The sequence below is a fragment of the Cryptomeria japonica genome, chromosome 8, assembly GCF_030272615.1.
Source record: "Cryptomeria japonica chromosome 8, Sugi_1.0, whole genome shotgun sequence".
Taxonomy (NCBI): domain Eukaryota; kingdom Viridiplantae; phylum Streptophyta; class Pinopsida; order Cupressales; family Cupressaceae; genus Cryptomeria; species Cryptomeria japonica.
The window spans coordinates 135978231-136050319 of NC_081412.1; positions in this window are offsets into that span (position 1 = coordinate 135978231).

Genomic DNA, 72089 nt, shown 5'->3' on the forward strand with positions numbered 1-72089 from the left:
AAATCATGGGATTATCAGATAGGTCTACTACTAAAGCTATCTGGGATCATTTGGAAACACTGAATGAAGGAGATTCCATAGTCAAGATTACAAAACTTGAAAGCTTCCGAGTCAGGTATGAACATCTAAAAATGGAAGAAGATGAAATGATTTATGCTTTACGGAAAGAGTAAATGAAATTATTTTGGGTACTAAATGTTCTAGAGGAACCTTGAGTGAAGATGAAATTGTTTCAAAAATCTTAAGAGGATTGCCACAGGCATATAAAATGAAGGTTACTACTATAAATGAGTTGAGAACAATGCCTAATACATCAGTAACTAGGGATACATTGATTGGAAAACTTTCAGCTTTTGAAATTGAGGAATTTGGTTCTGTTGCTACTATAAAGACAGATTTGGCCTTTAAACCATCAACATCATCTACTCCATCATTTGACAAATCAGATTGGAAAGCCTTTTATGCAAGAGAACTTGAAAAAATAGGAAGGAGAATGAAGAACTTGAAGCACTATTTGCAAGGAAAATGCCAAAAGGTCTAGTTGGAAGTAAGTATGAAGGTAAAGAACCCTTTAAATGTTTCAACTGCAATAAGATTGGTCATATGGCTTTGAGATGCCCTGATAGACATGCTAGACTAAGAGAAGAAGCTAGAAGAAGATACAAGCCTAATCTTGAATATCAAAGATACAGATTTAAGAAGAACAAAGACAAATCTTGTTACATTGCTGATGGAGTGACTGATGATTCTGATGAGGATCCAGTAGACAATGGATGGGTTTTTGTTGCTATAATAGAAGATCAACTGGTACCTACTGCTCAATCGATAGAACAAGCCCTAGCAGCTAAAGTTGAAGTAAAGGATGAATGGATCATTGACTCGGGATGCTCACATCATATGACAAGAGACAAAGGTAAATTCTTGAACTTTCAAAAATACAATGGAGGTTTAGTAAGATTTGGAGATGACAAAGCCTATTCAATCAAAGGTAAGGGTTCAATATCTCTTGATGGTAAGCATAACACTGACAATATCTACTATGTTGAAGGATTAAAGCATAATCTTTTAAGTGTTGGTCAATTAGTTGAGAAAGGATTTCAGTTACAATTTAAAAATGGAAAATACAAAATCATGAACAAAACTGGTTTTGAAATTGCAACCGGTAATCATACTAGAGGTAATATCTTTCATTTGAATAACAGTGAAAAGGCATGCTTGATTGCACATATAGATGAAAGTTGGTTATGGCATAAGAGACTATGTCATGTAAACTTTTATTGCATTGTGAAGATCAGTACTTCTAAGGCAGTTAGAGATCTACCTAAAATTGTGAAACCTCAGAATACAATTTGTAAGGAATGTCAATTTGGAAAACAAGTTAGATCTAGTTTCAAAAGTATTCCAGAAAAATCCAGCAATGCTCTTGATTTGATTCACACTGATTTATGTGGTCCAGCTAGAACTAAAAGCTTACAAGGTGATAGATATTTCATGCTAATTATTGATGATTATTCTAGAATGTGTTGGGTTACTTTTCTTAGAGAAAAATCAAAAGCACTTGGAAAGCTCAAACTATTCAAAGCAATGGTTGAAAATGAAACCGGTAAGAAAATCAAATGTTTAAGATCAAATCAAGGAGGAGAATTCACATCTAAGGACTTTAATACATTCTGTGAAGTGAATGGAATCAGAAGATATTTATCAGCACCTCAGAAACCATAGCAGAATGGAGTTGTTGAAAGGAAAAACAAAACTATCTTGGATGCAACAAGAAGTATGTTATCAAAAGCAAATCTACCACATGTGTATTGGAGAGAAGTAGTCAGCACAACCGTCTATACATTCAACAAAGTTCACATCAAAGGTGAACTGGTAAGACCCCTCATGAACTATGGTTTGGTAATACTCCTACTCTTAAGTATTTCAGAATTTTTGGAAGTAAATGTTATATTGGAAGAGATGAGTATATTGGGAAATTTGATCCTAGAAGTGATGAAGGAATATTTCTTGATTATTCATCTAAGAGCAAGGCATATAGATGTTTTAATAAGAGATTGCAGAAAATTGTTGAGAGTACAAATGTAAAGATTGATGAACAATTCAGAGGAACTTCAAGGTATATAGACTCTGAACTGGCAACAAAAATTGTGACAAATGAACCTACACTAAATCCACCAGTACAGAATGAAGATCCAGTTACCCCAGTACCATCAGAGGATTCCACATTAATTAAAGAACAACATCAAACTAAGACACCCCGGTATGTAAGATTGAATCATTCTGGAGATTAGATAATTAGAAACAAATTTAAAGAAGTTATGACAAGAGGAAGATTGGCAAATGAAGAGGTATGTCTTATTTCTCAAATTGAACCATCATCTATTAATGAGGCATGTGAAGATAAATTTTGGATTAAAGCTATGGAAGAGGAATTAGGACAAAATGAGAAAATAATACTTTGACATTAGTTCCCGGGCCTAAAGATAAAAATGTAATTGGAACCAAATGGGTATTTAGAAACAAACTTAATGAAGATGGTAAGGTTGTTAGAAATAAAGCAAGACTAGTATGTAAGGGATATTCTTAGAAAGAAGGAGTTGATTACAATGAAACCTTTGCACTGGTAGCTAGAATTGAGGCAGTCAGATTATTCTTGGCTTTTGCAGCTCACAAGAACTACAAAGTTTATCAAATGGATATTAAATGTGCATTCTTGAATGGAGATCTTGAAGAGGAAGTCTATATTGAAAAACCTAATGGATTTTCTTTGATAGATGACAATGATATGATTTGCAGGTTAAGAAAAGCTCTATATGGATTGAAACAAGCCCCAAGAGTTTGGTATGCAAGGTTGGATAAGTATCTTTTAAAGATTAGTTTTACTAAAGGAAATGCAGACAACAATTTATATTACAAAATAACTAATGATGACATCTTGATTATAGAAGTATTCGTTGATGATATAATCTTTGGAGGAGAAGATGGATTATGTAAGGAATTTTCTATTAAAATGCAGCAAGAATTTGAAATGTCTATGATTGGAGAAATAAAATTCTTTTTAGGATTGCAGATTTCACAGACTAATAAAAGTATATTTTTGAGTCAATCCAAGTACCTAAAAGAGTTACTAAAGAAATTTGGGATGGAGAACTCTGAACTGGTAAGCACACCTATGACTACAAATGACAAATTAACTCAAAGGGATGAATCTACACCTGTTAATCCAACTAGATACAAATCTATGATAGGAGGTTTATTGTATTTGACACAAACCAAGCCTGATATTATGAATGTAGCATGTATTGTTTCAAGATTACAAAGTAATCCTAGGGAAAATCATGAATCAACAATAAAAAGGATTTTTTGATACTTACAAGGCACTGCAAATCTTGGACTATGGTATCTTAGAGATGAAGATTTTGATCTATGTGCATACATAGATGCAAATTAGGTAGGAGATGTGGATGATAGAAAAAGCACCATTCTAGGAGCATTCTTTCTTGGAAAGAGATTAGTTTCTTGGTTGAGTAAGTAATAGAATTGTACATCTTTATCAACAGCAGAATCAGAATATGTTGCAGTAGCAACTAACTGTACACAGGTTCTATGGCTTAAGAAAATATTGAAAGACATAAAGGTAAAATGCAAGGAACCTATCACTATATATTGTGATAACATTGCAGCAATTGATATATCTAAGAATCCGGTATTACATTCTAAAAAAAAACATGTTTCTATCAAACTAAATTTTCTAATGGAAAATGTTGAAGAAAAAGAGATAAAACTGGTTTATGTAAATACTAAAGAACAACTTTCAGATATTTTCACAAAACCTTTGCCTAAGGAGAATTTTGAATATCTCAAATATCAGCTTGGAGTCATACCACCACCGGTAGAGACTTAGATAGTTGATGATTGTCATCAACCGACAGAATTGAAAGACAAATCTTTTACTCCGGTCTTTGATGAGGAAGCTACTTCTTTGGGGGAGTAGTTGGTATATTGAATTGATTGGTATTTTGGGTTTATTATTGTAACTTTGGCATTTGATGTCAAAGTGGGAGAGATATCTATGGAAAAACACATTATCTTTTAAGGAGAGATTGGTAGAGAGATTGGTATTGAAAATCCTTGGATAAACACATGTTGCTCCCAGGGGGAGAGATTATTGTTTAGGAGAGATTGTTGGTTTTTGGTATTTGGCATTTCTGTTTTGGCACTTTGATGGTTTTTCCATCTTGTGTTGCCATCAATGCCAAAGGGGGAGATTGTTGGTATTTTGGTATGGTTTTGTCATTGATGTCAACACCTACTAAAACACTAGCACTTTGGAGATCCAGCAGCATTCACTGGCAAGCAAGTAACTATTGTACAGTTATTGGTATATGGTTCACCGATAAGATATATTGTTCACCGACACTTGGAATGATATGGAAGACACTTGGTAATGTTGAAGACATCATGTGGACACTTTGTTTTGAAGAATTAATCATTGGTATATTCATATTTTCATATTTTATTTTACCGGCAAATAGGTCTAGGGTTACCTAGGGTTACACCGGTAGGTTTATCTTTTCCAGATCAGCATGGCACGCTATGGAGATGATTTATTATTGTTGTAAATGCATTAAGTTGACATGCTTAGTCAGTTATTGCATTAGATATTATATTGATTGTAAAATGTTTTTATTGTAATATCTTGTAGAGTTGACCTACTAAAATTGGTCTTAGGTTATGGTATAAATGTAAGATCTTATTTGTAAGATCAAATGTGGAATGCAAAAAAGAATTGTGAGAAGGTATATGCGAGATTAAGTAGAGGTATACATGAAGACATCATTTGAAGGTGAAGCTAGGATTTTGTAAAAGCATATCAGCATTACATCGATACTGAATCCAGCATATGAAGATGTTGTTTTGTGTAGTACATTCTTATTGGATCTAACCATCCAATTGTCGTCAGTGTGACTCCCATTTTGTGTTTGATCAGTGAGCTCTAGGCTATTGGCCTTTATGCATGTGCAGACCCCATTTATGTACACTTACTATCTGAAGTAGTATCATCTGATTGTGGGTAAGGTTTCCCACCATGGTTTTTCCCCTTACAGGGTTTCCATGTACAAATATTGGTGTTATGTGTTGTGGATGACTTTATGTTTATGTTTCATGGATTAATCTCTACCAATATAGCAATTTACTGTTAACACTGTCTACCGGGACACTTGACTGGTTTATCAGTATTAAGCATTAATTTGGTTAAGTGGTTTTTGGTTTGAATTTATTAGACAATTGATTCACCCGCCGCCTCTCAGTTGTCTCCGGGAACTAACAATGACAACATACAAACATACCATGTCATCAAACTCTGCACAACAATCCAATGATTATTGTCCTTGCTAGCCTTAAGAATATTGTATATGAGCATGAGTGTCTTTGAGTTAAAATTCATTTGATTATTGTGTACTTTGCTTGATACTTGCTAAGAATAGGTTAAACACATCATTATCCTCAAACACTTTGCAAAAACACTTGTCTACAAATAAACAATCATCCAAGTCAAAGTTAGTGACAATTCCAATCATAGTCACACCCAAGTCACCTTCTACACAAAGTCCCAATTGCATCAAAACTCTGTTTGTCTCGTGTTTCATAAACCCGTCGTATAAGCATCCTAAGAAGTCAATCCACTGACCTATCAAGCAAAAGAATCTCACACAAGCACAACTCATTAGATGTCAAAAATTTTGGTACACAAACTGCAAAATCTTGCTTAAACATAAGACCTTCTTGCATCATTATCATGATTACATCCATGGTCATAGCAATGAGTTTGATGCTAGTGATGAATTAAGAGTCTGTGCCCTCAATCAAGGTTCAGGTTTGTCTTTTAATACCAACTATCATCAAAATTAGGGTGGTCATATCCCTTCGTACAACTTTCCATCTGAACCAATCATCTATTGAGTCATGTTCATGCCAAGGATAGCCTAGTCACTAAATTTCTTCTAATTGTCACTATCATCCCTCTTCAATCAATCATCCTCAATCTTTTCCTAAGGACTTAGCACATCAATTGATCACAAAATCAATCACCTTCAATTATCAAATCAATTCTCAAATCCAAATCAAGTCATCCTTTAATCCAATTTAACCTCACATTAAGGTTGTATGCCTTGTGAATGTTCATTTAGACCTCATCCTTAATCAATAAATCACTTGGCTTTATGCTTGAAGAAGAATCCTCTCCAAGTACCTTTCCTTATCCTTTGAGTCAATCAAGACTCTTATCTCATATCTTTATTTTTCTTAGGGTCATTAGTCAGCCCTTAGTGGAAGAAAGGCTTTTGATCATCATTCCAAGGTCTAAATTCTACCCAACTTGGTCATTACCTTTCTTGTGGTTTTATCAACATTTCCCACCTAAAATCCTCATCCAAGGACTAAGGTGCAATCCTAATCAAATCCGTGTCCCAATCCAAGGACCCTATCAATCAACAAAATCCATTTTCATCAATTTCAAATCCTAAAATCCAAGAGCCTTGCTAAGTCCTCTCATCAAAATTTCTTCTCTCTCCAATCAAGCTTTTCTAAGGTTATTCTTGTATGGTCACAACTCGATCTCAAAAGAAAAACATGGCCAAACAACAATATGATATGCTCCAGACATTAGTGTCCTATATGAAGACCCTACACAAGATCCTACACAAAGTGTGCAAGCTAGGATTCAAGATCAATTGCAAGATCCTAATATGGTTGACCAAGATGAACTCTGTTCGGAAGTGCAAAATTTCTTAGAAGACTCATAATCAAGAAATGTTGGAGAAATTTATCCGACACAATCCTAGTGCTCTTCTAAAGACTCTCCTTGAAAATGGAGCTCAACTCCCACCCAATTTTGATAGATCCACCCTTGGTCAACAACCACAAGGAGACCTTTCTCCCACTCATACCGTCGTACCTGTTATTCAAACTCAATCAATTGCACCCCTGCCGATCATTCAACCTCAATCAATAATGCCTGCGACATCTGTCCCCATGGTCCCCATTCTACCTTCTTCCTTCTTACCATCTATGCCACTATCAAATCCAGTCTTGTCTATTCTCCAACATGCCTATATACCATCTTCTTCTACCTGACCATACATTTCTATTCCACAAACCTCCATTCCCATCAACAATGTCACTAACTTCATTTGAGCCTCACTTCCTCCTGTCACAAAAATTTGTGGGTCACAACCGACTATCACTCATCTCCCTGTGACATCGGTCATCACATATCACATCCCTGCTTCCTCATCATATAAATACATTAGTGGTGGTGGACCTTCCATAACTCATCCAATTCTAGGGGAAAATACAATTCATCATGTCCAAAATCCACAACAAGACCTCATTAAAGAAATTCAGGACATGAAAAAATCCAACAAAGACATGAAGGAAGGGACTAACAAAAGGAAACCTTACTTGTTTGAGGAATTTTGTCCTTGTCCTTATGACCCATCTATATCAATTTCCCCATACCCACAAGGGTTTGAGATCCCTAAGTTCACAAAGTATGAGGGCAAAGGGGACCCCCGAGACCATGTTCAAGAATTTCACATCCTATGTCAAGCAGTCTCCTATAGCGACCTATACCTTCAAAGAATCTTCCCTAAGAGTCTTATAGGAGATGCTATTGCATGGTTCTCATCCTTACCTCAAGGTTCCAATACCTCCTTCCCAGACATAGCAAAGAAATTTGTGGCACACTATGCCTACAACATGGTTAATGCTGTTTCCATGATGGGCCTTTGTAATACAAAGCAAAGGCCTAGAGAAACTTTTGCTAACTTCTTGCAAAGATGGTGACACCTCATCAAGAAATTCTAATGGGACATGCCAGAACAACACCAAATTGAATTATTTCAAAAGAATATGGTGCCCGAACTATCAAGGCCTCTGACATCTCAATGTATTAAATCTTTCCAAAAATTGACTCATAAGGGCCTAACCCTCGAGCATGTCTTGTTAGAGGAAGGAACCTTGAAACATTACCAAAAATCAAGTCAAAATTCTTCCTCTTATCATAATTATAAACCAAAATTCTAGTTTAAAAATAAGAATGTAGTCAATGATGGTGTGACTGATGCAAAATAGGTCTAGACTGTGGCCACTCCTCTAAAGCTCACCACCACCAATTGCCAATTAAACAATCAAAATCAATCTCAAAAGCCTCATAACAATGTCTTAATCTAGGGGTGACCACCCTGATCCAATAACAAGACTCCAAGAGATTTCACTGCTCTTGTTGAACCCATTGAAGTGGTGTTTCAAAAGCTTGTTCAAGAAGGCGCGGTGGTCTTCCTGATTACTCGCCCGTTCGATCCCAATCAACCCAAACCTAGGTGGTATAATTAGAATCAATATTGTGAGTATCATCATATCAAGGGGCATGATACATGAAAGGGCATGAAGCATAGAATCTACATACAAGATCTCATTGATAGGGGTGAAATTGAGGTAGTAAATTCAAAACTTAGTAATAGCAATGTAAAACTCAAAATGTACTAGGAACCCTTCCCAAAACATGATAAAGGAAAAGGCTCATCATCTAACACCATGAACTATGACTACACTAATTATAACAGGCTTTGACTCTTTAGTAGGTGGCATTGAGCCTGCAGACAATCATGTCAACGTCATAACTATCCAAGGAGCTAACCCTCTCCCTTCCCAAAGAAGACCTAACCCTGCTAGGATAGTCATTCAAGGTGCCACACCCTCCGCTTCCCACTCTCAGAATGACTACAATGTAATCACCCGTCGAGGAAGAGTCACTATTTAAGGAGCCCCTCCCCCACCAAACCATCCCCCCATGTCTTCCACCCATCGATATGACCTCCTTGACCAACTTGGGAAGACCCCCGTACAGATATCCATCCTAGAACTTCTCAAGACTTCCCCTATCCATAAAGAAATCTTGAAACAAGCCCTCCTTGAGTCTCACATTCCCAATAATATTAATGCTACCTAATTTCAAGCTCTCATTGGAAACCTTGTCACCCGACAACTGTTGGCATTATGGATGAATTGATTATGTGTTGCATTGATGTTTTGTCATTGATGTCAACACTAGCTGTTATGGTTGGTTACTGACAGACACGTTTTGGTTATTGGTAGAAGATCTAGTGTTACCGGCATGAGTGTCTTTGAGTTAAAATGAAGTATGATTGACTTTATGTGTAAAATACTTCAGGAGCATGTTTTGGTTAGTTGGTATTGACTTGGTAATCAGATGCTATCACATACTCTTGTAAACCCTTATCAACATGGGTTTAAGGTTTAACTGATAGAGATTTCACTGAGAAATCCTGGCAAGATGCATAAGTGATGTTGGTGCGGCTTCTAGATGGAATTTAGGATGTTGAAGATGTTCTCTGATCGTGCTTCAACTATTTGAAGACATTTCTTTGGATTGGTGGACCCATATTAGGTCTGGTGCCTATTTAGGTTATGGACTGATATCATGTTAATGTGTTCACTACACGTTACTGGGATGATTTATGTATTGGTTATTGTTTTTTTGTTCTTAAGCTGACATGGCATATCATTGTAATATGGATGTATGTAATGATCTTATTGTAATATCTTTTAGGTGGTTGACCTAATTGGTTTAGGCCTTAGGGTTGGTATAAATTGATGTAAGCTCTCATTGTAGATCATATATTCGTGGTCCTGGAATGTAATATCATATGCGAAGGAGATTTGGTCGATCATAAGTGATTGAATTGGGATTAAGGAAGAGGTCAAAGGCCTTTGATATTGAGTTTAACTGGGACTATAATCTGGAATGGTAGATGTTATCTCCAGTAGTTCAATATTCTAGATTATTGTCCATTTATCTTGAGGTGGTTATAACCTCTCTATAGTCAGTGAGACTCTTTTGTAATGAGCAATACACTCTAGGCAGTGTGCCTTCCTGGATTTGCAGGCCCCTCATTGTATCACATACTTTCTGTAGAAGTATCATCTGACTGTGGGTAGGCTTCCCACCATGGTTTTTCCCTTTCCGATTTTTCCATGTACAAGTCATGGTATTATGTGGTATGGTTACATTGTGTTGATTATCTATTTTATTTTTAAGTTGTATTGTTTACCGGTATCTGTTTCTATTATTTCGGTACTTAATGTTCATGTGATTTGGTTAAAGGTTATTAATGGGTTTGGTTGATATAATCTGTTAACAACTGATTCACCCCCCACCCCTCTCATTTGTTCACTGGTTATCCTTAGAATTGGTATCAGAGCTTTGGTCCTCTTTTGCAGAAGCCTAACCGCTTGAGGTATATGTTGGTATTTTGGTATGGTTTTGTCATTATTGTCAACACCTAATAAATACACCTACTTTGGAGATATAGCAACATTCACTGACAAGTAGTAATCTATGCAATAGTTACTAGTATATGATCAACCGGTAGGATATAATGTTCATCGGTACCTGGAATGACATGGAAGACACTTGGTAATGTCGAAGACATCGTGTGGACACTTTATTTTGAAGTACTAATCATCGATATACTCTTATTTGCATATTTGCGTTTACCGACAAATAGGTCCAGGTTATCTAGGGTTACACCGATAGGTTTACCTTTTCTAGATCAGTATGGCACACTATAGAGATGATTTATTATTGTTATAAATGCACTAAGCTGACATGTTTTATCAGTTATTGCATCAAATATCATATTATTTGTAAAATATTTTATTGTAATATCTTGTAGAGCCGACTTACTAAAATTGGTCTTAGGGTATGGTATAAATGTAAGATCTTATTTGTAAGATCAAATGTGGAATGAAAAAAAAGATTTGAGTGAAGGTATATGCGAGATCAAGAAGAGGCATACATGAAGACATCATTTGGAGGTGAAGTTAGGTTTTTGTAGAAGCATATCAGCATTACACTGGTACTGAATTCAGCATATGAAGATGTGATTTTGCACAGTACATTCTTATTGGATTTAACCATCCAACTGTAGTCAGTGTGACTCCCGTTTGTGATTGAGCAGTGAGCTCTAGGCTGTTGGCCTTTCTCCATGTGCAGACCCCTCTTTGTACACTTACTATCTGCAGTAGTATCATCTGATTGTGGGTAAGGTTTCCCACCATGGGTTTTCCCCTTACAGGGTTTCCACGTACAAATATTGGTGTCATGTGTTATGGATGACTTTATGTTTATGTTTCATGCATTAATTCTTACCAGTATGGGAATTTACTATTAACACCGTCTACCGGCATACTTAACTAGTTTACGGGTATTAAGGATTATGTTGATTTTAATAAGTTTTTGGTTTGAATTTATTTGACAACTGATTCACCCCTCCCTCTCAGTTGTCTCTAGGACCTAACAATTGGTATCAGAGCCTAGTCCTCTTTTTGTAGAATTTTAACAACTTGAGGAGATCGAATGTCTACTAATTATTTCAGAAAGGATAGTCCTAAACTTGATGGAACCAACTATGGGATATGGAAGATCAGAATGGAGACACATCTGAATTGCATCGGTAAAGACATCTGGGAAGTTACTAAGAATGGTTATAATGTTGCTGTAGCTGGTCAGACTGCTCCAACTACTTTAGCTAAAGATGAAGAAAATTATTGCAAAGCAAGCGAAGCACTCTTCAACGCATTATCAGATCAACAAATCATGGGATTATCAGATAGGTCTACTGCTAAAGCTATTTGGGATCATTTGGAAACACTAAATGAAGGAGACTCCACAGTCAAAATTGCAAAACTTGAAAGCTTCCGAGTCAGGCATGAACATCTGAAAATGGAAGAAGATGAAAGGATTTCTGCTTTCATGGAAAGAGTAAATGAAATTGTTTTGGGTATCAAATGTTGTGGAGGAACCCTGAGTGAGGATGAGATTGTTTCAAAAATCTTAAGAGGTTTGCCACCGGCATATAAAATGAAGGTTACTGCTATAAATGAGTTGAGAACAATGCCTAATATATTAGTAACTAGGGATACATTGATTGGAAAACTTTCAGCTTTTGAAATTGAGGAATTTGGTAATGTTGCTACTATAAAGACTGATTTGGCCTTCAAAGCATCAACATCATCTACTCCATCTTTTGACAAATCAGACTGGAGAGCCTTTTATGCAAAAGAACTTGAAGAAACCAGGAAGGAGAATGAAGAGCTTGAATAACTTGAAGCGTTATTTGCAAGAAAAATGCCAAAAGGTCCAATTGGAAGTAAGTATGAAGGTAAAGCACCCTTTAAATGTTTTAACTACAATAAGATTGGTCATATGGCTTCAAGATGCCCTGATAGACATGCTAGACTAATAGAAGAAGCTAGAAGAACATACAAGCCTAATCCTGAATATCAGAGATATAGATTTGAGAAGAACAAAGATAAATCTTGCTACATTGCTGATGAAGGTGTGACTGATGATTCTGATGAGGATCCAGTAGACAATGGATGGGTCTTTGTTGCTATAACAGAAGATCAACCGGCACCTATTGCTCAGCCGGTAGAACAAGCCCTAGCAGCTAAAGTTGAATCAAAGGATGAATGGATTATTGACATAGGATGCTCACATCACATGATTGGAGACAAAGGTAAATTATTGAACTTTCAAGAATACAATGGAGGTTTAGTAAGATTTGGACATGACAAAGCCTGTTCAATCAAAGGTAAGGGTTCAATATCTCTTGATGGTAAACATAACACTGACAATGTCTACTATGTTGAAGGATTAAAACATAATCTTTTAAGTGTTGGTCAATTACTTGAGAAAGGTTTTCAGTTACAATTTAAAAATGGAAAATGCAAAATCATGAATAGAACTGGTTTGGAAATTGCAACCGGTAATCAGACTAGAGGTAATATCTTTCATTTGAATAATAGTGAAAAGGCATGCTTAATTGCACATATAGATGAAAGTTGGTTATGGCATAAAAGACTATGTCATGTAAATTTTGATTGCATGGTAAAAATCAGTACTTCTAAGGCAGTTAGAGATCTACCTAAAATTGTGAAACCTCAAAATACAATTTGCAAGGAATGTCAATTTGGAAAACAAGTTAGAGCTAGTTTCAAAAGTATTCCAAAAAAATCCAATAATGCTCTTGATTTAATTCACGCTGATTTATGTGGTCCAGCTAGAACTAAAAGCTTACAAGGTGATAGATATTTCATGCTAATTATTGATGATTATTCTAGAATGTGTTGGGTTACTTTTCTCAAAGAAAAATCAGAAGCACTTGGAAAGTTCAAATTATTCAAAGCAATGGTTGAAAATGAAACCGGTAAGAAAATCAAATGTTTAAGATCAGATCAAGGAGGAGAATTCACATCTAAAGATTTTAATACATTCTTTAAAGTGAATGGAATCAAAAGACAGTTATCAGCACCTCGGACACCATAACAAAATGAAGTTGTTGAAAGGAAAAATAGAACTATCTTGGATGTAGCAACAAGTATGTTATCAGAAGCAAATCTACCACATGTGTACTGGAGAGAGGTAGTAAGCACTGTTGTCTATACATTCAACAAAGTTCACATCAAAGGTGAAACCGGCAAGACCCCTCATGAACTATGGTTTGGTAATATTCCTACTCTTAAGTACTTCAAAATTTTTGGAAGAAAATGTTATATTAGAAGAGATGAGTATATTGGCAAGTTTGATCCTAGAATTGATGAAGGAATATTTCTTGGCTATTCATCTAAGAGCAAGGCATATAGATGTTTTAATAAAAGATTACAAAAAATTGTTGAGAGTACAAATGTAAAGATTGATGAACAATTCAGAGGAACTTCAAGATATATAGACTCTAAACCGGAAATAGAAATTATGACAAATGAACCTACAATAAATCCACTGGTACATAATGATGATCCAGTTACTCCAGTATCATCAGAGGATTCCACAGTAATTGACGAACAACAATAGACTAAGACACCCTGGTACATAAGACTGAATCATTCTGAAGATCAGATAATTGGAAGAAAATTTAGAGGAGTTATGATAAGAGGAAGATTGGCAAATGAAGAGGTATGTCTTATTTCTCAAATTGAACCATTAACTATCAATGAGGCATGTGAAGATAAATTTTGGATCAAAGCTATGGAAGAAGAATTAGGACAAATTGAGAAAAATAATACTTGGACATTAGTTCCCCGGCCTAAAAATAAAAATGTAATTGGAACCAAATGGGTATTTAGAAACAAACTTAATGAAGATGGTAAGGTTGTCAGAAATAAAACAAGACTAGTGTCTAAGGGATATTCTCAGAAAGAAGGAGTTGATTACAATGAAACCTTTGCACCTGTAGCTAGATTTGAGGCAGTTAGATTATTCTTGGCTTTTGTAGCTCACAAGGATTACAAAATTTATCAAATGGATATTAAATGTGCATTTTTGAATGGAGATCTTGAAGAGGAAGTCTATATTGAACAACCTGATGGATTTTCTTTAACAGATGACAATGATATGGTTTGCAGATTAAGAAAAGCTTTGTATGGATTAAAACAAGCCGCAAGAGCTTGGTATGCAAGATTGGATAAGTATCTTTTAAAGATTGGTTTTACTAAAGGAAATGCAGATAGCAATTTATATTACAAAGTAACTAATGATGACATCTTGATTATTGAAGTATTTGTTGATGATATAATCTTTGGAGGAGAAGATGAATTATGCAAAGAATTTTCTCTTGAAATGCAGCAAGAATTTGAAATGTCTATGATTGGAGAAATAAAATTCTTTTTAGGATTGCAAATTTTACAGACTGATAAAGGTATATTTTTTAGTCAATCTAAGTACATGAAAGAACTACTTAAGAAATTTGGGATGGAGAACTCTAAACCAGTAAGCACACCTATGACTACAAATGACAAATTATCTCAAAGGGATGAATCTACACCTATTAATCCAACTAGATACAAATCTATGATAGGAGGTTTACTGTATTTGACACAAACCAGACCTAATATTATGAATGCAATATGTATAGTTTCTAGATTTTAGAGTAATCCTAAGGAAAATCATGAATCAGCAGTGAAAATTATTTTCTAGTACTTACAAGGCACAACAAAACTTGGATTATGGTATCCTAAAGATAAAAATTTTGATCTATGTGCATATACAAATGAAAATTGGGCAGGAGATGTGGATGATAGAAAAAGCACCACTGGAGGAGCATTCTTTCTTGGAAAAAGATTAGTTTCTTGGTTGAGTAAGAAACAGAGTTGTACATCTTTATCAACAGCAGAATCCAAATATGTTACAGCAACAACAAACTGTACACAGGTACTTTGGCTTAAGCAAATGTTGAAAGACATAAAGGTAAAATGCAAGGAACCTATTACTATATACTGTGATAACACAGCAGCAATTGATATATCTAAAAATCCGGTATTACATTCTAAAACAAAACATGTTTCTATCAAACTGGATTTTCTAAGGGAAAAAGTTGAAGAAAAAGAGATAAAACTGGTTTATGTGAATACTAAAGAATAGCTTGCAGATATTTTCACAAAACCCTTGCCTAAGGAAAATTTTGAGTATCTCAGAGATCAGCTCGGAGTCATACCACCACTGGTAGTGACTTAGACAATTGATGATTGTCATCAACCGGTAGAATTAAATGGACAAATCTTTTATTCCAGTATTTGATGAGGAAGCTACTTCTCAGGGGGAGTAGTTGGTATATTGAATTGGTTGGTATTTTGTATGAACTTGACCTTTTGTGACTTTGGCATTTGATGTCAAAGGGGGAGAGATATCTATGGAAAAACACATTATCCTTTTGGAAAGAAAAAGAGATTTTAAGGGGAAGTTTTTTAAAGATTGGTATTGTTACTCCCAGGGGAGAAATGAAGATTGTTGGTTTTTGTATTTGGCATTTATGTTATTTGGCATTTCTATTTTGGCACTTTGATGGTTTTTCCATCTTGTGTTGCCATCAATGCCAAAGGGGGAGATTGTTGGTATTTTGGTATGGTTTTGTCATTGATGTCATCACCTACTAAATACACCTACTTTGGAGATCTAGCAACATTCACCAGCAAGCAGTAATCTGTGCAACAGTTACTGATATATGATCAACCAACAAGATATAATGTTCATTGGTACCTGGAATGCAATGGAAGACACTTGGTAATGTCAAAGACATCATGTGGACCCTTTATTTGAAGTACTAATCATTGATATATTCTTATTTGCATATTTGCCTTTACCGACAAATAGGTCCAAGTTATCTAGGGTTATGCCGGCAGGTTTATCTTTTCTAGATCAGCATGGCATGATATGGAGATGATTTATTATTGTTATAAATGCACTAAGCCGACATGTTTTATTAGTTATTGCATCGGATATCATATTATTTGTAAAATGTTTTATTGTAATATCTTGTAGAGCCGACCTACTAAAATTGGTCTTAGAGTATGGTATAAATGTAAGATTTTATTTGTAAGATCAAGTGTGGAATGCTAAAAAAGATTTGAGTGAAGATATATGCAAGATCAAGCAGAGGCATACATGAAGACATCATCTGAAGGTGAAGTTAGGTTTTTGTAGAAGCATATCAGCATTACACCGGTACTGAATTCAGCATATGAAGATGTGATTTTGTATAGTATATTCATTTTAGATTTAACCATCCAACTGTAGTCAATGTGACTTCCATTTGTGATTGAGCAGTGAGCTCTAGGCTATTGGCCTTTCTGCATGTGCAGACCCCTCTTTGTACACTTACTATCTGCAGTAGTATCATCTGATTGTGGGTAAGGTTTCCCATCGTGGTTTTTCCCCTTACAGGGTTTCCACGTACAAATATTGGTTTCATGTGTTTTGGATGAATTTGTGTTTATGTTTCATGCATTAATTCTTACCAGTATGGCAATTTACTGTTAACACTGTCTATCAGCATACTTAACTAGTTTGTTGGTATTAAGGATTAAGTTGTTTAATAAGTTTTTGGTTTGAATTTATTTGACAACTGATTCACCCCCCCCTCTCAGTTATCTTTGGGACCTAATAGTATATCCTATGGCAGCTAACACTTCAAATCCACCGGAAACTATTTTTAGAAGAGAAATCCCTAAGGTTGATGGAACAAATCATGGGATATGGAAAATTTGAATGGAGACTCATCTTATATGTCTTGACAAGGATATTTGGGAGATCACTGAGAAAGGTTATACACCTTATGATCCAGCATCTTGCAATCCTTCTTCTGTAGACCTAGACAAGAATATTGCAAATGATTGCAGAGTTAGAGAAGCCCTCTTGTGTGCAATTACTGATCAACAAATCATGGGATTGACTGATAAATCATCAACAAAGGTTAAGTGGGATAAATTGCAAACTCTGAATGAAGGTGATCCTACTGTCAAAATTTCTAAACTTGATGGTTACCCAGTAAGATATGAAAACTTGAAGATGGAAGATAACGAAAGAATTGTTGTGTTTACAGAAAGTGTAAATGAGATTGTTATGGGCATTCAATGTTGTGGAGGATCTCTAAGTGAAGATGAAATAGTTTCCAAAGTCTTGAGAGCCCTTCCACTGGCTTACAAGATGAAGGCAACTACAATTAATGAGCAGAGAACAATGGCAAACACTTCTGTTAACAAAGACATTCTGATTGGGAAATTATCTGCTTTTGAGCTTGAAGAATTTGGATCTTCTGGAGCTGTAAAGTCTGAACCCGCTTTTCATGCATCATCATCATCCACCGACAAAAGTGATTGGAAAGCCTTATATGCAAAAGAATTGGATGATATGAGGAAATAAGATGAAGAATTTGAGCAACTTGAAGCCTTATTTGCTAGAAGAGTACCTAAAGGACCAACGGGAAGTAAGTATGAAGAAAAAGAACCTTTTAAATGTTTTGCATGTAATAAGATTGGTCATTTTGCATCTAGATGTCTTGAAAGCAATGCAAGATTTGAAGAGAGAGTTAAGAAAACATTTAAGCCAAATCAGAATAGATATAGATTCAAGAAAAGTAAACAATGCTACATAGCAGATGAGGAAGGAGTAAGTGATGACTATGAGGATGAACTGGCAGCAGATTCATCTAGTGGATTTGGAAATGGAAAGGAATGGGTGTTCTATGATTTAAAGGAAGATGAACCGGAACTAGCTATCATGAATGAAGAAAAGGCCCTAGAAACAAAAGTTGAAGAGAAGGATGAATGGGTAATTGATAGTGGATGCTCATGCCATATGACTAGAGATAAAAGAAAATTTATGTCCTTGCAAGAATACAATGGTGGTCAAGTCAGATTTGGAGATGACAAAGCATGTATGATCAAAGGTAGAGGTATTATTTCTGTAGATGGTAAGCATAATACTAATAATGTCTATTAGGTAGAAGGTTTAAAGTATAATCTCTTAAGTGTTGGTCAATTGGTGGATAAGGGTTTCCAACTTCAGTTTAAAGATAGAAAATGCAAAATCATTAACAAAAATGGTTTGGAGATTGCAACCAGTACTCAGACTGGAGGTAATATCTTTCACTTGAATACTGGTAATAAGACATGTTTGATTACTCATATTGATGAGAGTTGGTTATGGCATATGTAGCATCGTAAATTGTACGCACTCGCTAGGGTGGTACAATTTCACACCTAGTTTAGCACCCGCCTTAGTGCATTTCATATTCTGCATTGCATTTCTCCTTAAGCACTTAATTAATCAAATTAATTAGGTCTAAGGTCCTATTTCATCATCATAAAGTTGGGCCCTTTCACTAAAGCGCGCCCTTCGCATTTTATTCCTCCAATACACCACTTAATCAAAAACCCTAATTAAGTCCTATTTCGAACTTGGGGGCTTGGTTTTAGGGTCAAAACATCTCGAAATCACCTGTAACTTTGGGATTCTCTCTAAAATCATCATATCCGATGGCCCTGAAAATTTGGTGAAAAGTTGTTGGGACCGTGGCGCCCGGTGCACATGGTCCCGGACATTTTTCCCGAAATTTTAGGAGTGCAATCCAATCATAAAATAAAGCTTAACCCCAAGAAATTGGTGGGATATTCAATCTCTAGGTCGGCCAAAATATGAATTTATGATCTAGGGTTTCATACATAAAAGCTCTCTTTCCTCATTTGAAGGGAGGGGATTTTTGTTTCCAGGAACTTCATATGCAGCGAAAGAGCAGATCTTTGAGGACTTCAACAACATTCAACATCATTTTATCAAGCATCTATCAAATTCATTCATCCACTTAGGGCTTGGAAGACATTGAAGAACAATAGGAGATTACCGACTGGAGATTGGCTTGTACTCCTCCCTTGAGGGTTGGGTATGATTTCGTATTGTTTTCATGTCTTTGCATAAGCTTTGATACATCATTTATTCATGCTTTAGATCACATTGCATCTTGATTTAGAGCATTTACATTATCATTTGCAAGAAATTAGGGTTTACTTTCTAGGTTGCTCTAGTTTGCTTTCTTGCATTTTGGACCTTGCACACACACTAGGTCTGCACACACAATACATTTTATAAAAAAACTTGGCTATTCGTGGAGGTGGAAATCACCGAAGCAAGGGTTTGAATAAGGCAAAACCCTATATAGCCGCCCCTCCCCCTTTTCAGATATTATTGCAGGTTTCGGGATTCGGATGACACCGCGGGATACAGATCCGGAGAGAGAAGGTTGGAACAGCACTCTGTGTGAAATTGCAGAGCAGGAGACTGGGACAGGGGCGTTGGGCACCCTGGTCCTGCCAGGACAGGGGCGCTGGGCGCCCTGGTCCCTGGGATAGAGGCGCTGGGCACCCTGGTCCTCCGGACAGACAGTTTGCAGATAGTTTTCAGACAGTGTTTCAGAGTGCAGAACAGTGGTCTCCGGTGCAGTTTTCAGGACAGTGGCGCCCGCGCCCCCATCCCGAACATTTTCAGTCCGATTTTGACTCCGGGTACATATCTGCATTCTTATTTTATCCTTACATTTATAGCTGTTCATTGTTTAATCTCAATTCTGCAATCTTGTTATTGGTTCATACTTGCATTTTGGGATTAGGGTTTGAACTTGCATTACTTAATCTTACAATTTCAACAAGGGAATAGAAATCCTAATAGATATCCCATGGCTCTCTCTTTCACCAAAAGAAGTAGCCAATTGTGCGATATCTCTAGGCTCTTTCATATTCCGTAATGTGTGTCAAGAGGTAGGATTAGGGCATGTTAACCTAGTCTCGCTTTTTCCCCCACACATTTTGGTGAACCCGACGTGAAACTATCATTGCTTCCTCTTGCATTGCATTTATTAGATCTAGATCTAGATTTAGTGTGTTTTCATTTCATTTTCATTAAAAGAGAAAAAGAAAAAAAAAAAAAGAGTGTGTTTCTTTGCATTGTGTGTTTAAATTTTATGCAATCTTTTCAAAATGTCAGATTTTTATTTGCAAAATGTTCATGCTTTTGATGATTATTATGAGTATAGCCAAGATGAATTAGATGAAGCTTTAGATGAGTTTTTGAACCCTAAGGATGCTAAACCTTCATTTTACAAAAAACTCATAAACCTTGTTACTATGCCATTTAGGTGTGATGAGAAAGATAAGTCGAATGATTCCTCTCAAGGATACATTCCTATCCACTCTTCCCCTGAATCTAGTAACATGGTTGTTTTCAAAAATCCCCCCTGAATCTTAGTGAAAATTTTTGATATCTTTCTTGCATGACTCATAGTGAGGGAACCTTACTACTGACAGTCATGGTTCTCCCTCGTGATCTTCCCTTTTACTTTGTCAATCGAAGTCGTAAGATCCTTAGTCCACTAGGGGCTTGGTGTATCTTGCCTCCTTGACGTGGTGAAAGTCTTTCAATGTTGTTTCCTTGTACTTTACCGGAAGTATGAGCGTACGCTTATACTCCCGCTAAAATGGGGGCTAAATGTAGCGTCCTAAAATTGCGACACTTGCAATTTCGACTGCATTTCGGTCTTCATGATGGTGACGCAACACGCAACCTGAATGGAGACCCCGAAACCTGATTATGACACTGAAAACTGCATTTTCTTGCACCCTGGCCTGAACCTCCTTTGCACCCTGCTATCCCAGGAGGTGGGACCAGAGCGCCCAGCGCCCTGGTCCTTCAGGACTAGGGCGCCCAGCGTCCTGGTCCCTGGGTCCTATTTTGGGCCCGGTCTCTTTTGGACTTCGGGTCTTTTTGTTTGCAATTTGGAAATTAACTTTCCCTAGTCAGCCTAAGGTCGGGAAAATCAGTCTATCAGCCCTAAATGACAAGTATATAAACTACATTGTCCTCTCCCATTTGGGTAAGAAGGTGACACATGTGCAAAAGCGTGGAAACTATACTCAAGCATTCAAGCATTCAAGCATTCCTTCAAGCAATTGATCATTTCAAGTCTCCATTCAAGGCTAAGTGTTGCATTCAAGACAAGGATTCAACCATTGAAGAGGAGATCACATACTACATGGTACATACAACATACAAACATACAACAAACAACAACATCTAAACCTTCGCACATAAGGATACAAACATCCTTAGAACAAGGTATTAGTACTTGTTTTACAGTCATTTACATTTACAGCTCTTGCTCATTTCTTGGTTAATTCCAAAACCGGGGTTTGACCTAAAGGCAAACCCCTAATCCCTAACCCCCCAATCATCTTCACTTTTTTGTGTGTAGGTTGCAGGTACGCGGCTGAAATTGAAGATCTGGAATCCTTGTGCAGAGACGAACAGATCCCCCTTCGTTTCCCGGATTTTTCGGAGGACCGTGGCGCCGGGCGCCATCGTCCCGACAACTTTTACTCAAATTTGCAGGACGAGCCGTATCGACATTTTACTGCTAATTCCAGGTCCGCAGCTTCATACTGTATCCCTATCTCAGTTTATAAGCGAATCTTTCTCACTTTCTATGCATTCCTAGCTTAATTCTTCTATGCACATTCTTTACAAAAGAGGGTAGCCTTGCTTTCTTAACCCTTGAAACTCATTTAGCATCCAATCTTGCATTGCGTGGGATTGGATCTTGTGGGTTTCAACCCCTCTTTTGAATGTAAAGTCTCTCCCCTAAGTGAAAACCATCAACCCTAGTGAATCTCCCTTCTCTCTCCTTGGAGTTGGAAGAGGGGAGAGTAACTAGGGTTCGATCGCGATTTTCCGCTTTACATTTTAGGAAGCATACATTTTAGTGACATTTTGGTGAACCCGACGTGAACATCCTTTCTGATTTTTCATGCTTAGATCTGAAAAAATTAATTACATTTCCATGTTTGATCTTTTGCAAAATTTTAGAGGTGATTGCATAAAAACCCTAAAATTTCTTTTTAGTAATTAAGCTTGTGAAATGTTTAATTGTTAATGCTTGTTTCAGATCTGCCCTTCTATTACAAATTATCAATTCATATTTGTGCTTTAATTTTGAAAATTAAGTGGTTAAGTGTCAAAACCCTAATTTTTGAAACCCTCTTGATTCAACTTTTGACTGACAATTTCACTGTTCAAAACATCTCCAAATCAGCTGTAACTTTGGATTCCGCAATAAAATCACAATATCTTTCATCCCTGAAAATTTGGAAAAAAGTTGCGAGGACTGTGTGCACTCCGAGCGCCATCGTCCCCGACATTTTTTCGAAAATTTCGGGAGCGAGATCTTACTGTATTTTCCTGCTAAAATCCAGAATTTTGGCTGATTTTATCAATTTTAACACCTTCAAAATTACAGTCAAAGTTGGTCTTGTGATTGCTTGGATTAAGGCTTTTAAACATTCAAAAATCATTGAAACTGAAATTTTGTGTCAAAATTGTGTTCTTACTATCCTAAATCTAAAAAGTGTGTTTGCATTCATTCGAAATTTCAGTGCTTTATTCAAATTCTTACAATTTGTGACTTTTGAAATTAAGCGCTTAATTACAACAACTTTAATTTCCGCTTTCAAAATTGAATTTTGCGTGAAATTGAGTCAATTTTTAAATTTCAAAATTTGCATTGCTCTTGACATTCCCTCTAAAATCATAAAATTCAAAATTTCAGTTTCCCTCTCTTTTTCAAAATTCAAATTTTGCATTTTTCGACAATCTTGGTAGGGTTCAATTTTGACATTGCAACTTTAATTTGGCCTACCTACAGATCGTAAAATCACTCAATTTTTTAAGATTAGCTTTAAAATCATCATACCTTTCATCCCTGCAAATTTCGAAAAAGGTTGCAAGGACCGTGTTGCACTCCGAGCGCCACGGTCCCAGACATTTTTTTCGAAATTTCGGGAGACTGTTGTGATTGCATTTAACAACTTAAATCCAAAAGATTGGCTGATTTTACTAAAAATTGCTACCTCTAAAATCAAAATTTTCTCTCCCTCTCTAGTGCATGAGTTTTACAACAATAAGCCCTACTTACACTATTCCCGTGAGACGAAGCCTGAGAATTAAGTCTTTCTGAGGTTTAATTACCGAGGAGATGGAACCTAATTTGAATAGCCTTTTTAACGAGGACATGGGTAATTCCTCTAATCCTCCTAATGATGAAGAAGCTCTCCATGAGGTTTCTGAAGAACAAATTTTGAAATTGGATAACCAATTTGATGATTTTCGACAATGGATGTCTCAAGAATACCCCGATAGTCAAGCTCTTCCTTTAATTGAGGGTCTAAAACGTATGCTTCAAAGTGATAAGAATGGAATTGATATTTTGCGTGGTATTGCACACATTGTGGATTCGAATGTGATGCCTATGAAGAGTTGTGTCGAAACTTTAGGTTATACACAACCTCCTACACAAGTCAATCATTCTATTCCTTTGATGACTTCTATTGCTAGCATACCTACCTTTACATCAAATATAATGGCTACTTCTACACAAGACATTCCTCCTGTTATCACCAGTCATGGGGGCAATCCTTCTTCTTCAATTAACCCTCTTCCTTCATTCAATCTAACTTCTTCATTCATTCCTTCAATGAGTGTCCCTATTATATCTCCACAAATGAACGTGATGCAAGGGGGCAATTCATTTAACCATTCCATTCCTCCTTGTAGTGTTCCTCCTGTCCAATCATCTCCTATGACTAACTATCATAGAGTCCCACCACCTTACTCTTTGCCTTCTTTCAATAACATAACACCTCCATCTCAATCTAACACATCTAATATGAACTCTTCGACTGAAGCGACCATTAACAATCTTGCACAAACTATCTCTTCTTTACAGCAACAAATTGCCTCTATGAATCAATCTAAGTTTAGTGTGCCCACATTTGATGTTGCGAGCCCACTTTCTCTTGACATTGTTCGAGCTATTCCCCCTAAACATGTTGAAATCCCGCATTTGGAACTTTATAATGGTAAAGGTGATCCTCTAACACATGTTAAGACTTTTCAAACAATTTGTACTGATTTTGCTTATGACCAAAGGTTGCTTGCAAAACTATTCACGAGAACATTAAGAGACAAAGCCCTACAATGGTATTGCTCATTGCCTTCTTATTCTATTACTTCTTTCGAACAACTTGCAAATGCTTTCATTCAACAATTTCAAAACAATATAAGTCCTAAAGTTACTTTGATTGATTTAATGCATTGTAAACAAGGTGTTAAAGAAAAAGTAACTGATTTCATTGGTAGATATAAGCATTTGTGTGCTCAAATTTCTTTTCCAGTGCCTGACAATGATATTCAAAGAATCTTTATTTCTAATTTACAAAAAGATATTCGAGACAAACTCCTATTTTCTGAGTTTACTTCTTTCCAACAGTTGTGTGCAACTCTTCACAATTATCAACTCACTGTGAGTCAAATGGAACAATCACATCCTATGGCTCTGAGTGATAAGGGTGATAGCAGTCAACAACCATTTGGGAAGTTTAAACCGAACAGAGATTCCATCAAATTCAATGAAAACATCATCAACAACAATGTGAATGCAGCATCAGGTGTGCCTCCTATTTCTAAATTTTTCAAGAAAGAAAGAAAGTATACTCCTTTGAATGAATCATTGCATAGTATTATGAATAAGTTATTTGAACAAAATGTGCTTACTCTTCCTCCTATAAGGCAAATTGATCCTGCAAAGATTACTTCACCTTATTTTGATAACAAAGCCTTTTGTCAATTTCATCGTCAGCCTGGGCATGATACTAAAAAATATTTTTCTTTAAAGGGTAAAATTCAAGATTTGATTGATAATAATACTATTTCTGTTTCTGGAGTGAATGATAAAGGCAATACATCTGTAGCTCCTCCTAACCAAAATCTTCAGATTTTCACTGATCCATTACCTTCTCATACCTCTAATGCAATTGAGACTAATGATTCCTCTTTTTCATCTGATGGTCTTGTGTCTATGGCTCCGAATGTGATTAACTTTGTAGAGCAGCAAGAAAACCCTAAAGAACCTTCCATCACATTTGATTCCAGTGAAACCATCAGGGCACCTGATGGTCCTTTATACATAGTTGCAAAAGTCAAGAATACACCTTGCCGTGGAGTGCTTATTGATCCTTCGTGCATGGTTAATGTTATTACTGAAGAATTTCTTTTTACTTTGCAATTGAATCAAGTGATATATGACAAAACAGATGTGATTGTGAAACTATTTGATGCATTTTCTTCTCCTGCAATTGGTTCTATTACATTGCCTATTGAGGTCCATAACAAATCCCTTGATGTGAACTTTGCTATTATTCCATCTTCCGAAAAATTTTGTGTGAAGCTTGGCTATCCTTGGCTATCTTACATGAAAGCTATTGCTTCTCCTATACATAAGTGTTTGAAATTTCCCCATAATGGTGAAGTTGTTACTGTCAATCATAGTCTCTTTAAACCAGCTGAAAGATCTTCTAGCGTTCCTATTGATTACTTTTGGCCTAAACAATTCCAATCTCTTCCTCCGCGAAGTGATCATCTTTTCAAATCTTATCAAAAGTGGAAAACAGATATGATCCTATCTCTAAGTGAACCTAGAACACCCAAACTTGACATTCCTATCATTCTTGAGAAGGAAGTTCTTCCTTTGAAAGATAAAAATAATGTCTTTCCTCAAGAAGATTCCCAACCCATCCCTATGGATGTGACTATGTCTATATCTAATAAACTTCCTAAAAGTAGACCTATCCCTCCTCGTCATGATGGACTTGGTCTTCTTCCTAAACTAAATATACTTCCTTTATATGGAGTAGTCCCTCCTCCTTTTTATAGAGAGAAGAGACCTCCTTCTCCTATTTTCCAGCCTAAGAGACCACAACCTAAACACCCAAGTGATAAGGATGAGAACATTCCTCCTCCTCAATCTTCTTCACTTCCTACTAAGACTAGACGAAATCGTTCTGCACGTGAACGCCGGCGAAAGCGTCGTCTTAGAGCTCAAACTTTGTAATCTTCAAAAACACCTTCAACAAGCATTATTCCATTTTCTCCTCTGCCGGAAATTGAGCCAAAATCTCCTAAACATAAGATGCATGATGGTCTTGATCCTGTGCAAGTTAAAGATCCTATTTTTATAAATCTTGATGATGATATAGATGAAAATGTTATTCATGATGAAAATGCTACTTCTCCTATTCATTCTAATAGTGAATATGAACTTGTTGATATTGATAACCATTTATCTAATGAATTTTCTAAAGCACTTATCCTAGCTCCTAGACAAGAACAATGTGGCCCGGAACATGAACATAGCCCTTGTTTGGATCTTGTGATAGCTCCATCTGCTATGTTGGATGTTCCTCCTCTAGCGTGTTCCCTACCTTCCCGAAACATTGATTAGCAAGATCGGGGGGTAGATGACGTGCTAGACTAGTTACATTAGCATAGCAGATTCTCTCCTCCTCTCTTTTGTTACTTCTTCTATATGTTATTCTCATTCTTCTATTTGTTGTCCTTAGTGTTGTCTACTTGAGGACGATGCAAAGCATTGAGATCTCTTTTGGTCTCTCTCATGTTGACTCAAAAGACACATGTGTTCCCTTCTTCTAGGTGACCTTCCTTGATTGGGGAATGAAGAACAATTATGCATATATACATATGATATACATGACTTATCATACAGCATACTGACCCCAAGGAAAGTCAAGTTTGGGTGCTCTAAAATCATCATATCCGACGGCCCTGAAAATTTGGTGAAAAGTTGTCGGGACCATGGCGCCCAGCGTGCACATGGTCCCGAACATTTTTCCCAAAATTTTATGAGCACAATCCAATCATAAAATAAAGCTTAACCCCAAGAAATTGGCGGGAAATTCAATCTCTAGGTCGGCCAAAAGATGAAATTACGACCTAGGGTTTCATACATAAGAGCTCTCTTTCTTCATTTGAAAGGATCAGAATTTTGGCTTTCGAGGACCTTCTATGCAGCAAAAGACCAGATCTTTGAAGACTTCAATAACATTCAACATCCATCCATCAAGCATTCATCAATTTCATTCATTTAGGGCTTGGAAGACATTGAAGAACAATAGGAGATTACCGACTGAAGATTGGCTTGTACTCCTCCCTTGAGGGTTGGGTATGATTTCATGTTGTTTTCATGTCTTTGCATAAGCTTCAATATATCCTTTATTCATGCTTTAGATCACTTTGCATCTTGATTTAGAGCATTTACATTATCATTTACAAGCAATTAGGGTTTACTTTCTAGGTTGCTCTAGTTTGCTTTCTTGCATTTAAGGACCTTGCACACACACTAGGTCTGCACACACAATACATTTTACTATACAACTTGGCTATTCGTGGAGGTGGAAATCACCGAAGCGGGGGTTTGACTAAGGCAAAACCCTATATAGCCACCCAAACACCTTTTCAGATATAAGTGCAGGTTTCGGGACTCGGACGACGCCGCAAGTTGCAGATCCGGGAGAAGCAGACTGAGACCGACCTTCCCACCAAATTTCAGAGCAAAAGACCAGGACAGGGGCATGGGGCGCCCTAGTCCTACCAGGATAGGGGCGCTGGGCGCCCTGGTCCTCCTGACAGATAGCAAGTTTCAGCATTTTGACAGCTTTTCAGGTTGCAAAACAGCAGTTTTCAGAGCAGTTTCAGGGGCAGAATCAGGACAGTGGCACCCGCGCCCCCGTCCCGAACATTTTCAGTCAGATTTTAACTCTGGGTACGCATTTGCATTCTTGTCTTGTCCTTGTGTTTACAGCTTTCCATCATTTAAGTTCAATTCTGTAATCTTGTTATTAGTTCAAACTTGCACTTTGGGGTTAGGGATTGAACTTGCATCATTTCATCTTTCAATTACAACAAAGGAATAGAAATCCTAATAGGTAGCCCGTGGCTCTCTCTTCCACAAGAAGAAGTAGCCAATTGTGTGATACCTCTAGGCTCTTTCGTATTCCACAAGTGTGTGGTTGACAGTGAGATTAGGGCATGTTTTCTTAGGGGAGAGACTTTACATTCAAAAGAGGGGTTGAAACCCACAAGATCCAATCCCATGCAATGCAAGATTGGATGCTAAATGAGTTTCAAGGGTTCTGACAGCAAGGCTACCCTCTTTTGTAAAGAATGTGCATAGAAGAATTAAGCTAGGAATGCATAGAAAGTGAGAAAGATTCGCTTATAAACTGAGATAGGGATATAGGATGAAGCTGCGGACCTGGAATTAGCAGTAAAATGTCGATACGGCGCTGTCCTGCAAATTTGAGCAAAAGTTGTCAGGACGATGGCGCCCGAGTGCCACAGTCCTCCGAAAAATCCGTGAAACAAAGGGGGATCTTTTCGTCTCTGCACAAGGATTCCAGATCTTCAATTTCAGCCACGTACCTGTAACCTACACACAGAAAAGCGAAGACGATTGGGGGGTTAGGGATTAGGGGTTTGCGAATCAAAAGACAAACCTTTTAACCGATATGATCATGCTTTGTTGGATGATGCTCTTGATGACTTTGTGGCTTTGTCGAAATCTTTAAACAAGAACAAGGCCTCTAAATTGGTTAACATGATAAATTTGAATGAACATAACAAGCCTCTTTTTGAAGTCCAAGGTGCTTATCCTTCTCCTACCTTTCAAATTCCTAAATCACCTCTCCTTACTGTTCAAGGAAGGTATGATCATGATTCCTTTCACACCCCGAATAAACCAATCATCACTGTACAAGGAAGAAAACCTATAAGTCCTTACAATTATGCTAAACAAATAACTAGAGAGAGTTATCATGCAGTTGCCCATACTTATCATACCAAAAATAATAGGCAACCTAATCCTCCTCCTGTTATTCCAGTTTCCCTTCCTAATCCTCAACCAATTCTTCCTCAAGCTCCCCATATTTCGCAAGTTATGGGTAAGGAATATGATCTCATAGAACAACTTAAAGCTACCCCTGCTAAGATATCCCTTTGGGATTTGATTCAAACTTCTTCCACTCATCATGGAATGTTACAAGATGCCTTGAAAGATTTGAATGTTCCTCCACCGAATACGTCTAGTAATATAGCATCTTTTGTTAACTCTGTGATGAATCCTAAAGCTCAAATTGTGTTTACCCAAGATGAGTTGCCTACAAATGAAATTCAACAACAATATGATCCCTTGATGATTGTGGTTGTCATGAAAGACACTGCTATAAGACGAACACTAGTAGATAATGGCTCTGGCCTTAATGTGTGTAGCATTAATTTATTGCATAAGATGAATGTGGATACGTCTCTTATGGAGCTTGACTCTCGTCCCATTCGTGGCTTTGACAATGTGGCTAAGACTTCATTAGGTATCATCACCTTACCTCTCACAGTGGGACCTATTACTTTGCCTACTCCTATCCATGTTATGCCGGGAAATTTAACATATAACTTGTTATTAGGGAGGCCTTGGATTCACAGCATGCAAGCTGTCCCCTCTACATTGCATAGACAAGTTAAATTCGTTTATAACAATAAGACATACACTTTGATGGGTGATACTAATTTTCAAGCTTGTCTACAAACATCTAATTCCAAAGGAGAGTCTTCTAAGCCATCCTCATCTAGTAATGACTCTTTAAACAAGAAACCTATCGCTGAGTCTTCGCTCTCTGACGATCAAAATCCTTTGGATGAGTCTGGAACTCCTGAAGAAGATCCTTCTCGACTTGAAAATACACATAAAAAGGATTTTGATCCTGAGAAGGTCCTCGCAGAAGATGATTGGGGATCTCTTGATTTTAACCCTACCTTTGTAGGTGAATATAAGGTTCCTTCTAGAGAAATTAAAATTGAAAAGAAGGAAGAAGTTGAAAATCATAAAGTTGAAAAGAAAGAAGAAACTAAAAATCAATCAACCTTACCTGAATCTATGAGTAATAATTTTGTTGCCGCTTCTCAAACTTCTTCTCCTCACATCAATAATTATGAAGAGTTTGATTCTTTGTCTTATGAAAAACCACCCTCTCTTCCTGAAATGGCTGATCGTTATGGTTGTGGTTTTCGCATTTTTGCTAAGCATGGGTATCATGGAAAAGGTTGTGGTGCTCATGAACAAGGGATAAGAGTTCCTCTAGAGACTAATTTTCAACATCATGCCTTTGGACTTGGCTATAATCCCTGCAGACGTACTAAAGCTTCTAAAAGACCATGCATTAGTGTTAATGCTATCTCTACATCTTTATCAATACAACACCCTGAGTATATTGATGAGGATTCTTTGGGTGATTGTGCTTTGGATATCTTCCCTACTGACGATGCTTTAGCTGAGTTCTTGGGAGCCTATGACACTCTTCCTCGTTATCATCACAATAGGGGACTCCCTTATTGTTTGAACACCGAAGCCTATTTTGGAAAAGAGATTGATAATGATGAGATTGTGAAAGAATTTCCTCAGTTAAAGGATACTCCTCAACAAAGTAATCTTCTCATAAGTGATACCACTGATGTTAAGATGGATCCTTGCAATAAAGAGAAAGTCATTAAAATTGGGAAATGTTTGGATGAAGAGGAACAAAAACAATATGAAGAACTATTGCATGAATTCCCTGAGATCTTTGCTTGGGCATATTCTGACATGCCTGGTATAGATCCTAAGATCGTTACTCATAATATTGTCTTAGTTCCTGACGCTAAGCCCGTGAAACAAAAGATTCGAAAAATGAATCCTAAGGTGGCTTTGCTTGTTAAGGCTGAGATTGAAAAATTATTGGAGGCTGGATTTATCCGCCCTATTGACTATTCCCCATGGATTTCAAATATTGTCGCTGTGGCTAAACCAGATAACAAAATAAGGATGTGTACCGACTTTCGGGATCTAAATAAGGCTTCTTTAAAAGATGATTTCCCTCTTCCAAACATTGACATGATAGTTGATTCTACGGCAGGACATGCCTTGTTATCCTTCATGGATGGTTTTTCAGGTTACAATCAAATTTTTATTAACCCTCAAGATCAATTCAAAACTGCTTTCACCACTCCTTGGGGTACGTTTTGTTGGATAATGATGCCTTTTGGACTTAAAAATGCCAGTGCAACTTATCAACGAGCGATGACCCTTATCTTTCATGATTATATGCATAAGATTTTAGAGGATTATGTTGATGATATTTTAGCTAAATCCTTTCTTCGCATGGATCATGTTAAAATCCTCTGCCAAATTTTTGAAAGAATTCGTAAATATCACATGCGCTTGAATCCCCGAAAATGTGTTTTTGGTGTGGATAGTGGAAAACTATTAGGATTCATAGTTTCGCATCGTGGGGTTGAGGTGGATACTAAGAAAATAGATGCTATTGTTAACATGCCACCTCCTCTAAATGTGTCTCAACTTAAAAGCTTACAAGGAAAGATTCAGGCTATTCGTAGGTTCGTGTCTCAACTTGCGGATCGTACCTTTCCTTTTACTCAACTTCTTAAAAAGGATATCACTTTTCAATGGAATGAAGACTGTCAGCAAGAATTTGAAGATTTAAAAGTGTATTTGGCTAGTCCTCCTATTCTTCAACCTACCGAATCTTCTAAACCCTTCCTTCTGTATACAGCTGCTTCTTCTCATGCTCTCATAGCATTGTTAGCACAACATGATAAAGATGGTAAGGAATGTCCAGTTTATTACATAAGTCATACCTTACTCGATTATGAGACCCGATATTCTGCGATAGAAAGACAATGCTTGGTCATGGTGTTTGCGACTCAGAAATTGAGACATTATCTTTTAAATTCAGAAGTCCATGTCATGGTTAAGTTTGATCCTTTGAAGCATCTTTTCTCTAAAACTGATTTATCAGGATGTCTAGCTAAGTGGGTTATGATGTTAACTGAATTTGACCTTAAGTTTGTTTCCCAAAGAGAAATTAAAGGACAAGTGTTGACCAATCACTTAGTTGAGGCCCCTTCGCCTTTCTCCTTCCCTAACCCTGAGTCCTTTCCTGATGACTTCATTCTTTCTATAGAGAAAGATGAAACTTGGGAGTTATACTTTGATGGCTCTAAGTGTCGTACGGGATCGGGGGCAGGTGTTGTTCTGATTTCTCCTACAAAGAAGTCCATTCCTTTGTCATATCGTCTAAATTTCCTGTGTACCAATAACATTGCTGAGTATGAGGCTCTTATAGCGGGAATAAAAGCAACCTTGGCTCTGAACATAAAACACATACATATCTATGGAGATTCACAATTGATTATAAGACAAGTAACAGGAATATATCAAGCAAAACAAGACAAATTATCACAATATAAAGATCTTGCTATCTCTTTATTACAAAATTTTGATTCTTATACCATGGAACCCGTTCCTCGAAAAGATAATTGACATGCGGATGCAATGGCATGTGTGGCTTCTCTAGTATCTTTAGAGGACCCTATGGTCGATCTTAATTTCGTTATTCACAATCTTATTTCTCCGGCTATTGAAGATGATTCTAGTTTGATAACATGTTGTGACTTTGTAGACTCAGATGAATGGTTCTCGCATATCGTAAGATATTTGACCGTTGGTACCTTTCCTGATTCTGTTAATAGGAACACTAGGGCTAGAATCCGCAAGCTGTCTGCTAGATATATCATCCTTTCTAATGTCCTTTATCGAAGGGGTTATGATGGTCTTCCCCTTCGTTGTCTTAACAAGTCGGAAATCCCCGTTGCTCTTGAAGAGGCACATTCAGGTGCCTGTGGGGGGCATTTTGGGGGCAAATCCCTAGTTCATAGGTTGCTTTGTATGGGATACTATTGGAAAACTATGCAGAAGGATTCCTTTTCATTTGTTAAAAAATGTCATCAATGTCAACAACACAATAATCTGATTCATGCTCCTGCCCAAGAACTTCGTTCTCAAGTAGCTTCTTGGCCTTTCTCCGCATGGGGTTTGGATCTTATTGGAAAAATTTCTCCTCCTTCATCTCAAGGACACACCTTCATTATAACTGCAACAGATTACTTTACGAAGTGGGTAGAAGCTATTCCTCTTCGCTCTACTACTGCTGAAGTGATTTGTCAATTTATCTTAGAAAACATCATTTCTCGATTTGGGATACCTTCCACTATTATCTCAGATAATGGGACATCGTTTAAAAACAAGGATGTGAAGAAATTCCTCGAGAAGTATCATATCAAACATCGATTTTCTACACCATATTATCCTCAATCAAATGGCCAAGCTGAATCATCCAATAAGATAATCGAACAAATTCTTCGTAAAACCATAAATAAGCATGGTAAGGATTGGAGTAACCAGCTAATCTATGCTCTTTGGGCTTACCGAATGAGTGTACGAATTGCTACGGGAACTACTCCTTATAATCTTGTTTATGGTGCTAATGCTATTATGCCCTTAGAGTTAGAAATTCCATCACTTAAGGTTTCTCTCAAAGGTATAGTAGATGATGACTCTTATAGGGAACAACGACTTCAATAGCTTGAGATGCTTGATGAACAGCGCATAAACGCTCTTGAGCATATTCAAGCGTATCACAAAACTCTACAACGAAGCTATAATGATAAGGTCATTCAACGTTCCTTCTCAGTAGGCGACTTAGTCCTTTATGAGAATCAGCGCAATGTGAATGCCTTACCTGCAGAAAAGGGAAAATTTAGTCCTAATTGGCTTGGACCATATATCGTTATTGAGGATTATGGATCAGGTGCTTACAAAATAGCGGATGTAGAAGGTACGCCTCTTAAAGAACCTATTAATGCTATGCACTTGCGTAGATATTATGCTTAATTCTTCATTCTTCATCTATCTTCCTTTTCAATTCTTCAACATTGGATAATATGTTAGTATTTCTTAATTAAAGCAAAATAGAATTAAATGTTATGTCGTTTAATCTATATTGCTTCATTCCTGACAAGCATGTCTTCTTACTTTATAGTTTGTCTTGAATTCATTTATGTAAATTGTAAAAGATTTACATTCCTATTATGCTAGCATATTATACAGTGTCTTTATGTGTTAAATATAATCGTATCATGTTGTGTTTAAATTCAGAATTAAATCACATTAGTTATATGATTCTTAGACTTAATGCATATTTCTTCCTTATCATCAATGTAGTACTTGATTAAACATTTTAATTAAGTCACACATGTATCAATTTAATCATGGAGCATTGAGAAATCAATCACATGGAAATTAAATTCTGAACATACATGTACATTTACAAAATGTATTAGATTTAATCAAAACAAAATATACATTGTTTTAAGCATTAAAGATAACACATTTGAGACAAAAGAGAAGCATGTATATATACATATATATGTGTGGATTGTATACAAATCTAGGTCACTGTACATCCAAAATGTGACCCCTCTTCTACATCATAAAATAATCTCCTATCCCTAGGGCTAGTGGCTGGAGAGTGTCGACTGGATGCTCCCTCCTGGTCTGGCCGTGAAGGTGGACCCATGGGTGTGTAGCGTGATACAGATCGTGAGTGACTCCGAGAGGAACTCCTATGATCCCTATCCATAAGGATCGCGCAATAGGTGGTAGCCTCGGTCTGAGCCGCTGCTAGATCTCACCGCGCCTGCTGGAGGTCCTCTGATAGGACTCTCTCTCTCTGTCGCGCCTGCTGGAGGTCCTCTGATAGGACTCTCTCTCTCTCCCTCCATATATATACCTATACTCGGAATGGCAAAAACAAATCCTCATGCCGACCCGCGTTCCCCTGAGGCCTATAGGCAATCTGTGAGGAACTGGGGATCTGTGCTATCATGGAAATGTCTGTCATTGCCTGCTGAATCAAGGAACGCCATTCCTGCACATTAGCTGTGGCAGTAGAACAGATTTTTGTTAGTACCATTCTATATCATCAAAACATTAATCAATCAATATAAACCTACTATACCTGGATCTCCCTCGTGCCAGTAGGGATCATGATATGGTAGTATCTATGCCTAGGCACTGCTAGGCTCCCCTCGCTCGCATACTCTATCCACGATGGGTGTAGGCTAGATGGTACTGGTGACAGGTCTCCGTATCGCCTCTTGTTCCCCCTGTTGGGGAATAAGAGGTGGATCCAGAGCTATGGTATCGTCTCCTGAATGGTGGGGAGCTGCATCCGACTCCTCCTCATCATCTCTATCCTCCTCCTCCTCGTCAGCCTCATCCTCATCCTCATCCACATCATCACCTACATCCTCCTCATCCTCCTCTCTATCTGCATCCTCATCCTCCTCCTCCTCGTCACTGGGCTGATCGCCTGTAGGTGGATCAAGATCTCCTGCCTCCTCATGACCCTCTCCCTCCTCTGGCTCCTCTGACCTGGATCCCTCATCCTCGTCTTGGTCTCCATGTCTCCATGGGCCTGGATAGCCTATCGGATGATCTGGTGGAAAGATAGGACCTGGATATGATCTCATGAACCATGAAACATATCTACGCTGTGCTCCAGGCTCTGCAGAATAGTTGGTGACTACATCCTGATCAGATCCCTCTAAGTCTGTCATCTCAATATCATCTACCATCGGTCTTGCTACTGCTCCAGGTCTGGGAAGGACCCATGAGTGTCGAGTATAGATGGGCACATCGGCTGGAACACACTGCTCTAGTTCTAACTGCCTCCGTACTCGGTCAAAGTAGAAAGGGACTATGATGTGTACATATCATCCTCGCAATAGGCGGTTCCTCTATAGACATGCTAACTGTCTCTCCATACCATCCCATCTGTGCATCAGTAGGTAAGGTCTCCACACTATCATCTCGGCTGTCAATCTGTCAACAATCACTCTCCAATATAATAAATCGCCAAATCTCCACTCTCTGGTAAGTGGATAAGCGAACACCCTAGGTCGCTCGCTCGCTGTACTCAGTGGAAAGCCGACGGGCCTGGTGCATGTGAAATGCTCTAAAATCCACACCTGTAGAAGTGTGCATGTCATCAAACTACAACCCTGTCCGAATACATACTCCTCAAGGTCGTGATAGAGATGTGCAAGCATACTCCGACCCCATGCATAAACTCTCATGTGTCTCTCCATCGCTCTGATACACCATGTGAGGCCCCCATGCATGTGTGTCCCTCGCCCATTAGGGCAGATGGCTATTGCTATGATGGCTATCATAAGGCATCTCAGAAGTGGTACCTCCCCTGTAGGATGTAAGAGCCAGCTGACCATGATGCGACCTCTCGTCTCGCTCGGCATGACTCTCCCTATGCAATACACCTGCTCTCTCTGATGATCCTCCGCTGACCGATCGGTCGCGTATGTAACTGTTGCTCCTCTGATAGGAAGACAAAGTATACGGTACACATCCTTGAGTGTGACCATCAGCTCTCCTATTGGAAGGTGAAAAGTACATGTGTCAGGATCCCATCGCTCCATCAAGGCCATCAGCATCGCAGGATGAAATCGAATGGCCGGCATCAGAATCACGTACCACAATCCTACAATAGATAGAGTGTCTCTCTCTGACTGAGTCAGCTGCAGAATCTGATCTCGCAAAGTGCAAAGAATATGTCCCGCTGTGTGCTCTCTCATGTACGGGAGACCCTGCAAACGAAAACATGACCGTAATCAGTACTCGATCATCAAAATCACAAATGCAAACTGTTGTATATTGTATGCTAGCCTTGTAACCTCTTGCCAGGCCCTGATTAGGGACCATGGCGCCCTGATGGGGACCATGGCGCCCTGTCAGGGACCATGGCGCCCTGGGGGGACCAGGGCGCCCCTCAGGGACCATGGTGCCCTGGGTGGGCCCCGGTCAGCCTTCGAGGCCCGCATACGATCACGGAAAAGTCAAACATGCGAAAAATCAAAAGTCAAACGTTCAGTCAACTCACCTCGTCCAGTGGCTCGTCGTCGATCACGGCCTGGCATAGGCTCTCAATCCTCGTAGGACGCTCCGGTCGTCGTGAAGGCATGATGATGGCTATGTGGGCTTCGCTGCACTGAATAGTATTCTGAAATCAACAAAGTGACGAATACAAGTGTCACTTTCGAGGTATATACTCTTGTTTGTTTATTCTTACTTTTTGAAACCCTAATTTCCCTCTATCATTCATTTTATCATAACTTGAGTTTGGGAGATGCGATTTTCGAGCCATTTGTTGTGTTGGAATCGTATTTTCTTCTCCTACTCTCGGGATGTTCCACAAAGTGCTCTGATGAAGCCTATTTAGCGAATACCCCTCATCAACACTCTCTTACATAATTTGTCGCAAGTAAACATGCTACCTTGTTTCACCTCCCTAATAAGTAAGTCGAAACAGGGGGGGCATATAGCTACTCACAGATTTCATCACTTTCCCTAGTAAGCATTAGGTGATTTTGTGATCTAACGTTTGTTTTGTAGGGTGCGGTTCCTAACTGTGTACTACAGATATCGCTGGGGGCTTCGTCCGACATCTTATGGATATATCCTTTTTCAAAATAATGTTTACTTTTCTATACTTTAGCTTGCATATGCACCTAGTACTCATATGACCGCTAAAGTGGGGGCTAAATGTAGCGTCGTAAATTGTACGCACTCGCTAGGGTGGTACAATTTCACACCTAGTTTAGCACCCGCCTTAGTGCATTTTATATTCTGCATTGCATTTCTCCATAAGCACTTAATTAATCAAATTAATTAGGTCTAAGGTCCTATTTCATCATCATAAAGTTGGGCCCTTTCACTAAAGCGCGCCCTTCGCATTTTATTCCTCCAATACACCACTTAATCAAAAACCCTAATTAAGTCCTATTTCAAACTTGGGGGCTTGGTTTCGGGGTCAAAACATCTCGAAATCACCTGTAACTTCGGGATTCTCTCTAAAATCATCATATCCGACGGCCCTGAAAATTTGGTGAAAAGTTGTCGGGACCGTGGTGCCCGGTGCACATGGTCCCGGACATTTTTCCTGAAATTTTAGGAGCGCGATCCAATCATAAAATAAAGCTTAACCCCAAGAAATTGGCGGGATATTCAATCTCTAGGTCGGCCAAAATACGAATTTACGATCTAGGGTTTCATACATAAAAGCTCTCTTTCCTCATTTGAAGGGAGGGGATTTTTGTTTCCAGGAACTTCATATGCAGCGAAAAAGTAGATCTTTGAGGACTTCAACAACATTCAACATCATTTTATCAAGCATCTATCAAATTCATTCATCCACTTAGGGCTTGGAAGACATTGAAGAACAATAGGAGATTACCGACTGAAGATTGGCCTGTACTCCTCCCTTGAGGGTTGGGTATGATTTCGTATTATTTTCATGTCTTTGCATAAGCTTTGATACATCATTTATTCATGCTTTAGATCACATTGCATCTTGATTTAGAGCATTTACATTATCATTTGCAAGCAATTAGGGTTTACTTTCTACGTTGCTCTAGTTTGCTTTCTTGCATTTTGGACCTTGCACACACACTAGGTCTGCACACACAATACATTTTACAAAACAACTTGGCTATTTGTGGAGGTGGAAATCACCGAAGTGGGGGTTTGACTAAGGCAAAACCCTATATATCCGCCCCTCCCCCTTTTCAGATATTATTGCAGGTTTCGGGATTCGGACGACGCCGCGGGATACAGATCCGGAGAGAGAAGGTTGGAACAACACTCTGTGTGAAATTGCAGAGCAGGAGACTGGGATAGGGGCGCTGGGTGCCCTGGTCCTGCCAGGACAGGGACGCTGGGTGCCCTGGTCCCTGGGACAGAGGCGCTGGGCGCCCTGGTCCTCCGGACAGATAGTTTGTAGACAGTTTTCAGACAGTGTTTCAGAGTGCAGAACAGTGGTCTCTGGTGCAGTTTTCAGGATAGTGGCGCCTGCGCCCCCGTCCCGAACATTTTCAGTCTGATTTTGACTCCAGGTACATATCTGCATTCTTATTTTATCCTTACATTTACAGCTGTTCATTGTTTAATCTCAATTCTACAATCTTGTTATTGGTTCATACTTGCATTTTGGGATTAGGGTTTGAACTTGCATTACTTAATCTTACAATTTCAACAAAGGAATAGAAATCCTAATAGATATCCCATGGCTCTCTCTTTCACCAAAAGAAGTAGCCAATTGTGCGATATCTCTAGGCTCTTTCATATTCTGTAATGTGTGTCAAGAGGTAGGATTAGGGCATGTTAACCAATTCTCGCTTTTTCCCCCACACAGCATAAAAGGTTGTGTCATGTTAATTTTGATTGTAATGTTAAGATTAGTTCAACTAAGGCAGTTAGAGATATACCTAAGATTATGAAGCCTCATAATCCAGTATGTAAAGAATGTCAATTGGGAAAGCAAGTTAGAACTTCTTTTAAGAGCATACATGATAAATCTAATGATGTACTTGATTTGATTCACACTGACTTATGTGGTCTAGCAAGGACTAGAATCTTTCAAGGTGATAGGTATTTCATGCTAATAATTGATGATTATTCTAGAATGATGTGCGTGACTTTTCTTAGGGAGAAGTCTAAAGCATTTGAGAAGTTTAAGATCTTTAAAGAAAAGGTTTAAACAAAAACTGGATTGAAAATCAAATGTCTAAGATCAGATCAAGGTGGTGAGTTCACTTCTCATGAATTTAACAGTTACTATGAGACAAATGGAATTAGGAGATAGCTATCTGCACCTAGGACTCCTCAATAGAATGGAGTAGTGGAAAGAGAGAACAAAACCATTTTGGATGCAGCAAGATCTATGATGATGGAAGCCAAATTGCCTCACATGTACTAGAGAGAAGCAGTGAGTACAATAATCTACACAATCAACAGAGTTCACATCAAAGGTGAAACAGGTAAGACCCCTTATGAATTATGGTTTGGACATACACCTACTGTTAAATATTTTAGAATTTTTGGAAGTAAATGCTATATCAAAAGGGATGATTCAATTGGGAAATTTGATCCTAGATGTAATGAAGGGATTGTGTGGGGGAAAAAGTGACACTAAGCAAACATGCCCTAATCTCACTTTCAACCACACACTTGTGGAACACGAAAGAGCCTAGAGGTATCACACAATTGGCTACTTCTTCTTGTGGAAGAGAGAGCCATGGGCTACCTATTAGGATTTCTATTCCTTTGTTGTAATTGAAAGACAAAGTGATGCAAGTTCAATCCCCAACCCCAAAGTGCAAGTATGAACTGATAACAAGATTGCAGAATTGAACTTAAACAATGGAAAGCTGTAAACACAAGGACAAGACAAGAATGCAAATGCGTACCTGGAGTCAAAATCTGAGTGAAAATGTTTGGGATGGGGGCGCGGGTGCCACTGTCCTAATTCTGCCCCTGAAACTGCTCCGGAAACTGCTCTTTTGCAACCTAGAAAGCTGTCAAAAAATGCTGAAAATGTTGTCTATCAGGAGGACCAGGGCGCCCAGCGCCCCTATCCCAGGGACCAGGGTGCCTAGCGTCCCTATCCTGGCAGGACCAGGGTGCCCCACGCCCCTGTCCTGGTCTTCTGCTCTGAAACTTGGTGTGTGGTTCGGTCTCCGTCTGCGTCTTCCGGATCTGTAACTTGCGGCGTCGTCCGAATTCTGAAACCTGCACTTATATCTGAAAAGGTGTGGTGGGCGGCTATATAGGGTTTTGCCTTAGTCAAACCCCTGCTTCAGTGATTTCCACCTCCATGAATAGCCAAGTTGTATTGTAAAATGTATTGTGTGTGCAGACCTAGTGTGTGTGCAAGGTCCTTAAATGCAAGAAAGCAAACTAGAGCAACCTAGAAAGTAAACCCTAATTGCTTGTAAATGATAATGTAAATGCTCTAAATCAAGATGCAAAGTGATCTAAAGCATGAATAAAGGATATATTGGAGCTTATGCAAAGACATGAAAACAACATGAAATCATACCCAACCCTCAAGGGAGGAGTACAAGCCAATCTTCAGTCGGTAATCTCCTATTGTTCTTCAATGTCTCCCAAGCCCTAAATGAATGAAATTGATGAATGCTTGATGGATGGATGTTGAATGTTATTGAAGTCTTCAAAGATCTGGTCTTTTGCTGCATAGAAGGTCCTCGAAAGCCAAAATTCCGATCCTTTCAAATGAAGAAAGAGAGCTCTTATGTATGAAACCCTAGGTCGTAATTTCATCTTTTGGCCGACCTAGAGATTGAATTTCCTGCCAATTTCTTGGGGTTAAGCTTTATTTTATGATTGGATTGTGCTCATAAAATTTTGGGAAAAATGTTCGGGACCATGTGCACGCTGGGCGCCATGGTCCCGACAACTTTTCACCAAATTTTCAGGGCCGTCGGATATGATGATTTTAGAGCGAATCCCGAAGTTATAGCTGATTTCGAGATGTTTTGACCCCCGAAATCAAGCCCCCAAGTTCAAAATAGGACCTAATTAGGGTTTTTGATTAAATGATGTATTGGAGGAATAAAATGAAAGGGGCACACTTTAATGAAAGGGCCCAACTTTATGATGTGGGAGATGATGAAATAGAACCTTAGACCTAATTAATTTGATTAATTAAGTACTAAAGGGGAAATGCAATGCAAAATGCAAAATGCAAAATGACCAAGGTGGGTGCTAAACTAGGTGTGAAATTGTACCACCCTAGCAAGTGCGTACAATTTACGACGCTACAGGGATATTTCTTGGTTATTCGATTCAAAGAAAAGCATATAGATGTTATAACAAAATATTGCAGAAAATTGTGGAGAGCACTAATGTGAAAGTGGATGAGCAATACATAAATCAATCTATATCATATGATAAGGAACCAACAATAGAAATGGTCATAACTGAACCAACAATGCCTCAACTGGTACAGGAAACTGAGACAGTTACACCAAGACAATCAGAAAATTCAACTATGGCTGGTGATCAGAACAATGAACTGAAGTTCAGAAGACACCAAGGTATGTAAGATTAAATCATTCTGAAGATCAAATCATTGGAGATAAGAACAAGGTAGTTATGCCAAGAAGAAGACTGGCAAATGAAGAGGTATGTCTTATTTCTCAAATTGAACCAACATCTGTTATAGAATCTTGTAAAGATAAACATTGGTTAAAGGCTATGGAAGATGAAATAGATCAGATAGAGAAGAATGAGACTTGGACTTTAGTTCCCCGGCCTAAAAATAAGAATGTTATGCAAACTAAATGGGTTTTTAAGAATCAACTGATTGAGGATGATCAAGTTGTAAGAAACAAGGCTAGATTGGTTTGTAAAGGATATTCTCAAATGGAAGGAATTGATTATGGTGAGACATTTGTACCTATAGCTAGAATTGAAGTTGTTAGACTATTTCTTGCCTATGCAACTTATAAGAACTATAAGGTTTATCAAATGGATGTTAAATGTGCATTTTTGAATGGTGAAATTAAGGAAGAAGTATACATTGAACATCTTGATGGATTTTCACTGACAAATGATAAAGATATGGTTTGGAGATTGAAGAAAGCTTTATATGGATTGAAACAAGCTCCTAGAGATTGGTATGCAAGGTTGGATAAATATCTTTTGAAGCTTGGTTTTACTAAAGACAATGCTAATAGTAATTTATATTATAAGATCACTGATGATGATATTATGATTATTGAAGTATTTGTTGATGATATCATTTTTGGAGGAGAAGATAAATTGTGCATGGAATCTTCTAATAATATGAAGAATGAATTTGAAATGTCCATGATTGGTGAGATGAGATTTTTTTTAGGTTTGTAGATTAATCAAACTGACAAAGGCATTTTTATCTATCAAACTAAGTATCTGAGGGAATTGTTGAAGAAGTTTGGTATGGATAATTCCAAACTGGTAAGTACTCCTATGGTGACAAGTGAAAAATTATCTATCAAAGATACATCTACACCGGTAAATCCGACAAGGTATAAGTCTATAATTGGTGGCTTGTTATATCTAACCCAGGGGAGACCACATATTATGAATGCAATAAGTATAATTTCAAGATATTAGAGTAATCCTAAAGAAAATCATGAATGTGCAGTAAAGAGGATATTCCGATATTTGCAAGGAACAATAGAATATGGCTTATGGTATTCTAGAGATGATGATTTCACTTTATGTGCATATATTGATTCAGATTGGGCAGGAAATACTGATGATAGGAAGAGCACTTCTGGTGGAGCTTTCTTTCTTGGAAAGAAATTGGTTTCATGGATCAGCACAAAATAGTCATGCATTTCTTTATCTATTGCAGAAGCTGAGTATGTTGCAGCAGCAACTAATTGCACTCAAGTCTTGTGGATGAAGAAAATGTTGAATTATATCAAGGTAAATTGTAATGAACCGGTAGTTATCTACTATGATAACTCTGTAGCTATTGACATGTCTAAGAATCCGATATTACACTCTAAGAATAAGCATATATCAATAAAGTATAACTTTCTGAAGGACAAGGTAGAAGGAAAGGAAGTCAAATTGATTTATGTGAACACTAAAGAGCAGATTGCAGATATATTCACTAAACCGGTGTCTAAGGAATCATTTGAGTATTTGAGAGACATGTTAGGGGTTTCTACCCCTCCAACAGAGATTTGATTGATGCAGTTTGTCATCAGTCTGACATGCATTATTAGAGATATTATTCATTCTGACACTGATGAGCAGTGCTACTACTCAGGGGAAGTAGTCAGCTTTGAGATTCAGAGGTTTATATTCTTGCTTTGATATTTTTGTCAGATTTCTAGCATTGGTGTCAAAGGGGGAGAGATAATGATGTGAAAAATAAATTCAGAATTTATAGAGATATTATTCACAGTTGAAGAGTTATTGATATTCAGGGGATTGTTGGTTGTCTTCCACAGGGGGAGACTTGTTTGGCATTTCTTGGTACTTAGATTTTTTTCACATCTAGTGTTACCATCAATGCCAAAGGAGGAGATTGTTGGCATTATGGATGAATTGATTATGTGTTACATTGATGTTTTGTCATTGATGTCAACACTAGTTGTTATGGTTGGTTTCCAACAGACAAGTTTTGGTTACCGGTAGAAGATCTAGTGTTACAGGCAAAAGAGACTATCTATTGGATACTTCCGGCAGGTTTGGATCAATGAAGTATGATTGACTTTATGTGTTACATGCTTTTGGAGCATTTTTTGGTCAGATGGTATTCACTTGGCAATCAAATGCTATCACACACTCTTGTAAACCCTTACCGACATGGGTTTAAGGTTTAACCGATAGAGATTTCACTGAGAAATCCTGTCAGGATGCATAAGTGATGCTGGTGCGGCTTCTAGATGGAATTCAGGATGCTGAAGATGTTCTCTGATCATGCTACAACTGTTTGAAGATATTTCTTTGGCGTGGTGGACCCAAACTAGGTCTAGTGCCTATCTAGGTTATGGAACAGTATCATGTTAACATGTTCTCTACATGTTACCAGGATGATTTATGGATTTGTTATTGTCGTTTTGGTCTTAAGCTAACATGGCATATCATTGTAATATGGATGTATGTAATGATCTTATTGTAATATCTTTTAGGTAGCTGACCTAATTGGTTTAGGCCTTAGGGTTGGTATAAATTGATGTAAGATCTCATTGTAGATCATATATTCATGGTCGTGTAATGTAATATCATATGCGAAGGATATTTAGTCAATCACAGGTGATCGAATACGGATTAAGGAAGAGGTCAAAGGCCTCTGGTATTGAGCTTAACCGAGACTGTAATCAGGCATGGTAGATGCTATCTCTGGAAGTTCATTATTCTAGAATGTTGTCCATTTATCTTGAGGTGGTTATAACCTCTTTGTAGTTAGTGAGACTCTTTTTTAATGAGGAGTACGCTCTAGGTAGTGTGCCTTCCTGCATGTGTACGCCCCTCATTATATCACATACTTTCTGTAGAAGTATCATCTGACTATGGGTAGGCTTCCCACCATGGTTTTACCCTTTTTGGGTTTTCTAAATACAAATCATGGTGTTATGTGGTATGGTTGCATTGTTTTGATTATCTATTTTATTGTTAAGTTGTATTGTTTACCAGTATCTGTTTCTTCTATTCCAGTACTTAAAGTTCATGTGTTCCGATTAAAGGTTATTAAGTGATTTGGTTGATATAATCTGTTAACAATTGATTCACCCCCCCTCCCAGTTGTTCACTGGTTATTCTAACAACACCACCTTGTGTTCACTTCCAATGATGCTCCTACAGATGAAGACCATAATAAAAATTTGCACATCGAAGCCCTTATCCAGAAACATAAGGTCAAACGTGTCCTAATAGATGGTGGAACCAGACTCAATTTGTGTACATAGAAGTAATTTGTGTACATAGAAGTTAATAAAACAATTGGGACTTTCTGAGGACCTGGTAGATACATCAGGAAGGATCACAATAAAAGTATATGATGATGCAGAAAGAGTTTCTAAAGGCATGATCAACTTACCTCTTCAAGTGGGCCCTATCACAATTGAAACCCCTTGCCTAGTCCTAGATCTTGATCTCCCCTACAATATCCTTCTCGGTCATCCATGGATTCACTCCTTGCAAGTTGTACCCTCCACTTATCACCAATGCATCAAATTCCCCTTCAATGGAAGAGAGATCACTATCAAAGGTGAACCACAATCTTTCCAATATTGCAAGCTCTTAGAGGGGAAACATCCATATCATTGCCCAATAAATAGACCCTTGCCAACTCCTCCATCTGACACATCAAATGTTGCCTCCACCTCATCCCAAGTGGACCCACAAATCAAGATCTTGGATAATGGTTGCAAAGAATACAAATTGGAGGATGTCTTATTAATAGGCAACCTCCCCTTATCTCCCAAGTCATTTGGCAAACCAAAAGAACTCAAAAAAGATATAAAAATAGTTGTATAATGCAAATATACCACCTTTTAGCAATGGGGCCCACTTGATGAGGAGAGACTAGACACATATGTCTCTTCATGGTTGTACTAGGAAGAAGATGAAGACCCAACAAAAATACCTAAAAAAATGTATCCAAAAGCATTAGCTATAGTCAAAAAAATGGGTTACAAAGGACACAGCTTGGGACCAGCGGAGAAAGGAAGAAAAGCACCCATAAATCCTATCCTCTACAAGTACAATAGAGGCTTGGGGTACACCCCAGTGCCTAAGATCACTATCACTGGTGCCCCTTCAAGTCCTTCTTTGGATATCGAAAACTCTGAAGAAGAGGAGTTCCATGAAATTCCTTATGAATATGAAAATGAAACCTTCTTTGACACTCACATCAACACCATCACCCCCATAACCCCTCCCATTTCACATCAACTACATCTTGTCCATCCTGAACTCATAGACTGGGGCCAACAAGACAAACCCACTTTAGATATATGTGTCGATGATAATGCTTTCATTACTCTCTTGACTATGCAAAATTTGGAAGACTGCAACAAAGTACAGGAGATTCAACTGCATGAAAAGGGATACTTTGGTAGTCAGGTCAATGACCTTAGCCACAAAAAGATAATAAAAAGAAAAAAAATGATTCCCTAGGTGAAAACCTCTCTGAGGCACCTTTGGATGATCAAAAAGTAAAAACAAAGGGCGTATCCGAAAGTGAAAACCTAGAAAAGTCATTTGAGGATGAGGGACTTGACCTCCCTACCATTGGTCACCTTCCATAAGATAGGTCAAATTTGTTGATAGAGGAAACTGACAGTATCAATATGGGCATTGAGGACATTCCAAAAAATGTGCTCATTGCCAAGTCCCTCACGGAGAAAGAGAAGCAAGACTTCATCAAATTACTCACAAAGACAAAAATCAACTTCACATGGTCCAATGCTGACATGCCAGGTCTAGATCCTGACTTGGTGGTTCATGATTGTTGTCCACCCAGATGCAAAACCCATAAAACAAAAGCTGGACAAAATGCATCCACATATTGCACTCCTGGGCAAGGCAGAACTCCAAAAGATGTTGGACGCAAAATTCATCAAACCAATAGACTACGCTGAATGGGTATCCAACATTGTACTTGTCGGAAAACCTGCTAGGAGCATCTGCATCTGTACTGATTTTCGAGATCTAAACAAGGATTTCCCTAAAGATAATTTCCCACTCCCCAACATAGATATGGTTGTGGACCTTACAGCAGGACATGAGATGCTATCACTTATGGATGGATTTTCTGGATATAATCAAATCAGGATTGCGAAAGAAGATCAACACAAAACTGCATTCACAACACCATGTGGGACTTTATGTTATTGGGTCATGCCTTTTGGCCTCAAAAATGCCAGAGCTACATACCAACGTGCCATGACGAGAATTTTTCATGACCTCTTGCACAAAAATATGGAGGACTATGTGGACGATCTTCTAGGCAAATCAAAGACAAGAAAAGAGTACATCCCTATCTTAAGGCAAATCTTTGAAAGTTTGAAAAAATACAAACTGCGCCTCAATGGACTAAGAAGTGTGTTTTTGGTGTCACATCGGGAAAACTACTAGATTTCATTATTTCTCATAGAGGCATCGAGGTCGATCTTGCAAAGGTGAAATCCATCATGGAAATGCCTCCCCCAAAGACCCTCAGACAATTGTGCAGCCTCTAGGGGAAACTCCAATCTATTCGACGTTTTATTTCACATCTTGCAGATAAATGTCATCCATTTGCACACCTGTTGTGCACAGACACAAAATTAAAATGGGACTACTTGTGTCAAAAGGCCTTTGAAAAACTCAAAGAATATATGGCATCACCTCCAGTTCTTATGCCTCCTACTCTTGGAAAGCCTCTTATTTTGTAAATATGTGCTACTACAATGGTAGTGGGGGCATTATTGGCACAAATAGATGATCAAGGGAAGGAACATGCTATATATTACATCACTCGGACATTAGTGGGGTATGAACTCAATTATACCCCCATTGAAAGAGAATGCTTGGCATTGGTATTTAGTACACATAAACTCCGACACTACATGCTAAACAACAAAACAAAAATGATTGCTAAGATTGACCCTCTTAAATATCTCTTGTCAAAAGGTGCCCTCATGGGCATAACTGCTAAATGGGTCATGTTGTTAAGCGAGTTTGACATTGAATATGTAGACAAAAAAGCAATCAAGGGACATGTTATCATAGACCAACTGGTTGATGCTCCACTTCCAGGTGACCATCCTATCCTTACAGAACTGCTAGATGAATTCATAATGACTATCACCACATCCTCCACATGGTAGTTGTACTTTGATGGCTCTTGCACCCAAAATGGATCGAGGGCAGGAATACTATTGATCACACCTCAATGTTGGGAAAAATGGTGTCTCAACCTTGCATTTATGTGAGGTTACTATTTATAGTAAGTTTTCATTTGAGCACGAAATGGTGCGAAACTCTCCCTGAAGCTTCTGGTTGGCTAGATAAGCATTCCGGTAAAGTTGCGTCTTAAGGTCACAGCTAGTTTTGAAGATATTAAAGTTTTCATCTTGGAGGGGTGCAATAAAATGTTTAAACTTAATTTTGGGGACTTTAGAGGCTCTGAAATGCCCTGAAAAGTGGTCATAACTGGCGAAGCTGGTTACGAGGTGATAGAGCACTTCGTGAGCTTTCCGGCGCTTCAAACGGTTCGTCAATCGGACACCCGGTTCTCAAGTTATGGCCTCCGGAAGTTTGTACTCCTGAAATAGGAAAAATAATTTGTATCGGATACATAAATGAGCTGTAAAAGGGAGCGACACGTGTTGATGTGTGCTTTAACATGTCATAGGGCATCTAGAAGGGAGATAAGGTCGGCTACACCTTATTGGGTGGTTTTAGCCCATGGTTTTTTGTAATACCGTTTGACGGTTTCCTGTATTGTATCTCCTATTTATGAGGTGTGTGAGATAGAGGTTGTGTGTAAGAGTCTTATGGCTATTGAGTTGCCTCTGAATCTCTGATTAGTGGTACTCCTATGAAGAGCTTGCTCTGCAAGTATGTTGTAATCTGTTTTTGATTGCTGAATAAAATATTGAGCTGCTTTTGGAGGGTGGGGTTTTTCTCCCGAAAGGGTTTTCCCCACGTAAATCACTGTGTTGTGGTATGAATGCTATTATATCTATTTCTATTTTCTGTAACTATTGTAACGATCTGAAAAAGTTTTGCATTACCCTCCTCTCAAGGTCAGCGTAGGAAGTTGTTTCCGCTACTTAACTTCCTTACAAGTGGTATCAGAGCTTGATCACCTTTGGTTTCAATTGTGGGCAGTTGGGTTTTTTGAACTAATCCAAATTTGAGTGGGAGCTTGTGCAGAAGACACTTTTTGATCTTGTTGCAAGAATATTCAGATGGCGAGTTCGTCAGGGAGAATAGAGGTGGAGAAATTTAATGGAAGTAATTTTGAGATGTGGAAGCTGAAGATGGAAGATCTGCTAATAGATCGAGATCTTTGGGATGCTGTTGATGCGAATGTCCAAAGGCCCTCAGATCCTACTACGGCAGCTCAGTATGATGTTATGGACCGAAAAGCCAAGGGTCTAATCAGACTGTGCCTGACAGACTCTGTTCTAATCAATGTCCATGAAGAAAATTCTGCAAAGAAGCTATGGACTAAGCTTGGTGAGATGTATCAAGTGAAATCTTTATTAAATCAAATTTTCTTAAGAAAGAAATTGTATTCCTTGAAGATGGAAGAGGGTGGACGAATTGCAGACCACCTGGAAGCATTCAATATGTTGGTGGCTCAATTAGTATCCGTCGGTGTTAAGATAGACGAGGAGGAGAAATGCCAAATCTTGTTTTGTTCTTTGCCTGATTCGTGGGATTCTCTTATTATGGCTATCGGTAGTACTTCTATTGTTTTGAAATCTGAAGACGTGGTGGGTGCCCTACTCGGTGAAGAGATGCGAAGGAAGGTATCCATCAGTTCAAAGGAAGCCCTAACTGTTCGTGGAAGACCTAAGGAGAAAGGCAAGAAGAATGAGAAGCGCGGCAAGTCCAAATCCAAAGGGAGATCGAAATCTCCTGGAAAGTCCAAAGTCATTTGCTGGAATTGCGGTAAACCGGGTCACATCCGTAAGGACTGCAAAGAAGAAAAGAAGAAGAAAAAGAAAAAGTTCGATTCTGATTCTGAGTCCGACAAGGAAGATGGCGATGCATTTATTACGGCTTTGGCGACTCATGCAGGTAATGATGCCTGGCTAATTGACTCAGGTGCATCTTTTCATATGACTTCCAATAGAGATTGGTTTTCTGAATATGAAGGATTTAATGGAGGTAAGGTGTACTTGGGTGATGATTCACATCTAGACATTGTTGGTCGAGGTAAAGTTAGAATCAGGTTTTCTGATGGTAGAATAAAAAGGATTAATGGTGTGCTGCATATCCCTGGTTTAAAATGAAACCTGTTATCTGTGAGCAAACTGATAGATGCGGGTGTGCAGGTAGTCTTTTCTGAAACAGGATGTAAGATGATTAAGGGTGCTATGGTAGTTGCTAGAGGTGTCAGGTTTGGCACTTTGTATAAGCTTGAAGCATACATTATTGAGTGTAATAGCACTTCTGTAAAAAGTAAATCTGCAGATACTTCACTGGAAGATTTGAAGGTTTCACCTTCAGCAGATGGAAATGGTTTTTGGGTACCTAAGGGTGTTCTTTCGTCTGAAGCAAAGTTACCTGCAGAGAAGACTATGTTATGGCACCAGAGACTTGGCCACATTGGAGAAAAGGGTCTAAGGACCTTGAAAAATAAAAACCTTGTTGAAGGTTTGAATGACTGTAACCTTGACTTTGATTTCTGTGAGCATTGCATTTATGGAAAACAAAACCGTGTTCAATTCTACTTGAGTTCTCATAAAACTTGTGGTGTTTTGGATCTTATCCATTCTGATGTGTTTGGTCTAGTAGATGTCTCTTCGATTGGAAAATCCACATATTATGTTTCATTTATTGATGATTTTAGTAGAAGGACATGGGTTTATTTTCTAAAGAGTAAATCTGAAGTTTTTAGTCGTTTTAAAGAATTTAAAGCAATGGTTGAGTTGCAGACTGGAAAGAAAATAAAATGTTTGAGGACTGATAATGGCGGTGAGTTTTGCTCTGATGATTTTGATAGATTCTGTAAAGACTGTGGAATTAACAGGCAGAAGACAACTCCGTATTCTCCACAGCAGAATGGAGTTGCAGAAAGAATGAACAGGACACTGATGGAGAAGGCTAGGAGTATGTTGAATGGTGCTGGTCTCGAACAAAATTTTTGGGCTGAAGCTGTTGCCACTGCTTGCTACCTGATTAACAGGTCTCCTACATCAGCTCTTATTGATAAAACGCCTATGGAAGCATGGTCAAGTCACAAGCCTTCATTGAGACATCTTAGAGTTTTTGGTTGCGAGGCATATGCACATGTGCCAAAGGAGAAGCGAACAAAGTTGGAGAACAAGGCTGTGAAATGTATCTTCATCGGGTATAGTTATGGTGTGAAAGGATACAAGCTTTGGGACCCTGTTGCACAAAAGGTAATTCACAGTAGAAGTGTTATTTTTAGAGAAATTAAGTCTCCTTCTGTTACATTGCAGCCAGAACAGACTAAAAAAGAAGATGTGATTCAACTTCCTTCTACACCTGAAAGAGTTGAATCGAGACCCCTAGATAGGCAAGAATTTGAGGAGAGCTCATCTAGCTCTGAATCTTCAGAAGAGGAGGAAGAACCTCCAACTCAGCTTGTTCGAAGGTCTACAAGACATAGACAACCACCTGAAAGGTATTCACCTGATGATTGGAGATGTATTTTTGCTCTGAATACTAGTGTGGATGAACCGAAATCTGTAGAAGAGGCATTAGGTATGAATGATGCAGAATCCTGGAAGATTGCTATGGAGGAAGAAATGGCAGCTTTGAAAAAGAATGATACATGGGATCTTGTACCATTCCCTGAAGGACGAAAACCTGTTGGTTGTAAATGGGTGTTCAAGAAAAAGATTGGTTCAGATGGAAGCATTGAGAAGTATAAAGCAAGGTTGGTTGCAAAAGGCTACTCTCAGGTTGAGGGTGTTGATTACGGTGAGATATTTTCTCCTGTTGCAAAAATGACGTCCATTAGATTTTTGCTTTCTATTGCTACTGCTTATGATTTAGAGGTTGAGCAAATGGATGTGAAAACTGCTTTCCTTCATGGTGATTTGGAGGAAGATATTTATATGACACAGCCAGAGCACTATGTGGTAAAAGGCAAAAGTAATTTGGTCTGTAAATTGAAGAAATCTTTGTATGGCCTCAAACAAAGTCCTAGGATGTGGTACCAGAAATTTGATACATATGTGTTGAGTTTGGGATTTGAACGTTCTAAATCAGATCACTGTGTTTATTATAAATCTTATGGTGATCATTTCTTATTCATTGCATTGTATGTTGATGATATGTTATTCATTGGCAAAGGGAAAGGTATGATTTCAGAACTGAAGTCTCAGCTCGCTGCTAAATTTGAAATGAAAGATCTTGGTGTAGCAAAGCACATTCTTGGGATGGAAATTAGAAGAGATAGGGTGAACAGAAAGCTATGGCTAGGCCAGAGTAAGTATGTGAATTCAGTGTTACAGAGGTTCAACATGCAGAATTGTAGACCATTGAGTGTTCCTTTTACAGTTGGAATGAAACTATCTATTTCAGATTGTCCTACATCCCCATTGGAGATGGAAGACATGAGCAGAGTGCCTTACCAGAGTGCGGTTGGAAGCTTGATGTATGCTATGGTCTGTACTAGACCAGATATTGCCCAAGCAGTGGGAGTACTTTCTAGATATATGTCTAATCCTGGTAGAGTTCATTGGGATGCAGTCAAAAGAGTCTTCAGATATTTGAAGGGTACTTCAGAGTATTCTTTGTGTTATCATGGTAATTCAGTTGGAGACATGACTTCCCTTGATATCCATGGTTATGTGGATTCAGATTGGGCAGGTGATATTGATAGCAGAAGATCCACCAGTGCTTATGTGTTTACTTTGTTTGGTGGTGCAATTAGTTGGATGAGTAAGCGACAGGCTGTGGTTGCTTTATCCACTACTGAAGCGGAGTATATGGCAGCTACTCATGCTTGTAAAGAGGCCATTTGGCTTAAGAGACTGTGTTCGGATATTGGAATAAAACAAGGTACAGTGAATGTTTACTGTGACAGTCAGAGTGCAATTAGCCTAGCTAAGAACCCGACATTTCATGCCCGGACCAAACATATTGATATTCAGTATCATTTTGTTAGAGATATGGTCGAAGATGGTAGGGTGAAGCTGGTTAAGGTGGAAACTTTGATGAATGTTGCAGATGCTTTAACTAAGGCTGTGAGCACAGAGAAGTTCAGATGGTGTTCAGAGTCTATGGGCCTTATGGCCCCTAGCAATTGATTCATTGTGTTGACATTCCCTTCCGCTCATGCAAGGTGTTCGACAAGTGGGAGATTTGTTGGGAAAAATGGTGTCTCAACCTTGCATTTATGTGAGGTTACTATTTATAGTAAGTTTTCATTTGAGCACGAAATGGTGCGAAACTCTCCCTGAAGCTTCTGGTTGGCTAGATAAGCATTCCGGTAAAGTTGCGTCGCAAGGTCACAGCTAGTTTTGAAGATATTAAAGTTTTCATCTTGGAGGGGTGCAATAAAATGTTTAAACTTAATTTTGGGGACTTTAGAGGCTCCAAAACGCCCTAAAAAGTGGTCGTAATCAACGAAGCGGGTTACGAGGTGATAGAGCACTTTGCGAGCTTTCCGACGCTTCAAACGGTTCGTCAATCGGACACCCGGTTCTCAAGTTATGGCCTCCGGAAGTTTGTACTCCTGAAATAGGAAAAATAATTTGTATCGGATACATAAATGAGCTGTAAAAGGGAGCGACACGTGTTGATGTGTGCTTTAACATGTCATAGGGCATCTAGAAGGGAGATAAGGTCGGCTACACCTTATTGGGTGGTTTTAGCCCATGGTTTTTTGTAATACCGTTTGACGGTTTCCTGTATTGTATCTCCTATTTATGAGGTGTGTGAGATAGAGGTTGTGTGTAAGAGTCCTATGGCTATTGAGTTGCCTCTGAATCTCTGATTAGTGGTACTCCTGCGAAGAGCTTGCTCTGCAAGTATGTTGTAATCTGTTTTTGATTGCTGAATAAAATATTGAGCTGCTTTTGGAGGGTGGGGTTTTTCTCCCGAAAGGGTTTTCCCTACGTAAATCACTGTGTTGTGGTATGAATGCTATTATATCTATTTCTATTTTCTGTAACTATTGTAACGATCTGAAAAAGTTTTGCATTACCCTCCTCTCAAGGTTAGCGTAGGAAGTTGTTTCCGCTACTTAACTTCCTTACACTCAAGGAGATTGCATCCCAAAGTCATACAAGATAGCTTTTGCATGTACCAACAGCATCGCAGAATATGAGGCACTCATTACCGAACTAGGCTTGGCTATCCAGTGGAAGATAAGGGAATTACAAGTCTATGGTGATTCCTAACTTGTCATAAAACAAGTCAATGACGAATACCAAACAAAAGATGACAAGCCTCTCCCTTATCATAGCATGGTTGAAGGTCTTAAGAAACATTTCACAACAATCAAGTTTGATCAAGTCCCGCAAACAAACAATAGAGCTGCAGAAGTAATGGCCACCATTGGCTCCCTCCTTCAGATGCTAGCACATAGTCACAAGTGTGAGTTCTTGGTCGAGCAATTATTCATACTGCCATACAACCTACCAGAATCCGAAATGGTGTGTGTACTTGTTGGTCCCGAATCCCCCTGGGATCAAGAGACCTTTGCTTTCCTATAAGATAACACCATTCCCCCACACCTTACCAAAACCCAATAACAGACCTTCATCCATCGATGTTCTCGTTACACTATCCTTGGAGACACCTTATTCAGAAGATATTTCGATGGTTCCTTCCTAAGGTGTTCACACAAGAGGCTGAATGGGCACTACATAAAGTGCATGAAGGAATCTGTGGGGCACACTCAAGTAGGCTCACCTTGGCTAAAAATCTTTCGAGAACATGATATTACTAGCCTAAAATGGAAGTAGATGCATATAACTATGTGAAGAAATACATCCCTTGCCAACAATATGGCGAAAAGATTCATGCGCCATCACAAGAATTACAACCATTCATTACACCTTGGCCCTTCTCACAATGGGTGCTCAATCTCATTGGAAAAATCCACCCTACATCCTCCAACAAGAATAAATTCATTATCACCGCTACCAAATATTTCACCAAGTGGGTAGAGGTCATCCCTCTTACTTTCACCACTGCTAAGTAGATATCCAAATTCATCCTGAACTACTTGATTTGTCGATATGGGATCCAAAAAGTTATCATTATAGATAATGGCAGACAATTCAAAAACTAGGATGTTAAAGAACTTTGCCACAAATTTGACATCCAAGATCGCTTCTCCACCCCATACTACCCACAAGGAAATGGTCAAGATGATGCCTCTAACAAAATCCTAATCAAAATCCTCAAAAAGACAGTCAATGAAGTTGGTCGTAATTGGCACCTCCAACTCCACCCTACATTGTGGGCTTACCATACTTCCATCTGCACACCCACAGGTGCCACCCCCTATTCCCTTGTCTTTGGCTCTGAAGCCATCCTCCCACTTGAGATCGAGATCCCTTCTCTAAGGGTGTCGCTGCAGAATATCCTATTAGACAAAGAATACATAATTGCCAAACTACAAGAGCTAGAACTGTTAGATGAAAGGTGCCTCAAGGCCTTGAACCATCTCCAAGTATATCAGAACCATATGCAATCACAACAAAATATGGATCATGGGTCTATCAGTTGGCTACTCTTGAAGGGGATCCTCTGGATGATCCAATGAATATCATGCACCTAAAAATATTATATGCCTAGTCCTTAGAAAGGCATCAATTGTCAAAAAAAAAAAAAAATCATGAAAAATGCATAAAAATGAGAAAAAGATCCTCAAAAAAGACCATCACTCTAGTGAAAACCTTGTAAACAAGCACCTTGTGACACCAAAAAAAATAAAAATAAAAAAATCAAATCATCCATCAGTGAAAACCACTTTTTGGCACTATGGGAAAGTACCTTGGTGAAAACCTCCATGCAGGCATCGAGGTAAATAATCTAGATCCATTGTCTATCAGGTTGGTACTCCATCACCCTCATTATCCAATTTGCCCATTGCAACACCCCCACCCCCACCCCTCTCCCACCTTGGAATAAATCATGCGTATGATGATGAGTCTTATCCTAGATCATGAATAAAAAGTGTCCCATCAAACTAAGCTTGTGTGCCTCTGTGTGAGCTCGATCAAGTCTTGAGGTTAGTCCCAAGTCCACAAGTTAATCTTCAAGGTCATCTGATCACTTGCCTAATCCAAAAATCCACCCTCTCTATCATTTGCCCTAGGGATGAATCCTTCCCTCACCTAGAAATTTAATCCTCCATCCTAATCCTACTCTTGGCAAGAGGTGTCTGTTGGTCATGAATGAGTGACTTGTTTGATTTCTTGGATTTTTCATTCAGACTTGCATCTTTTGCCCTACAACTACACCTATCTATGACTACCCAGATCTTCCATATCCAGGTATGTTTACAATAGATGCATACTGGGGCATATTTTCATAGCAAGGCATGTTTTGGATCTCTCTTGCATGAACCGGCGACCTGGTACTAGTGTTTATCAACACTTACCTTCTCGTGTACAAGAGGTATCGGTGTGTTTGAGGGTTTCCTTGCACATACCCACAACTTTGTATTAGTATTCCTCAATACTTTCATAGCTATGTGTAAGGAATTCCTGTTTGATTGTGAGTCAGTCCAGGCCTTGGGTTTCTCATGGCATCTTGATTCCTATAATCAGTGGTGCAGGTTACCTAGGGCAATATCAAACTAGGTTGCCTCTCCACATTTGTGTGCACAACTCTCACCATCATTCCATCAAGTCTTGATCTAATAACCCCATGGAGTCCTCAATTCCCCCCCCCCTACTATTCCATATTCTTCTATTTTCTATCTAAGATCATTGTATTACTACCGACATATTCCCTCTTTGCATTATTCATTTATTTTATCCACTTAGGTGGAATTATTCATATAGTTTTGATTGTCTATCCATCTAGGTTGCATTACCTATTCATTTTATTACACTACTCATTTAGATTCTCATTTTTCACAAACATTTACCACATAGATTGCATTTAGATTTCATTGCATACGTCATTTAAGTTGCATTATCCATTCATAAGTAGATGACATTAATTAATTAATTTAGATTATATTACATTACACATACATTTCATCATTCATTTAGATCACATCATTTGCATAGCAATGATGATTTACATCGTAATAGTTGTATAAGTGGCATTACATTCATTCCTCATATAGATTGCACCTACCTTAATTAATCATTCATCATAAATCATTTACATCTAGATCTAATATTGCATTACATATCCATCATACATTTGCATATACAACATATATACACATCAAAAACATGATCACTCATCCTGCATCCATAAGCATGTCAGCAACACATCATAAGTATACATATATAAGCATCCACACTGCACCACAAACATGTCAGCACAACATATCCATAATCATCATCCATGCATCACATCACAAAAAAAAATAAAGTCCATCATAATCATCCACCATTGCAAATCATATATATGCATATAAGCTCAAAAAGATTAATATGTCTGTCATAATACAATGATCACCTTGAAGGGTCAAAATATGATACACAAGCCAAAATGGAGCTAGCTCTCCCCTCCTATCTCTTCTGCTCCCTCCTCTATGTTGGGAGTATTTAAAACTGAGTCAAGTTTATAGGCCCATTTCAAAATTTTGCCCTGCATTTCCAAATGATTAAAATAAGTCAGTTTGAATGCCCTAGTTAGCAAGGGGGTAAAATGGAGCTGGTTGATTTTCAGAGGGTAAGGCTCGGGATTCATGTCCCACACCTTTCATTTAGCCTATGCAGTGATGTGCAACTTTCAGAATTCAGTTTGGATAAGTTTACTAGGTACCCATTTCGAGGGGTGAGCTGAAAGTGCATTCTAGGCACAAATGCAAATTTTATTAAGTAGCCTACTTTGGGTGTTTATATCTTTTTCCATGTTTATTATCATGAATAATTTCAAAATGGATTGAATTTTATGCATAAATGTGAGTCAACATGCAAAATTTCAAGTCCTTATGAATCCGTTTGCTCAGTTTTCAAAGCTCAATCCGTTTGTAGTTTGTGAGGTTTGCACAAGTGTAAAAATGTCCCGGTGAATGTCATATCAAAAAGTTTATTTCGGGTTAATGCTGGTATAAATTATGAGCTTCATTTAAAATTTCAAGCTTCTACCAATCCGTTTGATCGGTTTTCAAAAGAGCTCATTTTACCATCAAATTCAATTATCTGCACTCCAGTGTTATATTAGTTAATGTAGCCGTTTTGGTGAGCACGCCGTTTGCATCGTGTCAGTCTGGTGATCGAACTAAGAATTCAAATATTTAATATGTACTTAAAGGTACCTATGTTTCAAATTTGAGGGCCTACGGAGGTCATTTGATATTTTTGAGAAAGGCATCATGTGTTGCCAGAACATTGACTTCATCAGGTCCGCAGTGTCGACAAAGCCAGTTGGCCGTTTTTGGAAATTAATATCTCTTCGCTCGGGACTTGTCTTGAGAAACCATTTGGTAGATGTCATCCTTGTATATCGAAGTACATGCTTGTCAGATGGCGAGCTCCAGAAAGGTGTTTTGACACATTTGAAAATTACGTCTTCGCGATTAAATGCGAAAATTGTGGCGTAATTGCCTGAAGGATGTAAAATGCAATTTTATGATCCAAAAATGGTGCCGATCGATTCTAGAGGTGTGTTTGAGGTCCGTGAAGCATTCCAAGGGTCAGTTGCATGAAAACAAAAAAAAATTTTAGTCGGACCCACTTTGGGGCCCGACCTGGCTCATGCCTGTGCCGTATTATTTTATTGGCGACTTTGTTTATTGAGGAATTTTAGAATATTTAAATGTGGATTGTGATACAATTGGCATGTGAGTGCAAAGTAAATGGGATGTATTTTGAGAAGGTTTTTTTTTTAAACATTCAACCAAATGTGTTTTGGCGACTGGTGTAGTGTTTAAAAGAGGAAATGAACTCCCAGCAAGTGCACATTGGCAGCAATCTCCCTTTGCATAGAGTGGTGATTGAGGATAATTAATTAAATCTTTCAAGCAAATAGCAATGACATTGTAAAAACATAGCAACTCCAGCAGATGCATAAACCAAAACCAGAAGTTGCCAACATCTTCTCCTCCTTGTCTATGGCATGAGATGGCTGAAGAAGGGCATAATAAAATAATTGAAATTGGAGTTCTTCTCCCCACGTGCAGTAGGTAATGTTGATGTTTGGCAGTAGCAGAGACTTTTAAACAAAAGGAAATGGTGTGAAATTTTCTACTAAGTGCAAATGGCAAATGCAAACATAGCAAATCCCTCTCTCCATGTGGAAAACAATGTCTGGTTGGCAGCATTGAAGCCTCAGAGAAGATGCAAACAGCAGTTTGGCAGCCCCTGTGTGGAGTGGTGTTTGGCTTGCATGGTGTGAAGTTTTTTGAAAATAGTAGCAAATGCCTCCCTATCCTCCCTTGCGTGGCTGACAAAGGAGGGGTTTAAAACAAGTTCCCAGCATCTTCTCCCCCCATGTGTTGCAAAAATCTTTAAAAAATGAAAAATAAATAAATCCCAAATCCTGACGTGGCTGTTTGGAGAAGCTGCAGATGTTTAAAATCAAAATTCATGGGAATTTTAATACCAATGTTCCTCCACTCCACTTTGGCGTGGATCTGCTGCAAATATGGAGAAAGAAATGAATTTCAAACATTAAGAGCAAGAACTAGTTTACCTCCTGCATGATTTTTTTTGGAAGGAGGGGTTTGCATTTTTTAAAACAAATGCAACTGGCTGTTATAAAGCCATAACCTCTCCATTGGTAGGTGTTTGTTTTTCTCTCTACCAGCATCCTCCTCTGCGTGAAAATAGAAGCATTCAAGTCTAAGAAGGAAGGCAGCCATTAAAACCCAGGAAGAAAGCTCCAAAATGCAGTCCCAGGCTTAATGTTTTAATCCCACATTGGCTGGGTGGAGGTCTATTTTGGTTTTTAAAAGCAAGAACACACTATAGTAATATGTCTAAGCCATAAAGGCTTTTGATAGATGGTGCCTATGGGCGCCCAAGGTGGGCCCATGCGTGAGCACGCTTCCTGAGGCGACGGAGGAGGTGACTGGATGGCGACCAGGTGGACCCCACGTAGGCACGCTTCCCGAGGAAGACAGGCAAAATTTTGCAGAGGAAGGTCGGGTTAACGAGTGAGCAAGTTCGAGATGGATCGACGGTGCGCGCTATTTCGCAAAGGGAAGATGCATGCGAGTTACACCCTGCGAAATAGCAAAAGTGAACGAGAGTCGTCCACGTGTCGTGATAGGTGGCAGTCCAGCAGGCAGGTCCCGATGAGGTGGCGCACAGGTGGTGATGACATGGCGGCCAAGTGGCAGTGACGAAGCAGATGACGTGGCGGTGATGAGGTGTCATCCCAAGTGGCATCCGATCAACCCCATCGACCAATCAGAGGCCGCCACGTGGCAAGGCGTCAGACCACAAATGGAGGCAAAAATCAAAATTAAAATGAATAACTCATATAGTTCTGACTATATTAAAATTCAAAATATTTAAATGACTGAGCACAAATGGGAATTAATTCGCCTAGGGTCTAAATTTTGGCCAAAATATAAAGTATTATATATCGTCGAAAAGCTCTCGGAGTGAGGAATCTGATTATGAGGTTAATTTTGACAAATGTGGGATATTTTGGAGGCAGTTTTCACGGGAACAAAATTCAGTTAGAGAGGAGACACTTGGCAATTCAGTTGCCGATTTGATTTTCTTCCCTCCTCTTTTTATTCCGAATTCTTCTCAGTTGTAAGGGTTCCAAAAATTTGGAAAATGCTCCAGATTTGATGGCTTCCATTTTCTGAAGATCTTGACCCAAGTTTGTAAATGCTTTTGTTTGGTTTCAGGGTATAGAGATTGCAGTGTGCAGTGTTGTAAATATGGTTTTAATTGCAGGTCTCACTTGTGTCAGGCATGAGTAATTTCCCACAAGATTGTCTCTGTGATATGTTTTTTCATTATTATGAATTCAATCCTCAAGGAGGATGAGATTTGTCATCTCAAGGAGATTGTATGATTGTTTGTAGGCATTCTTCAATGAAGAGTTTAAATTCTATAGTCAGTCATAAATAATGAAATATGTATCCAGATCTGATGAATTTGTGAATGAATCAAATAGTGCATTAATATAATGTATTGATGCATGAATATCTTGTTTAAGGAAAACAAACTTGCATCTATGATTCATATTTGTAGTTCTGTGAGTGACTCTGCTGCCCAATGAACAAGGCACTAGTCTTTGATAGATTTGGGAATGGTCTCAGATATACATTTTAAAAGACAAATCTATTTCACTTTATGTTTAGGGGTTAATGTTTTATCCTTCCAAAGCTCTATTTCACCTATTATTTGTATAGGATCCAGCCCATCTGTACATGTTACCTAATTTGGTGAGCTTGTGGAATGGTTTGTCTGCTCATTATTGATGCAATCTTATGTTTGTGATTGTTGTATTCAATGCATCAAAAGGGTGTCCCCCCCTAGGTCTAGTAGAACTTGAAGTGCAGGAGGATCATTAGGATCCTATGTTATGTTGTCCCAGCCCTGAAGTGTTTCATTGATTGAGATTGGCTATCTCATAGATAGATTTACAGGTGTCTCGGGTTATCACTTTTGGTGAACAACAAAAATGGCGACTCTACTGGGGAAGTGTTGTAATAATTCATGTTGAATCGAATCCCATGAGTCTAGCCAAAATTCATTTGGGGAAGAGTCTTAGAAGTTTAGAAATCTAAAAGTCATTTTCAGATTTGGAAGTGTATACCTTGCAAATTTTTGTTGCTAAGAAATTCAAAAATATTGTGTGACTCTGCTATGTGGTGAGACCCAGAAATCTGAAAGTGTTCAGAGTGAAGATCAGTGGTTAAGTTTTATTCCTCTTCAGGGAGGTGGCGACTCTGTAAGAATGAACCGAAGATTTGGAGGAGTTCTTCAAATTTTCAATTAGAGGTGAAGTGAACAGCAACAGCAAATTTATCAGGTATTCCCCAAGGTTTTTATGAAATTATATGTTCCTTATAAGGTGAATCAGTCACCATAGAAAGGAAAAGAAATTTGCAGTATGCATACTTCATGTTTTTGAAACAAATTTCAGTTATATGATCAAAGAAGTATGTAGTTCTGAAATTAGTGACTGCAAGGTTTTTGAAAAGATTAAAAAAAAAAATGGTAAGGTGCATGGTCATGATAATGGTTCAGTGATTGTTATAAAACCTGATGGATCCAGATGTAGTTCCTAGATCCAAGAATCCTTTGTCAAATTTGAAAGAGATCAATATAGAAATTGAAAAATGTCTTCAAATTATCCAAGAGAGATTTGTCTGGTTGTTAAAAGGGAAAGTAGGGCTAAGAAGTAAAGGAGAATCATCATATGTCTTCCATGAAAGATTCTTAGCTGCATTGAATGAGCTTTCAACTGATAATAGACCCCCTAAGTCTATTTTAATTGAGATATTCTTAGAGCTTTATGAGCCTAACTCGGTTAATTGGTCTACTGCCTTCAAAGAAGAATGTGTTGAATCTATTAAAAAATGGATAGATATGATTGAAAGTAACCAATCTGAAAATATACATAAGATTAAAAATAATGAAGGAGATGAGCCCCTGAGTGGATGTACCTCCTATGATGTTGAATGTGATTATTCTCAGCATGAAAGTTCAAATGTGTATTCAGAGCGAGAAGAAATTTGTGAGAACAGTGATTGTTCAGCTAATTATGAACCCGTTGAGGTTTCAGATGCTAATGATGTAGATCACCTTGTTGTTGATTTCAATCCACAAGATGTTTGCAACCCCAGTTATGAAACTATGTTGCAACATATAGCAACACATTATGAGCAGCATGATAAAGGATATGATGCAGATGCAAGTTGTTGTGATGATGAAACAAATGTGCATAGAGACATGAGGACTGCAGATCCAATACCTTTATCAAATTGGGACAATGTTTACAGCTCAGAGGATGAAGCCAAGGAAAATGAAAATGAAGGAGGTTCACTAAGTAGTGAGCAAATTTCAAAACTCTTAGCTAATGATTTTCAGAGACATGGATTCAAAAATGTGCCCAATTTTTCATACCCACTCAATATATGTTTTGATTTTGATGATGTTTTTGAGGGTGTAAAAAATGATACATATGATGTTGATTCTCTTCCTATGTTTGATAGACAAAATGATAAAGCATATATGGTTGATAGGTATGATAATGAAGGTTCATATGTTGATATGAATTCTGGCTTTCATATGCATTATGAGGATCTACCTTTTAGAAGACATGATAGATCTGGGGTGTTTTTCTCAAATTTGCAAGGAGGAAATGAACCATTGGCAAGTAAAAATCATGTACTTTCATGTGTGCAAAATGCTGATAGTTTTTGTGATCAGCAAGTGGAAGTGCAGTCATGTTATGAGGAAGTTTTTCTCTCTAGTTTGCAATCCATCATTGTGGAGGAGTGTTCATCATTTGAGCAAACTAGTAATATAGATGTGCCTCATGTTTTCAACTTTCAGAATGAGTTAGACTACTTTTCATTTCAGCTGGGAAAGAATGGTAAAGAGTATGGCACTCTTATGTCACCTAGTGATCAGTCCTTTCAGCATGTGTTTGATTTTCAGAGATATCATGATTATGAACATGCTGCTGATTATGTTTTATGTGATCAGCTGATTGGAAAAGGAAGTGTTTTTTATTAGGCAGATTGGAATGGTGATCTCAACTTACCTCCAGTTTGTGGAAATGAAAATCATGTGTTTGACAGAGGTAAGAATTGATTTCAGTTTTGATGGCCCTGGGCCATTTATAAGTTGTATATTTTGTACAGTCGCTTTGCTTTCAGTTGTGTGGTTTTCAATAAAGTGCCCTGCTGTTTGGGTAGAATAAGGAAACCCTGTTTTGAGAAGAGAAGAATTGAGAGAAGAATGACTCATCTTTTGGGTGGTCTGCTTAACCAAAGATATCTGGATTCTTGTGTTGATCTTGCAATCAACCATCCCCAGTCAGAGCCACTGTTGGGAGTATTTAAAACTGAGTCAAGTTTATAGGCCCATTTCAAAATTTTGCCTTGCATTTCCAAATGATTAAACTAAGTCAGTTTGAATGGCCTAGTTAGCAAGGGGGTAAAATGGAGCCGGTTGATTTTCAAAGGGTAAGACTCAGGATTCATGTCCCACACCTTTCATTTGGCCTATGCAGTGATGTGCAACTTTCAGAATTCAGTTTGGATAAGTTTACTAGGTACCCATTTCGAGGGGTGAGCTGAAAGTGCATTCTAGGCACAAGTACAAATTTTATTAAGTAGCCTACTTTGGGTGTTTATATCTTTTGCCATGTTTATTATCATGAATAATTTCAAAATGGATTGAATTTTATGCATAAATGTGAGTCAAAATGCAAAATTTCAAGTCCTTATGAATCCATTTGCTCGGTTTTCAAAGCTCAATCCGTTTGTAGGTTGTGAGGTTTGCACAAGTGTAAAAATATCCCGGTGAATGTCATATGAAAAAGTTTATTTCGGGTTAATGCTGGTATAAATTATGAGCTTCATTTAAAATTTCAAGCTTCTACCAATCCGTTTGATCGGTTTTCAAAAGAGCTCATTTTACCATCAAATTCAGTTATCTGCACTCAACTGTTATATCAGTTAATGTAGCCGTTTTGGTGAGCGCGCCGTTTGCATCCTGTCAGTCTGGTGATCGAACTGAGAATTCAAAGATTTAAAATGTACTTAAAGGTACCTATGTTTCAAATTTGAGGGCCTACGAAGGTCATTTGATATTTTTTGAGAAAGGCATCATGTGTTGCCAGAACATTGACTTCATCAGGTCTGCAGTGTCGACAAAGCCAATTGGCCGTTTTCGGAAATTAATATCTCTTCGCTTAGGACTCATCTTGAGAAACCGTTAGGTAGATGTCATCCTTGTATATCAAAGTACATGCCTGTCAGATGGTGAGCTCCAGAAAGGTGTTTTGACACGTTTGAAAATTACGTCTTCGCGATTAAATGCGAAAATTGTGGCGTAATTGCCTGCAGGATGTAAAATGCAATTTTATGATCTGAAAATGGTGTCGATCGATTCCAGAGGTGTGTTTGAGGTCCTTGAAGCATTCCAGGGGTCAGTTGCATGAAAACAAAAAAAATTTTAGTCGGACCCACTTTGGGGCCTGACCTAGCTCATGCCTGTGCCGTATTATTTTATTGGCGACTTTGTTTATTGAGAATTTTAGAATATTTAAATGTGGATTGTGATGCAATTGGAATGTGAGTGCAAAGTAAATGGGATGTATTTTGAGAAGGTTTTTTTTTAAAACATTCAACCAAATGTGTTTTGGCGACTGGTGTAGTGTTTAAAAGAGGAAATGAACTACCAGCAAGTGCACATTGGTAGCAATCTCCCTTTGCATAGAGTGGTGATTGAGGATAATTAATTAAATCTTTCAAGCAAATAGAAATGACATTGTAAAAACATAGCAACTCCAGTAGATGCATAAACCAAAACCAGAAGTTGCCAGCGTCCTCTCCTCCTTTTCTATGGCACGAGATGGCTGGAGAAGGGCATAATAAAATAATTGAAATTGGAGTTCTTCTCCCCACGTGCAGCAGGTAATGTTGATGTTTGGCAGTAGCAGAGACTTTTAAACAAAAGGAAATGGTGTGAAATTTTCTACTAAGTGCAAATGGCAAATGCAAACATAGCAAATCCCTCTCTCCATGTGGAAAACAATGTCTGGTTGGCAGCATTGAAGCCTCAGAGAAGATGCAAACAGCAGTTTGGCAGCCCCTGTGTGGAGTGGTGTTTGGCTTGCATGGTGTGAAGTTTTTTGAAAATAGTAGCAAATGCCTCCCTATCCTCCCTTGCGTGGCTAACAAAGGAGGGGTTTAAAACAAGTTCCCAACATCTTCTCCCCCCATGTGTTGCAGAAATCTTTAAAAAATGAAAAATAAATAAATCCCAAATCCTGACGTGGCTGTTTGGAGAGGCTACAGATGTTTAAAATCAAAATTCATGGGAATTTTAATACCAATGTTCCTCCACTCCACTTTGGCGTGGATCTGCTGCAAATATGGAGAAAGAAATGAATTTCAAACATTAAGAGCAAGAACCAGTTTACCTCCTGCGTGATTTTTTTTGGAAGGAGGGGTTTTCATTTTTTAAAACAAATGCAACTGGCTGTTATAAAGCCATAACCTCTCCATTGGTAGGTGTTTGTTTTTCTCTCTACCAGCATCCTCCTCTGCGTGAAAATAGAGGCATTCAAGTTTAAGAAGGAAGGCGGCCATTAAAACCCAAGAAGAAAGCTCCAAAATGCAGTCCCAGGCTTAATGTTTTAATCCCACATTGGCTGGGTGGAGGTCTTTTTTGGTTTTTAAAAGCAAGAACACACTATAGTAATATGTCTAAGCCATAAAGGCTTTTGACAGATGGTGCCTATGGGCGCCCAAGGTGGGCCCATGCGCGAGCACGCTTCTTGAGGCGACGGAGGAGGTGACTGGATGGCAACCAAGTGGACCCCACGTAGGCATGCTTCCCGAGGCAGACAGGCAAAATTTTGTAGAGGAAGGTCGGGTTAACGAGTGAGCAAGTTCGAGATGGATCGACGGTGCGCGCTATTTCACGAAGGGAAGATGCACGCAAGTTACACCCTGCGAAATAGCGAAAGTGAACGAGAGCTGTCCACGTGTCGTGATAGGTGGCTGTCCACGTGTCGTGATAGGTGGCAGTCCAACAGGCAGGTCCTGATGAGGTGGCGCACAGGTGGTGATGATGTGGCGGCCAAGTGGCAGTGATGAAGCAGCTGACGTGGCGGTGATGAGGTGTCATCCCAGGTGGCGTCCGATCAACCCCATCGACCAATCAGAGGCCGCCACGTGGCAAGGTGTCAGACCACAAATGGAGGCAAAAATCAAACTTAAAATGAATAACTGATATAGTTCTGACTATATTAAAATTCAAAATATTTAAATGACTGAGCACAAATGGGAATTAATTCGCCCAGGATCTAAATTTTGGCCAAAATATAAAGTATTATATATCGTTGAAAAGCTCTCGGAGTGAGGAATCTGATTATGAGGTTAATTTTGATAAATGTGGGATATTCTGGAGGCAGTTTCCATGGGAACAAAATTCAGTTAGAGAGGAGACACTTGGCAATTCAGTTGCCGATTTGATTTTCTTCCCTCCTCTTTTTATTCCGAATTCTTCTCAGTTGTAAGGGTTCCAAAAATTTGGAAAATGCTCCAGATTTGATGGCTTCCATTTTCTGAAGATCTTGACCCAAGTTTGTAAATGCTTTTGTTTGGTTTCAGGGTATAGAGATTACAGTGTGCAGTGTTGTAAATATGGTTTTAATTGCAAGTCTCACTTGTGTCAGGCATGAGTAATTTCCCACAAGATTGTCTTTGTGATATGTTTTTTCATTATTATGAATTCAATCCTCAAGGAGGATGAGATTTGTCATCTCAAGGAGATTGTATGATTGTTTGTAGGCATTCTTCAATGAAGAGTTTAAATTCTATAGTCAGTCATAAATAATGAAATATGTATCCAGATCTGATGAATTTGTGAATGAATCAAATAGTGCATTAATATAATGTATTGATGCATGAATATCTTGTTTAAGGAAAACAAACTTGCATCTATGATTCATATTTGTAGTTCTGTGAGTAACTCTGCTGCCCAATGAACAAGGCACTAGTCTTTGACAGATTTGGGAATGGTCTTAGATATACATTTTAAAAGACAAATTTATTTCCCTTTATGTTTAGGGGTTAATGTTCTATCCTTCCAAAGCTCTATTTCACCTATTATTTGTATAAGATCCAGCCCATCTGTACATGTTACCTAATTTGGTGAGCTTGTGGAATGGTTTGTCTGCTCATTGTTGATGCAGTCTTATGTTTGTGATTGTTGTATTCAATGCATCAAAAGGGTGTCCCCCCCTAGGTCTAGCAGAACCTGAAGTGTAGGAGGATCATTAGGATCCTATGTTATGTTGTCCCAGCCCTGAAGTGTTTCATTGATTGAGATTGGCTATCTCATAGATAGATTTACAGGTGTCTTGGGTTATCACTTTTGGTGAACAACACTCTACACCTCCTCCACCTGATCATCCTGCTCCCCCTCCTCTAGGTGGCTTAAAAACCACCGATCCTCCGGTCTACTAACTCTGTGTGGGCCGCTAACTCTATGTCCTATTTGATCGCACACTCTGAGTGTACGAGGCTGCTCGCTGCACCGTAGGTACTACTCCATGGTATAGCCCCCTATAAGAGTCCACCTCCTGAACTTCCCTCTCTACCCTATCCCTCTACTACATCATGTTAGAGTACATCTGCCCAAGCCCTGCAGGAACCAACATCTGATGGGTCGCATCCCTCTTCCCCCACAGTCGTGTTATGTCTACCTTTGCCCTCTATGGTCGGCCCTGTAGCTCCTCTAGCTCATCATCCTACCGATGGAGAGAATCCTATAAGGCCTCAATAGTCATCCCTATTCGTGCTTCCTCTAACATCCACTCAAACTTCTCCCTCTCCTCCCTTAGAGAGTCTACCTCTATCCTCATTGTACGGAGGCTCTTTGTCAAATCTGCTATCTCCCACTACAACCACTCCATCTCTGCCTCTAGGCTCTCCCTCCCAGTTCTCTCTATCTGTATCTCATCCTCGAGGGAGTGAAGCCCCACCTGACTCGCGTCTCTCTCACACTACACTCTATCAAGATCAACTTGTGATACTCCTGCCTTGCCCTCCACCTATGCCTTAGGAATATCCATGGGTACAACATCCTCTCCTCCACCAACCCCTCCCTCTACGGCCTCTCTTGTTGGTACTACTCATTCCTCCTCCTCTCTTACCTCGGGATCCCTCCTCCATACCACCCTAACCCTCTCCTGTTGTCCGCTAGCACCACACCCTGCTCCAACCATGACTCTCTCACCTGGTCCGTCATCCTCTCTGTGGACTATCTAGTCTACTGCCGACTACAACTCATCCTCCTCCAAAACCCTAAGAATGGTAAGATGTACTAGAAAGTGCCCCTCCCACTAGCTCCTGTATCCCCCCATCATTCCTAGATCCTCTCGTGTCCCTTGCCGCTCATCCCAGACCAAGTATGACACTATCTAAAAAATAGTCCTGCCCTCCAATGGACTCATTGTCGGGCCCCAAGATCTCACCTCTTGTGTAATCCGAGGATATAATGGTATGTCTTCCACTATGTCGTGAACTAGCCTAAACTGTCTTGCTACTCTATATGGTGCATAATACTCCACGATATATACTAACCTGCTAAACATCCACATCTCCACTCCAGCCTAGTGTAGCTACCAATCCCCCCTCCATCTCTCGCAACCCAAAAATGGCCACCATGTAAACTGCATAAGCTCATCAAATATCTGGTGCCAAAACCATATAGATCCTATATAGGTGTAATGTAGTAGACCCTTGTACCTGTCTATATATGGCCAATGGCTCCGCCTGTCCTATACACCTAGTGGTCAAGTAACCACAATATGCTCCCAAGCCCAAATATGGAGAAGTGTCACTCCCATAGATAAGCTAGCGTACTCCCTATACACCATCAAATGCATATCGTGATATAACTAAGCAAACATCACATCTCCCCAGGCATACTATGCACCATCATGTACCATGAAATAAAGACACCTGCTCCATCCAACAAGAAACCCATGCCCTCCGAGATCTGGTATAAACCGTCTGCTCAAAAATCCACAAATCACTAGTACCACATGAGGAATATGCTGAATACCCATCACCCTACCCAAATGCATCATGCTCCTATCCAACATTGATAGGGCCTCATACTCGCAAACCTCTCATGGGTAAAAATCTGCTACATCTAAATGGTACTCCAGGATGACACCGCGATTGGGGATCTTCAAGATCCTCCATACATCTAGAAGAGTCACCGTCACCTCACCAGTAGGTAGACAGAAGGTGTTATATCTACTATCCCACCTCTCAACTAAAACCGTCATCATTGCAGTATGAGCTTGAATCCTCCGCCACCTGCCCACAAAATGCAAGCCTAGAGTAGCTAAGATCTCCAACTCATCTGACCGCAACCATTGATATAATCCCATGGTAGCGGGCCAATGCTCCCTCGATGCCAATGGCCCCAACTCAATTTGTATCCAACAATCCAATTTATCATTCCACATGCTTGAGTCCCATTCTACCCTCGGGTGCACCCATACCTTCAACCTATCCTAAAAATTCTAAACCTATTTTTAATTTTCTTTCCCCAGCGCACGCACAGATTCACTCAGTGCTCACACCATTTTGCAGGTGTATGTGCTAGCAGACACCCCTAACCTATCCTAACCCTAACCTTAAAACTCCTCCATCATGAGCACCCGCATAGCTGCATGAGTGCACGCACTAAACACCAGTGAATCCCCCAAACCCCCCTTCTTTTCACCTTTCACCTACGAGCACTCACACTACTCGGTAGCGCTCGGGCTACCCTATAGGCATGCATTCTGAAATGGTGATCAATGCATCTGTCTCGTTAAAATTTGGCCCTAAACTAAGCCCTAATTCTACCTTAAACCTAAAAATCCACAAAGGAGGATAGTCCTATGTACTGGTACTCTGTATCCTGTGGGTCTCTCATACTATTGGATCCTTTCGGTGCGATGCTCACGTGTGAAAATGCGATCCATCTCTCCTTCTCTCTTTCTAGGCTCTGATTGGCTCCAAGGCTTGTGTGTAACAATGACTCCTCATTGGGCCCTTTGTGGCTTATATGGAACCCCTTGAGGGTCCATTCCCTTCGTGGTCTCCCTCCGTCTATTTCCTCTTCTATTTTTTCTTCATCTACTCCCTCTTTCTTTTTCAGTTATCTCCTCCACCCTAATTCTTCCTTCTTCAATTCAAGAATTTTTCATCAATTTTTTACAAAAAAAAATTGAAAAAAAATTCTCGAGGGGGCATACACCACCCATGCTTTATGCTGGGGCATCTATTTCTTTTTGCTTCTATCTTTTACCCATCACCAAATTTGCCACTGCATAAAAGAGGGGCAAAATGTAGACACTTAAAAATAATTATTTTAATTATCTTAAGTTCTTTGCACAATTAATTTATTAATTGTGCCAATTCCTATTCCTCTTCAATATTAATTAAATATAATTAATATTATCACTATAGTTTGTTGATTGATTTATTTAATAAATCAATCCACCTTTATTCTTCTAAAAATCCCTAATATTAAGTCTTCTCAAATTCCTCTTTTTAATCAATTAAATTCAATTAATTAATTAATCTAAGTGATTCCTACAAATCACCTTTTTCTTAATCCGTCATTAACCTAATGAATTCTTCTAGAATCTCCCTAAACTCACTTAGCATTATTCTTCTAATTTTTAATTCCCCCCACTTATTCTCTCTCCTAGTCAAATCCTCCTACAAATCTTGTCTCCCTAATCCCACCTAATCATTCTTCTAACCCCTCTCCTAATGAGTTGCTAGTGGCTAATCATCATGATTAGCCACAAAGTCAACTCCTTGTCCCTTCCATCCAACCACCTTCCTTAAATTCTCTTTTCCTAGGTGAATGGGAGATTTTCAAAATCTCACATTCCTCTAGGCATCCCATCCTCCAAGAAATTTTTAATTCCTCCTTATTCCTCCAATCC